Genomic DNA, 72,089 nt, shown 5'->3' on the forward strand with positions numbered 1-72,089 from the left:
TAGACCTACAGCCCTTTACTCTAGACCTACAGCCCTTTACTCTAGGCCTACAGCCCTTTACTCTAGGCCTACAGCCCTTTACTCTTACTCTAGACCTACAGCCCTTTACTCTAGGCCTACAGCCCTTTACTCTAGACCTACAGCCCTTTACTCTAGACCTACAGCCCTTTACTCTTACTCTAGACCTACAGCCCTTTACTCTAGGCCTACAGCCCTTTACTCTAGACCTACAGCCATTTACTCTAGACCTATAGCCCTTTACTCTAGACCTACAGCCCTTTACTCTAGACCTATAGCCCTTTACTCTAGACCTACAGCCCTTTACTGTAGACCTACAGCCCTTTACTCTAGACCTACAGCCCTTTACTCTAGACCTATAGCCCTTTACTCTAGGCCTACAGCCCTTTACTCTAGACCTATAGCCCTTTACTCTAGACCTACAGCCCTTTACTCTAGACCTACAGCACTTTACTCTAGACCTACAGCCCTTTACTCTAGACCTACAGCCCTTTACTCTAGACCTACAGCCCTTTACTCTAGACCTACAGCCCTTTACTCTAGGCCTACAGCCCTTTACTCTAGACCTACAGCCCTTTACCCTAGACCTACAGCCCTTTACTCTAGACCTACAGCCCTTTACTCTAGACCTACAGCCCTTTACTCTAGACCTACAGCCCTTTACTCTAGACCTACAGCCCTTTACTCTTACTCTAGACCTACAGCCCTTTACTCTAGGCCTACAGCCCTTTACTCTAGACCTACAGCCATTTACTCTAGACCTATAGCCCTTTACTCTAGACCTACAGCCCTTTACTCTAGACCTATAGCCCTTTACTCTAGACCTACAGCCCTTTACTCTAGACCTACAGCCCTTTACTCTAGACCTATAGCCCTTTACTCTAGACCTACAGCCCTTTACTCTAGACCTATAGCCCTTTACTCTAGACCTACAGCCCTTTACTCTAGACCTATAGCCCTTTACTCTAGTACAGCCCTTTACTCTAGACCTACAGCCCTTTACTCTAGACCTACAGCCCTTTACTCTAGACCTACAGCCCTTTACTCTAGACCTACAGCCCTTTACTCTAGACCTACAGCCCTTTACTCTAGGCCTACAGCCCTTTACTCTAGACCTACAGCCCTTTACTCTAGTACAGCCCTTTACTCTAGGCCTACAGCCCTTTACTCTAGACCTACAGCCCTTTACTCTAGACCTACAGCCCTTTACTCTAGACCTACAGCCCTTTACTCTAGACCTACAGCCCTTTACTCTAGACCTACAGCCCTTTACTCTAGGCCTACAGCCCTTTACTCTAGACCTACAGCCCTTTACTCTAGACCTACAGCCCTTTACTCTAGACCTACAGCCCTTTACTCTAGACCTACAGCCCTTTACTCTTACTCTAGACCTACAGCCCTTTACTCTAGACCTACAGCCCTTTACTCTAGACCTACAGCCCTTTACTCTAGGCCTACAGCCCTTTACTCTAGACCTACAGCCCTTTACTCTAGACCTACAGCCCTTTACTCTAGACCTACATTCCTTTACTCTAGGCCTATAGCCCTTTACTCTAGACCTACAGCCCTTTACTCTAGACCTACAGCCCTTTACTCTAGACCTACAGCCCTTTACTCTAGACCTACAGCCCTTTACTCTAGACCTACAGCCCTTTACTCTAGACCTACAGCCCTTTACTCTAGGCCTACAGCCCTTTACTCTAGACCTACAGCCCTTTACTCTAGGCCTAGCCGACTAAACTCATAATTTAGGATGGAGCTGAGCTGCAACTAGTCTGTGTGGACTGGAGCTCCAACGTTTTTATCAAAAGTGACTGATTTTCAGCAGCCAAAGAATAGCCCGCAATTACACAGAACAATGTCGTGTATCAATCCCCACTCTCCTCTCAATCCTCAGTCTGACTCACTCTACAGTCTATGTCTATATATTACTCAACCTTTGAACCCAAAGCGAGAAAATGACTGCCAACACAAGAGAAAGAAAGAAAGAGAGAGAGAGAGAGAACATTATTTTCCTTCCTAATTGCTGTGTGCATGGGGGAATATATCATTAACCACAGAACAGATCATTAACCATAGAACAGATCATTAACCATGGAACAGATCATTAACCACAGAACAGATCATTAACCACAGAACAGATCATTAACCACAGAACAGATCAATAACCACAGAGAACCACATAACAGGTCATTAACCACATAACAGATCATTAACCACATAACAGATCATTAACCACAGAACAGATCATTAACCATAGAACAGATCATTAACCATAGAACAGATTATTAACCACAGAACAGATCATTAACCATAGAACAGATCATTAACCATAGAACAGATCATTAACCACAGAACAGATCATTAACCACAGAACAGATCATTAACCACATAACAGATCATTAACCAAAGAACAGATCATTAACCACAGAACAGATCATTAACCACAGAGAACCACAGAACAGATCATTAACCACAGAACAGATCATTAAACACAGAACAGATCATTAACCACAGAACAGATCATTAACCACAGAACAGATCATTAACCATAGAACAGATCATTAACCACAGAACAGATCATTAACCACAGAACAGATCATTAACCACAGAACAGATCATTAACCATAGAACAGATCATTAACCACAGAACAGATCATTAACCATAGAACAGATCATTAACCACAGAACAGATTATTAACCACAGAACAGATCAATAACCATAGAACAGATCATTAATCACAGAACAGATCATTAACCACAGAACAGATCAATAACCACAGAACAGATCATTAACCACAGAACAGATCATTAACCACAGAACAGATCATTAACCACAGAACAGATCATTAACCATAGAACAGATCATTAACCACAGAACAGATCATTAACCACAGAACAGATCATTAACCACAGAACAGATCATTAACTACAGAACAGATCATTAACCATAGAACAGATCATTAACCATAGAACAGATCATTAACCACAGAACAGATCATTAACCACAGAACAGATCATTAACCACAGAACAGATCATTAACCACAGAACAGATCATTAACCACAGAACAGATCATTAACCACAGAACAGATCATTAACCACAGAACAGATCAATAACCACAGAACAGATCATTAACCACAGAACAGATCATTAACCACAGAACAGATCATTAACCATAGAACAGATCATTAACCACAGAACAGATCATTAACCACAGAACAGATCATTAACCATAGAACAGATCATTAACCACAGAACAGATCATTAACCACAGAACAGATCATTAACCACAGAACAGATCATTAACCATAGAACAGATCATTAACCACAGAACAGATCATTAACCACAGAACAGATCATTAACCACAGAACAGATCATTAACCATAGAACAGATCATGAACCACAGAACAGATCATGAACCACAGAACAGATCATCAACCCCAGAACAGATCATTAACCATAGAACAGATCATTAACCATAGAACAGATCATTAACCATAGAACAGATCATTAACCACAGAACAGATCATTAACCACAGAGAACCACAGAACAGATCATTAACCACAGAACAGATCATTAACCACAGAACAGATCATTAACCACAGAACAGATCATTAACTACAGAACAGATCATTAACCATAGAACAGATCATTAACCACAGAACAGATCATTAACCACAGAACAGATCATTAACCACAGAACAGATCATTAACCACAGAACAGATCATTAACCACAGAACAGATCATTAACCACAGAACAGATCATTAACCACAGAACAGATCAATAACCACAGAACAGATCATTAACCACAGAACAGATCATTAACCACAGAACAGATCATTAACCATAGAACAGATCATTAACCACAGAACAGATCATTAACCACAGAACAGATCATTAACCATAGAACAGATCATTAACCACAGAACAGATCATTAACCACAGAACAGATCATTAACCACAGAACAGATCATTAACCATAGAACAGATCATTAACCACAGAACAGATCATTAACCACAGAACAGATCATTAACCACAGAACAGATCATTAACCATAGAACAGATCATGAACCACAGAACAGATCATGAACCACAGAACAGATCATCAACCCCAGAACAGATCATTAACCATAGAACAGATCATTAACCATAGAACAGATCATTAACCATAGAACAGATCATTAACCACAGAACAGATCATTAACCACAGAGAACCACAGAACAGATCATTAACCACAGAACAGATCATTAACCACAGAACAGATCATTAACCACAGAACAGATCATTAACCATAGAACAGATCATTAACCACAGAACAGATCATTAACCACAGAACAGATCATTAACCACAGAACAGATCATTAACTACAGAACAGATCATTAACCATAGAACAGATCATTAACCATAGAACAGATCATTAACCACAGAACAGATCATTAACCACAGAACAGATCATTAACCACAGAACAGATCATTAACCACAGAACAGATCATTAACCACAGAACAGATCATTAACCACAGAACAGATCATTAACCACAGAACAGATCAATAACCACAGAACAGATCATTAACCACAGAACAGATCATTAACCACAGAACAGATCATTAACCATAGAACAGATCATTAACCACAGAACAGATCATTAACCACAGAACAGATCATTAACCATAGAACAGATCATTAACCACAGAACAGATCATTAACCACAGAACAGATCATTAACCACAGAACAGATCATTAACCATAGAACAGATCATTAACCACAGAACAGATCATTAACCACAGAACAGATCATTAACCACAGAACAGATCATTAACCATAGAACAGATCATGAACCACAGAACAGATCATGAACCACAGAACAGATCATCAACCCCAGAACAGATCATTAACCATAGAACAGATCATTAACCATAGAACAGATCATTAACCATAGAACAGATCATTAACCACAGAACAGATCATTAACCACAGAGAACCACAGAACAGATCATTAACCACAGAACAGATCATTAACCACAGAACAGATCATTAACCACAGAACAGATCATTAACTACAGAACAGATCATTAACCATAGAACAGATCATTAACCATAGAACAGATCATTAACCACAGAACAGATCATTAACCACAGAACAGATCATTAACCACAGAACAGATCATTAACCACAGAACAGATCATTAACCACAGAACAGATCATTAACCACAGAACAGATCATTAACCACAGAACAGATCAATAACCACAGAACAGATCATTAACCACAGAACAGATCATTAACCACAGAACAGATCATTAACCATAGAACAGATCATTAACCACAGAACAGATCATTAACCACAGAACAGATCATTAACCATAGAACAGATCATTAACCACAGAACAGATCATTAACCACAGAACAGATCATTAACCACAGAACAGATCATTAACCATAGAACAGATCATTAACCACAGAACAGATCATTAACCACAGAACAGATCATTAACCACAGAACAGATCATTAACCATAGAACAGATCATGAACCACAGAACAGATCATGAACCACAGAACAGATCATCAACCCCAGAACAGATCATTAACCATAGAACAGATCATTAACCATAGAACAGATCATTAACCATAGAACAGATCATTAACCACAGAACAGATCATTAACCACAGAGAACCACAGAACAGATCATTAACCACAGAACAGATCATTAACCACAGAACAGATCATTAACCACAGAGAACCACAGAACAGATCATTAACCACAGAACAGATCATTAACCACAGAACAGATCATTAACTACAGAACAGATCATTAAGCATGGGGAACCACAGAACATAAATATTAACCATAGAACATATCATTAACCATAGAACAGATCATTAACCACAGAACAGATCATTAACCACAGAACAGATCATTGACTACAGAAATGATCACTAACCACAGAAATGATCATTAACCACAGAACAGATCATTAACCACAGAACAGATCATTAACCACAGAACAGATCATTAACCATAGAACAGATCATTAACCATAGAACAGATCATTAACCATAGAACAGATCATTAACCATAGAACAGATCATTAACTACAGAACAGATCATTAACCACAGAACAAATCATTAACCATAGAACAGATCATTAACCATAGAACAGATCATTAACCATAGAACAGATCATTAACCACAGAACAGATCATTAACCACAGAACAGATCATTAACCACAGAACAGATCATTAACCATAGAACAGATCATTAACCACAGAACAGATCATTAACCACAGAACAGATCATTAACCACAGAACAGATCATTAACCACAGAACAGATCAATAACCATAGGGAACCACAGAACAGATCATTAACCACAGAACAGATCATTAACCACAGAACAGATCATTAACCACAGAACAGATCATTAACCACAGAACAGATCATTAACCATAGAACAGATCATTAACTACAGAACAGATCATTAACCACAGAACAGATCATTAACCATAGAACAGATCATTAACCATAGAACAGATCATTAACCATAGAACAGATCATTAACCACAGAACAGATCATTAACCACAGAACAGATCATTAACCACAGAACAGATCATTAACCATAGAACAGATCATTAACCACAGAACAGATCATTAACCACAGAACAGATCATTAACCACAGAACAGATCATTAACCACAGAACAGATCAATAACCATAGGGAACCACAGAACAGATCATTAACCACAGAACAGATCATTAACCACAGAACAGATCATTAACCACAGAACAGATCATTAACCATAGAACAGATCATTAACCATAGAACAGATCATTAACCACAGAACAGATCATTAACCATAGAACAGATCATTAACCACAGAACAGATCATTAACCATAGAACAGATCATTAACCACAGAACAGATCATTAACCACAGAGAACCACAGAACAGATCATTAACCACAGAACAGATCATTAACCACAGAACAGATCATTAACCACAGAGAACCACAGAACAGATCATTAACCACAGAACAGATCATTAACCACAGAACAGATCATTAACTACAGAACAGATCATTAAGCATGGGGAACCACAGAACATAAATATTAACCATAGAACATATCATTAACCATAGAACAGATCATTAACCACAGAACAGATCATTAACCACAGAACAGATCATTAACCACAGAACAGATCATTAACCACAGAACAGATCATTAACCATAGAACAGATCATTAACCACAGAACAGATCAATAACCATAGGGAACCACAGAACAGATCATTAACCACAGAACAGATCATTAACCACAGAACAGATCATTAACCACAGAACAGATCAATAACCATAGGGAACCACAGAACAGATCATTAACCACAGAACAGATCATTAACCACAGAACAGATCAGTGCAACTCAAGGTAGTATGAATGAACCCATTCGGTCAAGTAGCAATACAATGGTTACACAAACCAACAAATAAGTGCATGATTTGCACATCTGACTATACGTTAAAATTGCAGATTGCTCCTTTAAACCGCGTTCAAACCGCCTACAATAAAAAAAGCTTTGTTTTCTGTAGATTCATAATTCAGATGATTGGTCTTCCCCCCTGTCTGTCTGGTTTTAGAGGATGGTGATTGGGTGGAGAGTGGTGGGGAGGAGGAGCTGGCCCACGTGCCCTACCCCGCTTCTCGGTACCCCGTAGAGGTCATGGTTCAGAGGTCACAGGACTTCTACAGCCTGATGAACCAGAGGAGGTCTGTCCGCTTCCTCAGCCCCGAGCCCGTTCCACGACAGGTCATCGACAACGTAATCCGCACTGCAGGTAACACATGCATAAAGCACACAGACACACAGACAGACAGACACACACAGACAGACAGACAGACACACAGACAGACAGACACACACAGACAGACACACAGACAGACACAGACAGACAGACAGACACACAGACAGACAGACACAGACAGACAGACACACAGACAGACAGACACACAGACAGACAGACACAGACAGACACACACACACAGACACACACAGACAGACACAGACAGACAGACAGACACACAGACACACAGACAGACAGACACACAGACAGACAGACACACAGACAGACAGACACACAGACACACACAGACAGACACACACACACACAGACAGACAGACACACAGACAGAAAGACACACAGACACACACACACAGACACACACACAGACAGACAGACACACAGACAGACAGACACACAGACACACACACAGACAGACAGACACACAGACAGACAGACACACAGACACACACACAGACAGACAGAAACACAGACAGACAGACACACAGACACACACACACACAGACAGACAGACAGACAGACACACAGACAGACAGACACACAGACACACACAGACAGACACACACACAGACAGACAGACACACAGACAGAAAGACACACAGACACACACACACAGACACACACACAGACAGACAGACACACAGACAGACAGACACACAGACACACACACAGACAGACAGACACACAGACAGACAGACACACAGACACACACACACACAGACAGACAGACAGACACACAGACAGACAGACACACAGACAGACAGACACACAGACACACACACACAGACACACACACAGACAGACAGACAGACAGACACACAGACACACACACAGACACACAGACACACACACAGACAGACACACAGACAGACAGACACACACACAGACACACAGACACACACACAGACAGACACACAGACAGACAGACACACACACAGACAGACACACAGACAGACAGACACACAGACACACACACAGACAGACAGAAACACAGACAGACAGACACACAGACACACACACACACAGACAGACAGACAGACACACAGACAGACAGACACACAGACACACACAGACAGACACACACACAGACAGACAGACACACAGACAGAAAGACACACAGACACACACACACAGACACACACACACAGACACACACACAGACAGACAGACAGACAGACACACAGACACACACACAGACACACAGACACACACACAGACAGACACACAGACAGACAGACACACACACAGACACACAGACACACACACAGACAGACACACAGACAGACAGACACACACACAGACAGACACACAGACAGACAGACACACACACAGACAGACAGACACACACACAGACACACAGACACACACAGACAGACACACACAGACACACACACAGACAGACAGACACAACACATGAATGTGTTGTCTGTGTTGTCCAGGCACAGCCCCCAGTGGAGCCCACACAGAACCCTGGACGTTTGTGGTGGTGTCAGACCCAGAGGTGAAGCACCAGATCAGGCTAGTGGTGGAGGAGGAGGAGGAAGTCAACTACCGTCAGAGGATGGGGGACAAGTGGGTCAGTGACCTGCAGAGACTCAGGTCAGAAAAAACGCACAGTGCACACACCGTGTAAATATACACCATGTAGATATACACCATGTAGACATACACCATGTAGATATACACCATGTAGATATACACCATGTAGATATACACCATGTAGATATACACCATGTAAATATACACCATGTAGATATATACCATGTAAATATACACCATGTAGATATACACCATGTAAATATACACCATGTAGATATACACCATGTAGATATACACCGTGTAAATACACACCGTGTAAATACACACCATGTAGATATACACCATGTAGATATACACCATGTACATATACACCGTGTAAATACACACCATGTAAATATACACCATGGTGGTATACACCGTGTAGATATACACCATGTAAATATACACCATGGTGATATACACCATGTAAATATACACCATGGTGATATACACCATGTAAATATACACCATGGTGATATACACCATGTAGATATACACGATGTAGATATACACTATGTAGATATACACCATGTAGATATACACCATGGTGATATACACCATGTAAATATACACCATGTAGATATATACCATGTAAATACACACCATGTAGATATATACCATGTAAATACACACCATGTAAATATACACCATGTAGATATATACCATGTAAATATACACCATGTAGATATACACCATGTAGACATACACCATGTAGACATACACCATATAGATATATACCATGTAAATACACACCATGTAAATATACACCTTGTAAATATACACCATGTAGACATACACCATGTAAATATACACCTTGTAAATATACACCATGTAGATATACACCTTGTAAATATACACCATGTAGACATACACACACACAGACATACAACATGCACGCTAGTCAGATAATTTTTCTCCATCCTTCTCCCTCCCCCTCTCTCCCACTCACGCCCTCACCCTCTCTCTCGTCTCTCTTTCCCTCTCCTCTCTCTCTCTCTCCTCCCTCCCTCACCCTCTCTCTCTGTCTTTCTTTCCTCCCTCTCTCACCCTCTCACCCTCTCTCCTCACTCTCTCACCCTCTCACTCTCTCTCTCCCCCTCTCTCACCCTCTCTCTCCATCTCCCCCTCTTTCTTTCCTCATCTCTCCCCCCTCTCTCTCCCTCTGCTCCCTCTCTCCCCCTCTCTCCCTTGCTCTCTCCTCCCTGTCTCTCCCCCCTCTCTCTCCTCCCTCCCTCCCTGTCTCCTCCCTCTCTCCTCCCCTCTCCCCCTCTCTCTCTCCTCTCTCACCCTCTCTCCTCTCTCTTTCCCCCTTCTCTCCCCCTTCTCTCCCCCCCCTCTCCCCCATCTCTCCTCCCTCTATCCCAGGACTAACTGGGTGAAGCAGTATCTTGATGTGGCTCCCTACCTCGTGTTGATATTTAAACAGACGTACGGCATCGTAGCTGGAGGACAGAAGAGGACTCATTACTACAATGAGATCAGTGTGTCCATCTCCTGTGGCCTGCTATTGGCCGCGCTGCAGGTCAGATCATTCACACACGGTCATTTACATTTGAGTCATTTAGCAGACGCTCTTATCCAGAGGAACTTATAGCTAGTGCATTCATTTTATAATCGCTAGGTGAGACAACCACACGCACACTCATTCAGATCATTCACCAAGTCACAACCCCCGTGGACCTCTGGGGCGTATTCAGGGACGTGGACCTCTGGTGCGTAATCAGGGACGTGGACCTCTGGAGCGTACTCAGGGACGTGGACCTCTGGGGCGTACTCAGGGACGTGGACCTCTGGGGCGTACTCAGGGACGTGGACCTCTAGGGCGTACTCAGGGACGTGGACCTCTAGGGCGTATTCAGGGACGTGGACCTCTGGGGCGTATTCAGGGACGTGGACCTCTGGAGCGTACTCAGGGACGTGGACCTCTGGGGCGTACTGATATGATTCTCTATTCTATCTGAAGATGGCGCCGACAGACACTGGAGCTCTGCCTCTACCTCCTAAGCAACTTTGCAATATTTTTTTTGTTTTGTGTTATTTCTTATATTATTAGTCTGGAATGTTTTTTGTGTTATAAAATACAGCCGGAAAGAACTTTGGGATATCAGAGAGTGGTAACTCATCAGCATTCTGACCAGAAATACAACTTTCCCGAATGAGATCCTTTGTTCGTACCCCCAAGGCAACTGAACTTATTCCAGAGGCTGCTCCAAGACGCCGCCGGCGGAGAAGAGGTATTCAGAGTGGACTTCTAGTCCGACTCAGGAGGCGTGCACACCATCCATCGCTTCCGACTATATTACTCGCTAATGTTCAGTCCCTGGACAATAAAGTAGATGAGCTCAGGGCAAGGATCTCATTCCAAAGAGACATCAGGGACTGTAACATACTCTGTTTCACGGAATCATGTCTCTCTCCGGAAATACTGTCCCGATCCATACAGCCAGCTGGGTTCTCAGTACATCGCGCAGACAGGAATAAAGAACTCTCCGGGAAGAAGAAAGGTAGAGGTGTATGTTTCATGATTAACTACTCATGGTGTGATTGTGATAACATACAGGAACTCAAGTTCTTTTGTTCACCTGACCTAGAATACCTCACAAACATATTACCTCCAAAGAGAATTCTCTTCGGTTATAGTCACAACCGTGTATATTCCCCCTCAAGCCGATACCACGACGGCCTTCAAGGAACTACACTGGACTTTGTGCTAACAGGAAACCACATATCCTGAGGCCGTATTTATTGTAGCTGGGGATTTTAAACAAAAACATTTCGGGAGGAAAACACTACCGAAGTTCTATCAACACATTGCCTGTTGTACTCGTGCTTCAAAAACTCTCGACCATTGTCACTATCCCTTTCGGGATGGCTACAAGGACCTCCCCCGCCCTCCCTTCGGCAAATCAGATCACACCTCCCTTCTGCTCTTCCCTTCCTAAAGGCAGAAACTCAAACAGGAAGTACCCATGCTAAGGTCTATTCATTACTGGTCTGACAAATCGGAATCCATGCTTCAAGATTGTTTAGATCACGCGGACTGTGATATGTTCCCGGGTTGCCTCTGAGAATAACATTGACGTATACACTGACACGGTGAATGAGTTCATCAAGAAGTGTATAGGGGATGTTGTTCCCACTATGACTATTAAAACCTACCCAAACCAAAAACCGTGAAAGCGCGAACCACGGCAAGGTCACTGGGAATATGGTTGAACACAAACAGTCCAGTTATGTCCTCCGTAAGTCAATCAAACAGGTAAAACATCAGTACAGAGACAAAGTGGAGTTGCAATTCAACTGCTCAGACATGAGACATATGTGGCAGGGACTCCAGACAATCACAAATTACAAAGGGAAAACCAGCCACGTCGCGGACACTGACGACTTGCTCCCAGACAAGCTAAACACCTTCTTCACCTGCTTTGAGGATAACACAGTGCTACCGACGTGGCCCTCTACCAAGGACTGTGGGCTCTCCTTCTCCGTGTTCGACGTGAGTAAAACATTTTAACGTGTTAATCCTCGCAAGGCTGCCGGCTCAGACGGCATCCCTAGCCGCGTCCTCAGAGCATGCGCAGACCAGCTGGCTGGAGTGTTTACGGACATATTCAATCTCTCCCTGTCCCAGTCTGCTGTCCCCACTTGCTTCAAGATGTCCACCGTTGTTCCTGTACCCAAGAAAGCAAAGGTAAATGACTATAGCCCTGTAGCGCTCACTTCTGTCATCATGAAGTGCTTTGAGAGACTAGTCAAGGATCATATCACCTTCACCTTACCTGCCACCCTAGACCCACTTCAATTTGCATACCGCCCCAATAGATTCACAGACGATGCAATCACCATCACACTGCACACTGCCTTATCCCATCTGGAGGAATACCTATGTAAGAATGCTGTTCATTGCCTTTAACACCGTAGTACCCTCCAAGCTCATCATTAAGCTTGGGGCCCTGGGTCTGAACTCTGCCCTGTGCATCTGGGTCCTGGACTTCCTGATGGGCCGCCCCCAGGTGGTGAAGGTAGGAAACAACACCTCCACTAGGCTGATCCTCAACACAGGGGGCCCCACAAGGGTGCATGCTCAGCCCTCTCCTGTTCACCCATGACTGCGTGGCCATGAACGCCTCCAACTCAATCATCAAGTTTGCAGATGACACAACAGTAGTGGGCCTGATTACCAACAACGACGAGACGGCCTACAGGGAGGAGGTGAGGGCCATGGCGGAGTGGGGCCAGGAAAATAACCCTTTCCCTCAACGTCAACAAAACGAAGGAGCTGATCGTGGAGACAGCAGAGGGAGTATGCCCCCATCCACATCAACTGGGCCGCAGTGGAGAAGGTGAAAAGACTCAAGTTCCTCGGCGTACACATCACAGACAATCTGAAATGACCCACCCACACAGACAGTGTGGTGAAGAAGGCGCAACAGAGCCTCTTCAACACCAGGAGGCTGAAGAAATACAGCTAATACCCTCAGAAACTTCTACAGATGCACCATTGAGAGCATCCTGTCGGGCTGTATCACCGCCTGGTACAGCAACTGCACCACCTGCAACCACAGGGCTCTCCAGAGGGTGGTGCGGTCTGCACAACGCATCACCGGGGGCAAACTACCTGCCCTCCAGGACACCTACACCACCCGATGTCACAGGAAGGACAAAAAGATCATCAAGGACAACAACTACCTGAGCCACTGCCTGTTCACCCCGCTATCATCCAGAAGGCGAGGTCAGTACAGGTGCATCAAAACTGGGACAGAGAGACTGAAAAACAGATTCTATCTCAAGGCCATCAGACTGTTAAATAGCCATCCCTAGCGTGTCTCCCCCCAGTACCTTGCCCTGAACTCAGTCACTGTCAATAGCCGGCTACCACCCGGTTACTCAACCTTGCACCTTAGAGGCTGCTGCCCTATATACATACTGTCGACATGGAATCACTGGTCACTTTAATAATAGACCACTGGTCACTTTAATAATGTATACACACTGTTTTACTCATTTCATATGTACTGTATATAATGTATTCTAGTCAAGTCCAGTCTATTCAACTATTGCTGTACATCTACTATTCTATTCTATGTATTCTGTAGATATATTCCATCCACATCCCGTCTATAATGTCAATACATCCCATCACATATACAGAGCCTTCGGAAAGTATTCAGGCACCTTGACTGTTTTTTCTTCTACATTTTGTTACGTTACAAATAAAAATATAAATAAATAAAAATGGATTCAATTGTTTCCCCCCCCCCTCATCAATCTATACACAATACCCCATAATGACTAAGCAAAAACAGGTTTTTAAAAATGTTTTGCTAATTTATACAAAATATTTTTGAAATATCAAATTTACATAAGTATAGACCCTTTACTCAGTACTTTGTTGAAGCACCTTTGGCATCTATTACAGCCTCGAGTTGGCTATGAAGCTACAAGCTTGGCAGACCTGTATTTGGGGAGTTTCTCCCATTCTTCTATGCAGATCCTCTCAAGCTCTGTCAGGTTGGATGGGGAGTGTTGCTGCACAGCTATTTTCAGGTTTCTCCAGGGATGTTAGACCGGGTTCAAGTCCGGGCTCTGGCTAGGCCACTCAAGGACATTCAGAGACTTGTCCCGAAGCCACTCCTGCGTTGTCTTGGCTATGTGCTTCGGGTTGTTGTCCTGTTGGAAGTTGAACCTTCATCCCAGTCTGAGGTTCTGAGCGCTCTGGAGCAGGTTTTTATCAAGGATCTCTCTGTACTTTGCTCTGTTAATCTTTGCCTCGATCCTGACTAGTCTCCCAGTTCCTGCCACTGAAAAACATCCCCACAACATGATGCTGCCACCACCATGCTTCACCGTAGGGATGGTGCCAGGTTTCCTCCAGATGTGACACTTGGCATTCAGGCCAAAGAGTTTGATCTTGGTTTCATCAGACCAGAGAATCTTGTTTCTCATGGTTAGAGTCCGTTAGGTGCCTTTTGGCAAACTCCAAGCGGGCTGTCATGTGCCTTTTACTGAAGAGGGGCTTCTGTCTGGCCACTCTACCATAAAGGCCTGATTGGTGGAGTGCTGCATAGATGGTTGTCTTTCTGGAAGGTTCTCCCATCTCCACAGAGGAACTTAGAGCTTTGTCAGTGGGACCATCGATTGCTCAGTTTGGCTGGACGGCAAACTCTAGGAAGAGTCATGGTGGTTCCAAACTTCTTCCATTTAAGAATGATGGAGGCCACTGTGTTCTTAGGGACCTTCAATGCTCGACACAATCCTGTCTCGGAGCTCTACGGACAATTCCTTCAACCTCATGGCTTGGTTTTTGCTCTGACATGCACTGTCAACTGTGGGACCTTATATAGACAGGTGTGTGTCTTTCCAAAACATGTCCAATCAATTGAATTTAACACAGGTGGACTCCAATCAAGTTGTAGAAACATCTCAAGGATGATCAATGGAAACAGAATGTACCTGAGCTCAATTTCAAGTCTCATAGTAAAGGGTCTGAATACTTATGTAAATAAGGTATTTCTGTTTTGTATTTTTAATACATTTTCAAACATTTCTAAAAACCTGCTTTCGCTTTGTCATTATGGGGTATTGTGTGTAGATTGCTGAGGATTTTTATTTATTTAATACATTTTAGAATAAGGCTGTAACGTAACAAAATGTGGAAAAAGTTAAGGGGTCTGAATACTTTCCAAAGGCAATATATATATATATATATATATATATATATATATATATATATTTTTTTTTATATACTATGGACTACGACAGTCAATGCCACTCAGATATTACTCGTCCTAATATTTATATATTTCTTAATTCCATTATTTTAGATTTGTGTGTAATGTTGTGAATTGTTAGATATCACTGCACTGTTGGAGCTAGGAACACAAGCATTTAGCTACACCCACAATAACATCTAAATATTTGATTTGAAATAAAATGTCAAACAAAGACAGAAGGATGTTACATTACAGAACGTTGACGTAGAAATATATTGCGTAGAACAGAAATGATTGTCTGTCAGATAGAACGGGGAATGGTGTCAGCTCTAGCCAACCATAAGAGCATTTCAAAACCCTTAATAAACCTCTGGATATTCTGTTTGATATTCTGACCAAACCCTTGTCTCTCTGTGTTTGACTGACATGCAGTCTGTCCAATCCCCTGTCAGAATGCAGGTCTGGTGACGGTGACGACGACGCCCCTCAACTGCGGCCCCCAGCTCAGGCTGCTCCTCGGTCGGCCAGCCAATGAGAAGCTGCTGATGCTTCTTCCTGTCGGTTACCCCGCCCCCGACGCCACCGTGCCCGACCTCACCCGCAAGCCACTTGACGACATCGTGGTGCACCTGTGACATCATCACTAAGGGCCCGGTCGAGTGACATCCTAGATGTAAGGGTACCTTCTGTCCTCGTCTCCTCCCAGTCATCTGCAATGATTTGTAAAGTAGCAACAGTCATCAAAATGTTTACTATTCTAATAAAATGCAACAATTGGACAATAAATGAAGATACTCCAAACTTTTTGAATTTTTATAATCCATCAGATATCAACTGAATTATAGCACACATAAAACGTTTTACTGGCACGGACAAATAATATTCAGGGATTTTGTTGGAAATTCAGGTATTCAATTTATTGTTAAATTTCACTTTTTTCTTCTTCTTAGAATGCATGTTCTAATGGTATCAGGTATTTGTTTGAAACTTTTTTGTGTTAAAATAAAGAAAATGGTATTACCTCATTTGCATAAACACATGGGGTGTGTTTGCATATATTAATAAATTAACATAAAGGGGTGGAACAAGGCTGCAGCCACCCAACCAGTGCTCTGTCTAGGCCTACTTGCACTCACCTGTGCTGTGTAGACTGCCTCAGTAATTACTGTTGTCACGTTCTAATTCAACATGCATGTCAATAGCAGAGGTGCATTCAGTTCGCATTAAAATTTGCTACGTTGCGGAACGATACATTTCTCCAAAACGTTCTTGTATGTTCTTTGAACGGACTTTGAGGTACATTTGGTGGGTGTGGCGAGGTGTGGCTTGAAGCAATGAGTGACGTATTTAAAGAACAGTGGCCATGCTGACAGCGTTCCAACAAAAAATCCCTTCCCCGTTTTTCAACTGGTTTTTCAGTACAGCACCTTTTCGGTTCAATTGAACGTTCTAGAACATACAAATGTACTGAACGCAGCCCTGGATACCGTCAGATTAAAAATGAACGGGTTTAGATTACACCTCTACAGTGGCCTCCACTAATATTGGCACCCTTGGTAAATATGAGCAAAACGGGCTGTGAATTTTTTTTTATTTGCTGTTTATCCTCTTTGGTCTTTCATTCAAAAATGTTCACAAAAAATTTGCCCATTGGGGGAACTCCACAATATTTTTGAGCTCATATTCTATAAGAGGTTCAGGAACTCAGTAGAATATTTGACGTGAAGGTACTCTGTTCTGGTGAGCTCCTCCCAAATCAAGCACTGTTCACGACTATACATTTGTTTTGATCACGTTACACATATATTTTGGGATTCCTCAAAGCCATTTGCCTGTGTGGAGTGGAGAAGAAACATCTCATTTCTCGCAATAGCATTTCCGTCTACTTTCCTTCTCCTCGCCGCCTCTCCTCAATTACCATTTCATCCAGTCGAGGAGAGGACGGAGGAGAGGAGGCGAGGAAAGGAGGGAGGAGAGGGGGCGAGGAGAGGATGGAGGAGAGGATGTGAGGAGAGAACAGAGGAGAGGAGGGAGGAGAGGACAGAGGAGAGGATGGAGGAGAGGACGGAGGAGAGGAGGGAGGAGAGGGGGCGAGGAGAGGATGGAGGAGAGGATGCGAGGAGAGAACAGAGGAGAGGAGGGAGGAGAGGAGTCGAGGAGAGAACGGAGGAGAGAACGGATGAGAGGACGGAGGAGAGGACAGAATAGAGGAGGGAGGAGAGGAGAGGAGAAGGAGGAAGAGAGGACAGAGGAGATGAGGGAGGAGAGGACGAGGAGGAGAGGACGGAGGAAAGGAGAGGACGGAGGAGAGGACAGAGGAGGGAGGGAGGAGAGGAGAGGATGGAGGAGAGGAAGGAGGAGAGGAGCAGGAGAGGATGGAGGAGAGGAGGTTCTCCCATTATACGTAGAGGGAAATAACATTGGTTACATCCCAATCATTGGCCACGCTTCCTCCCATAGTGAGCACTTGTTCACTTCCCTTCACTGATTTGAAACTAAATGACTGGTATAAGAAATATGGTGGAAACTTCCTCTTGAATGTAACCCAGTGGTTCTAAACCTTTTTTGGTTACTGTACCACCAACTACATTGGGCTCTGCCCGAAGTACCCCTGAAGTACTTTCTCATGTACACTTAAGGCCGTTCCATTCTGCCAGACACATTCTGTTAAAGGTCCCCAAAGCACACACATCCCTGGGTCGCTCCTCTTTTCAGTTCGCTGCAGCTAGCGACTGGAACGAGCTGCAACAAACACTCAAACTGGACAGTTTTTATCTCAATCATGGACACTCTTACTGACAGTTGTGGCTGCTTCACGTGATGTATTGTTGTCTCTACCTTCTTGCCCTTTGTGCTGTTGTTTGTGCCCAATAATGTTTGTACCATGTTTTGTGCTGCTACCATGTTGTGTTGCTACCATGTTGTTGTCATGTTGTGTTGCTACCATGCTGTTTTGTCATGTGTTGCTGCCTTGCTATGTCGTCTTTGGTCTCTCTTTATGTAGTGTTGTGTTGTCTCTCTTGTCGTGATGTGTGTTTTGTCCTATATTTATATTTTATTTACTTTTAATAACCAGCCCCCGCCAAGGGCCTTCTGGTAGGCCATCATTGTAAATAATAATTTGTTCTTAACGGACTTGCCTAGTTAAATAAAGGTTAAATGAAAATAAAAAAGGCCAGTAAGCCTATGGCCTTAAATATCTTAAGATGTCCGCATGCTTCCCATCCGAAACAGTTCATGCATATATTATAACTACATTTTGTACCCCCTGTGGATAGGCCAAGTTACCCCCTAATACCCCACTAGTACCCTGGGTTGAGAACCACAGGTCTACCCTATGGCTCCACCAATCCAATGCTTTTAGAAGTAGTAAACTCAACTTAAACTCGACTCAATTTGAAAGATCATCAAAGTAAAATTGTAAAGAGCATCTAATTTCATATTGTAATACAATGACGTTTCTAATTCTTGAATGCCTGAATATTAAATTGGTCACTTTGATGAACATGATCATTTGAATTAGAAGACAACGTAAGAGAACCATTTAAAACGTCTGAAAATAAACATATATATATATATATTGTTCCTGACTTTACATTTGATCTAAGTCATTAGATTTGATGGGTTTATTATAGACAGTATTGCCTATTATAAAGCGCGTTTCAGTACAGCGCGAACCTAACGTAGCAGACATAAGAGAAACACGTTTTTTTTTCTAGAAGGTATACAGCTTTTGTCAAAAGGGACTTTTCGTAGCAGGTTTAGAAGTTACGCAACAGGTTAGGATAATTAACGTAGCAGTTTAGGATAATTAGGTTAGGAAAGGGGTTAGGGTTAGGGAAAATTTACAAAATAAAATCTACTTTTGATTTAAACTTTTGACAAAAGCTGTATCCCATCTAGCTTAGTAGCCAAGTACAGTTTCAAAGCTGTAAGTAATATCCAATACTAACCACTAGGTGGAAACATAACAATAGGGACAAGTTTCCGGTTACACAGACGAAGAAGAAGAAGAAGAACGGAAGCAGAAACTAACCCACTGCGCAGGCGTAAACCACGTACCCGATCTCTCGCAGCATCGCGCTGTTTTGGCCCTATGTTAGCTGGTGCCTGATCAGTGGTGTGTGTCAAGTCATACATACTGGGCTTGATTGGGAAGGCATAGCGGTGGAGAAGAAGGGGGACCCTAGACGCCCCGCGACGAAATGGCCGGGCAACAGTTTCAGTACGATGACAGCGGCAACACATTTTTCTACTTCCTAACGTCATTCGTTGGACTCATCGTCATCCCAGCCACATATTACCTCTGGCCCCGAGATCAGAATGCGGGTAAGGCCCCGATGTATACGACAAGATAGCATCGCCTAGCTAGCATGCTAAAGTTGGTTAGTTGGCTAAGTATGCTGTGTGTGTGATGGGTGAAGTTAGCTAGCCTGCTAACTAACAAATTCGATTAGCCAGTTCTGAGACGGACCACCACTAGCTACAGAGTTTTTCTTGCCAGCCAACTCTGTTGCTAGCTAGCTACATTCGCATGTTGTAGTTACCTAACGGTAACTAGCTGGCTGGCTGAAATACACAGAACAACAAGTAGTTAACTGACGTTACCAACTCTGCATTGCTAGGGGTGCTATGAAGCGTCATGCCCAATCTCGCTGCGTTCGTGTTTACATAACTAAGAAGCTAGCTACGAGCTAGCTAACTTTTTATTTTTTATTTGATACTGTATCAGTCTGATAACATCAGTGCCAATAACACATAACTAGCTAGTATTTCTCGTTCAGCTTAAAGTTTGGCTGGTGACTTAGCCAGCTAGCTGCGTCAGTTAGCTATATAACAAATGGTCCCGTCTAGCTAGCTAACTTTAGCTAGCTAGTTAACGGGTTACTCTGAATTTTACGTGGTCTTGCAAAATACTCTTTGCGACGTTCGTTACGTATGCTGCTGTTGACGTTAGCCAACGTTCGTGGGGGGTGCTAGCTAGCTAACTTGTATTTATTTAGTCACTTGGTTGATAACTAAGTAAAGCATTGGAAGGTTTTTGATATGGCCGTGAGGTTGAATTCATACAGGGGGGGGGGGGGGTAAATAAACACGTTTACCTTAGTATTGTAGCTATATCGTCACAGCTGTCTGTTATGCTAACGTTACCCGTGAAGTAACGTTAGCGGACTCAACTTCACTTCACGGTGAATGAAGTTTCTGATGTATTTCATCAACGGTGTGGATCCGAGACCGGGCTTTGTGGATCTTGCTCCTACTACATCGATTCGACCAAGGTCAATACTTAAAATAAAATATGAAACGTCCACCTTGTACCTATGTTTGTCCTCTGTAGTTGCTTGCCATTCTTTGTCTGCTGAAATTAATACTTTTTTCAATAACCGGTAATCAAATAGTACCCCCAAATGTTTTCTTGTTGAGATTCAATTGGCATATGCACATTAGCGCCGAGTTGCCATCTTAGAGCAACAGCAATGAGCAAACAGTCGGTGGTGGTATTTGAATAACGTTTATTTAAAAAAGTATGGGTTTTAGAAAACAAAGAATTGCATTCAACTACAGGGGACAAACATGGGTACAAGGTGTGCGTTTCATAATTTAAAGAAAATGAAGTATTGACCTTGGGCGATGTAGTTGGAGCTAGATACCACAAAGCCTGGTCTCAGCTCCACGCGATTGGTGACGTTCATTATGAACTTCCTTCTCCGTGGAATTTAGTCTGCCACCCAGGAAACAGTGTAGCCCCCCTGTATCCATTTGACAACGTGGAAATCGTATCAGACTATATGAATCGATGGCTACACCTAATGTCAGAATTGAAAATACCAGTGCAACATACAGACTGAGACTCCATGTACATCTAGCTAGATGACCTGTATGTTTGTGCAAAGAAGACATCCACATGTTGTTGAGAAGTCTACTACTAGCAGACTAGCCTGGCAGTAGCCTAGCCTAGCCCTGGCAGCAGGGGCATAGGCCTGGGTGGACACAGGCCCACCAACTGGGGAGCCAGGTCCACCCAATCAGATTGAGCAAAACAAATCATTTATTATTATTAATACTATCATTACAAATGTTGGCCCATCCAAATCTCTGCAGGCCCTCCCACTAACGAATTTCTGGCTATGTCCCTGCTAGGTGGCCAATATAGTACAGTAGGTAAGCTTCCAAAATAAACCATATTGCTGGATTTTATATAGAAGCGTGTAGGGCTGACCCCATTTAGTTGACTGGTCGATAGGTTGTTGGTCGATCGGGATTTCTTTAGTAAAAAAAAAAAAGATGGTGTATAAGATACAAAGCCTGGTCTCCTGAGTGGACTGATCCATTGTGGAGGCCGTGGGGACGGAACAGTCCGTCACTAAGACATGTGCTACTGATATTGTATATGATTAAGGACAATGGTGCAACACTAATAAATAAATATATATATATATATATATATTTTTATAACAAATGCTTTTTCTCCTGTGTTTGATAGCGGTCGCTGTCTGCAGTTCTGAAACATCAGTCCCACTGTTGAATTGGTACCTTTTCCTAGACCGTGTTGCTATGTGCATAATAGCAGAGTTAACCAGTATATTGGTGTTGAGAACAATGTGGCGGAAGCAGCAGCAGAGTTAGGAGACGAGAAAACAGCTGTTGCCTTAATTGTCAGGCGAGAAGAAACTCCCAACTTTAATTAGGTCTATAATCAATAGCTTAACTGTTAAATGTGCCTGGTTCTATAAATCATCCATAGATATCTACAGAAATAAGACACATCCTGTTGCCTGTTTGAGTGTTTGTTTAATAGCCTACTAATTCCATGAGCTCCAAGCCTTACGCAACAACAAAATGTCGGATAAACAATTTAACAAATTTTGCTATTTTTAATAGTGATATGACATTTTTGGCCGATATCGTGGTATTGTAAACACATCGTTCGTGGCCGGTGTTTGCTTGTTTGCAGACTTCTTTTGTACCGTTTTGACAGTGTTACTGTATCTTTCTTGACATGCAAAGACCCAAACGGCGTTCCATAGTATGTGGTGAAGCTAATAGCAGTGACGCTATTACCGCGTAACTCCGGTAGGGCAACATCTGAAAAATAGCGCACTTGGTAACGTATGGTGTAGCCGTTGCGCTACCAGTCGGCGAAAGCCAACATCACCACACACAGAACGGTTGATTGTCAAGGGTAATGAATTCCATTATCTTTGTGTTAATGAATTTCACCTTTGAGTTGTCTCTCTGAAATGTTCTTACTCTTTTAAATGACTGCTCGACTTGTTGACCGCTCGATCCACGCAGAAGACATTTTGTGGGCTAGTTTGGGAATGCTGTGTTGCACGTGTAGCGTGACATTTTACACGGCGTCATTACGTCATGTACCAACGTTATGTAGGTATGCACGGTAGTTTTGACATCGGTTTTTAACATCGCCGTTAAACTAGACATCGCCGTTAAACTAGACATCGCCGTTAAACTAGACATCGCCGTTAAACTAGACATCGGGTCATTAAACTAAATGTTGGCATTTTTAGCTAAATCGTCCGATTCCAATATGTTCACCGATATATCGTGCATCCCAAATTTAAAAAAAATATTTACTATACTGTTATAAAAGTTTTATTAGAACAGCCTTTCTGGTTTTACTTGTAATTTATGTAGTGTTTAAATTGTTCCAAAATATTATATTAATAATAACCCTCCTTTTTCTTAATCTCCATATTGTTATTATTATGATAATTTAAAGTATTGTCATTATCTTTAGTAGGTTTAGTATAGCAGCCTTGTATAAGCACCACTGAGTTGTAGGCCTTAGAGTGCATTCTGGTTAGTCTTTATAGCGTAACTTACTTAGGCCTATATTGCAATACTTAGTGTAATTATAAACTACTGTATCAATCACTTATTTGTTCATGTAATCACACGGCATATGAGTCATTCATGATTTGAAATGCAGTCAAGCATTTTAGTTATAAAATAACAAAGCGACCCGTTGAATAATTACCTTATACAATAACCTCACTGTTCCGTTTCTCCAATTCATAAACAAATCCATGCGACTTTTTTATTTATTAGTCTTGGCTGTTATAAAGTCTTTACAACAAAATAAAAAAATGTACCTGTTACAACACTCTCTGGTACGCTTTCCATTTATTTAGTGTTTACGCTGTGCCAAACAGTCCGATAGGGATAGCGTAATCTAAAAGCATCTGTTTACATACAATATGCACACGTCACTTCCTCCTTCATCTCCAGTATATTAGATAGGACGTCATTGTCAATAACAATTTGTTCTTAACTGACTTAAAGGTTAAATCATTTTTAATATATATATATATATATTTTTTTTTTTTTATAAATATATGTCACCTAGTCCAATTTTATTCCACACATCTGCTTTACCCTTTACCTCGCGTGAGAAACCAAACATTCCCGGTTCGAGTTTATTTTTCACATCTACGTCCATTTAGCTCTCACGTGTTTTTCGAAGTTTGTTTATAACCAATTTATTGACGTGAATATGATATAGGTCGGACCCTATTGGTCACGTGCATGCGACGCATACGTGTGTCACGTAAAGAGAGCAAGCGTTAGAATGAATGGGAATGAATGAAGTGGGAATGGGAATGGGAATGGGAATGTTTTTTCCTAACAAATGAGGGTTTTGTTAAATGAACTTTTCAGTCAGAAATGGGGAGGGGCGGCTGTCGGCTTTCTCTGGGGAGGGGAGGGCGGCTGTCGGCTTTCTCTGGGAGGGGAGGGGCTGTGCGCTTTCTCTGGGAGGGGGGGGGCTGTCGCTTTCTCTGGGGGAGGGAGGGGGGCTGTCGGCTTTCTCTGGGGGAGGGGAGGGGGCTGTCGGCTTTCTCTGGGGAGGGGGAGGGCTGTCGGCTTCTCTGGGAGGGAGGGGGGCTGTCGGCTTTCTCTGGGGGGAGGGAGGGGGCTGTCGGCTTTCTCTGGGGGGGGAGGGGGGCTGTCGGCTTTCTCTGGGGGAGGGGAGGGGGGGGGCTGTCGGCTTTCGCTGGGGGGGGGGCTGTCGGCTTTCGCTGGGGCTGTGGCTTCTCTGGGAGGGGGGGGGCTGTCGGCTTTCTCTGGGGGAGGGGGAGGGGGGCTGTCGGCTTTCTCTGGGGGGGAGGGGGGCTGTCGGCTTTCTCTGAGGGAGGGGGGGGGTTATTTTACTCTAAACACTTCTATGAACACACATCCACATGTGTGTGACTCCCTGTCTAACGTGTGTGTGACCCCAGAACAGCTGCGTCTGAAGAGCCTGCGGAAGGTCCATGGACGGTGTCTGTGGTACCGTCTCCGCTTGATGAAGTCACAGCAGAGCATCATACCCACACTAAAGTGAGTCACTTCTCTAATGAACCAGAAACTAGTTGTCTCTCTTTCTTTCTGTGTGTCTCTCTCTCTTTCTGTGTGTCTCTCTCTCTCTTTCTGTGTGTCTCTCTCTCTCTTTCTGTGTGTCTCTCTCTCTTTCTGTGTGTCTCTCTCTCTTTCTGTGTGTCTCTCTCTCTTTCTGTGTGTCTCTCTCTCTTTCTGTGTGTCTCTCTCTTTCTTTCTGTGTGTCTCTCTTTCTTTCTGTGTGTCTCTCTCTCTTTCTGTGTGTCTCTCTCTTTCTGTGTGTCTCTCGCTTTCTCGCTCTCTGTGTGTCTCTCTCTCTGTCTCTCGCGCTCTCTCTCTTTCTGTGTGTGTCGCTCTCTCTCTCTTTCTGTGTGTGTCTCGCTCTCTCTCTGTGTCTCTCACGCTCTCTCTTTCTGTATGTCTCTCGCTCTGTCTGTCGCTCTCTCTTTCTCTCTCTCAGTGTGTCTCTCTCTGTCTTTCTCTCTCTGTCTTTCTCTCTCTGTGTGTCTCTCTCTCTCTCTCTGTGTGTCTCTCTCTCTCTCTCTGTCTCTCTCTCTCTCTCTCTCTCTCTTTCTGTGTCTCTCTCTCTCTGACTTTCTGTGTGTGTGTGTGTGTGTGATAACCTGTTGTTTGTGTGTATAGGAAAGCAGGCCTATTGTTTGGCTGGGCTGTATTTCTGCTGCTGGCCTACAAAGTGTCCAAGCTGGACCGAGAGTACCAGGAGTACAACCCTTATGAAGTCCTCGGCCTGGACCAGGTAATACACACACTACTTGACCAAATAATGTTGACACATGCTCCTTGAATATGGAGTTGGTCCCCCCTTTGCTGCTATAACAGCCTCCGCTCTTCTGGGAAGGCTTTCCCCTAGATGTTGGAACATTGCTGCTATAACAGCATAGGGAAGGAGGGGGACATGCGCTAAAGCTCACCATCTTGGGAAGGCTCCTGTCTCTAGACTGAAAACATTTGGAAGCACTAGGGACATTGCTGCTATAACAGCCTCCATCTTCTGGGAAGGCCTTCCACTAGATGTTGGAACATTGCTGCTATCACCCCACTCTTCTGGGAAGCCTCACTAGATGTTGGAACATTGTGCTATAACACCTCCACTCTTCTGGGAAGGCTTTCCGATGTTGGAACATTGCTGCTATAACAGCTCCACTCTTCTGGGAAGGCTTTCCACTAGATGTTGGAAATTGCTGTATAAACACCTCCACTTTTGGAAGCCTTCCACTAGATGTTGGAACATTGCTCTATAACAGCCTCCACTCTTCTGGGAAGGCTCCTAGATGTTGGAACATTGCTGCTATACAGCCTCCCTCTTCTGGGAAGGCTTTCCACTAGATGTTGGACATTGCTGCTGTAACAGCCTCCACTCTTCTGGGAAGGCTTCCACTAGATGTTGGAACATTGCTGCTATAACAGCCTCCACTCTTCTGGAAGGCTTTCCACTAGATATTGGAACATTGCTGTTATAACAGCCTCCACTCTTCTGGGAAGGCTTTCCACTAGATGTGAACATTGCTGATAACAGCCTCCACTCTTCTGGGAAGGCTTTCCACTAGATGTTGGAACATTGCTGCTATAACAGCCTCCACTCTTCTGGGAAGGCTTTCCATAGATGTTGGAACATTGCTGCTGTAACAGCCTCCACTCTTCTGGAAGGCCTTCCACTAGGATGTTGGAACATTGCTGCTATAACAGCCTCCACTCTTCTGGAAGGCTTTCACTAGATGTTGGAACATTGCGCTATAACAGCCTCCACTCTTCTGGGTCATTCCACTAGATGTGGAACATTGCTGCTATAACAGCCTCACTCTTCTGGAAGTCATTCCACTAGATGTTGGAACATTGCTGCTATACAGCTCCACTCTTCTGGGAAGGCTTTCACTAGATGTTGGAACATTGCTGCTATAACAGCCTCCGCTCTTCTGGGAAGGCTTTCCACTAGATGTTGGAACATTGCTGCTATAACGCCTCGCTCTTCTGGAAGGCTTTCCACTAGATGTTGGAACATTGCTGCTATAACAGCCTCCACTCTTCTGGGAAGGCTTTCCCTAGATGTTGGAACATTGCTGCTATAACAGCCTCCACTCTTCTGGGAAGGCTTTCCACTAGATGTTGGAACATTGCTGCTATAACAGCCTCCGCTCTTCTGGGAAGGTTTTCCACTAGATGTTGGAACATTGCTGCTATAACAGCCTCCGCTCTTCTGGGAAGGCTTTCCACTAGATGTTGGAACATTTGCTGCTATAACAGCCTCCACTCTTCTGGGAAGGCTTTCCACTAGATGTTGGAACATTGCTGCTATAACAGCCTCCACTCTCTGGGAAGGCTTTCCACTAGATGTTGGAACATTGCTGCTATAACAGACTCCACTCTTCTGGGAAGCTTTCCACTAGATGTTGGAACATTGCTACTATAACAGCCTCCACTCTTCAGGAAGGCTTTCCACTAGATGTTGGAACATTGCTGCTGTAACAGCCTCCACTCTTCTGGGAAGGCTTTCCACTAGATGTTGAACATTGCTGCTGTACAGCCTCCACTCTTCTGGGAAGGCTTTCCACTAGATGTTGGAACATTGCTGCTATAACAGCCTCCACTCTTCTGGAAGTTTCCACTAGATGTTGGAACATTGCTGCTATAACAGCCTCCACTCTTCAGGGAAGGCTTTCCACTAGATGTTGGAACATTGCTGCTATAACAGCCTCCACTCTCTGGAAGGCTTTCCACTAGATGTTGAACATTGCTGCTATAACAGCCTCCTCTCTCTGGAAGGCTTTCCACTAGATGTTGGAACATTGCTGCTATAACAGCCTCCACTCTTCTGGGAAGGCTTTCCACTAGATGTTGAACATTGCTGCTATAACAGCCTCCACTCTTCTGGAAGGCTTTCCACTAGATGTTGGAACATTGCTGCTATAACAGCCTCCACTCTTCTGGGAAGCTTTCACTAGATGTTGAACATTCTGCAGGGACTTCTTCCATTAAGCCACAAGAGCATTAGTGAGGTCGGCCACTGATGTTGGGCGATTAGACCTGGCTCGCAGTCGGCGTTCCAATTCATCCCAAAGGTGTTCGATGGGGTTGAGGTCAGGGCTCTGTGCAGGCCAGTCAAGTTCTTCCACACCGATCTCAACAAACCATTTCTGTATGGACCTCGTTTTGTCCACGGGGGGGTATTGTCATGCTGAAACAGGAAAGGGCCTTCCCAAAACTGTTGCCACAAAGTTGGAAGCACAGAATCTTCTAGAATGTTGTTGCACTGACAGACGTGTACAGATACATAGCCATTAAGAGAAACAATATGGATTGAACAGTTGTAGACGTGTGTGTGTGTGTGTGTGTGTAGGGAGCGTCTGTATCAGAGATTAAGAAGCAGTACCGTCTGCTGTCGCTGAAGTTCCATCCTGATAAAGGAGGAGATGAAGACTTGTTCATGAGGATCGCCAAAGCACACTCCGCGTAAGTCTGTCTCTGTCTGTCTCTGTCTGTCTCTGTCTGTCTCTGTCTGTCTCTGTCTGTGTCTCTGTCTGTGTCTCTGTCTGTGTCTCTGTCTGTGTCTCTGTCTGTCTCTGTCTGTGTCTCTGTCTGTCTCTGTGTGAACTAGATTATATAACAATGTTAATATGAATCAATGGGTGTTTCTCAATATGCATACTACCATGCTACACTCTCATGGTCCGAGTGCATTCTCCGACCACGTTCTCTTGACTACGTTCTTGTGAGGACGAGAGTGTGGAGAACACATAAAACAATACATTTGAGAACCACTCCGAGCAGCACCTCCCCTACTGTATTACCTCACGCTGAGCAGCACTCCCCCTACTGTATTACCTCAGCACTCCCCTACTGTATTATCTCACGCTGAGCACACTCCCTACTGATTACTCACCTGAGCACACTCCCTACTGTATACCTCACGCTGAGCAGCACTCCCCTACTGTATTACCTCACGCTGAGCAGCAGCAGCACTCCCCCTACTGTATTACCTCACGTGAGCAGCACTCCCTCTACTGTTACCTCACGCTGAGCAGCACTCCCCTACTGTATTACCTCACGCTGAGCAGCACTCCCTCTACTGTATTACCTCACGCTGAGCACACTCCCCTACTGTATTACCTCACGCTGAGCACACTCCCCTACTGTATTACCTCACCTGAGCAGCACTCCCTCTACGTGATTACCTCAGCACTCCTCACTGTATTACCTAGCACTCCCCCTACTGTATTATCTCACGCTGAGCAGCACTCCCCCTACTGTATTACCTCACGCTGAGCGCACTCCCTCTACTGTATTACCTCACGCTGAGCAGCACTCCCCTACTGTTTACCTCACGCTGAGCAGCACACTCCCCCTACTGTATTAACTCACGCTGACAGCACTCCCCCTACTGTTATTACCTCACGCTGAGCACACTCCCCTACTGTATTACCTCACGCTGACAGCACTCCCCCTACTGTATTACCTCACGCTGAGCAGCACTCCCCTACTGTATACTCACGCTGACAGCACTCCCTATGTATTACTCACGCTGAGCAGCACTCCTCTACTGTATTACCTCAGCACCTCCCCTACTGTATTACCTCACTCTGAGCAGCACTCCCCCTACTGTATACCTCCGCTAGAGCACACTCCCCCTACTGTATTACCTCAGCAACTCCCCTACTGTTACCTCACGCGGAGCACCCCTCCCCCTACTGTATTACCTCACGCGGAGCAGCACTCCCCTACTGTATTACTCCACTAGCAGCACTCCCCCTACTGTATTACCTCACGCCGAGCAGCACTCCCCCTACTGTATTACCTCACGCTGAGCAGCACTCCCCCTACTGTATTACCTCGACTCGAGCAGCACCCCCCTACTGTATTACCTCACGCTGAGCAGCCCTCCCCCCTACTGTATTACCTCACCTCGAGCAGCCTCCCCCTACTGTATTACCTCACGCTGAGCACCCCCCCTACTGTATTACCCACGCTGAGCACACTCCCCCTACTGTATTACCTCACGCTGAGCAGCACTCCCCCTACTGTATTACCTCACACTGAGCAGCACTCCCCCTACTGTATTACCTCACGCCGAGCAGCACTCCCCTACTGTATTACCTCACGCTGGCGGGCACTCCCCTACTGTATTACCTCACGCTGAGCAGCACTCCCCCTACTGTATTACCTCACGCTGAGCAGCACTCCCCCTACGTATTACCTCACGCTGAGCAGCACTCCCCTACTGTATTACCTCAGCACTCCCCCTACTGTATTACTCACTCTGAGCAGCACCTCCACTATTATTACCTCAGCACTCCCCCTACTGTATCCTCACGCTGAGCAGCACTCCCCCTTACTGTATTACCTCACGCTGAGCAGCACCCTCTACTGTATTACCTCAGCACTCCCCCTACTGTATTACCTCACGCTGAGCAGCACTCCCCCTCCTGTATTAACTCACGCTGAGCAGCATCCCCCTACTGTATTACCTCACGCTGAGCAGCACTCCCCTACTGTATTACCTCACGCTGAGCAGCACTCCCTACTGTATTACCTCACGCTGAGCAGCACTCCCTCACTGTATTACCTCACGCTGAGCAGCACTCCCTCTACTGTATTCCCACGCTGAGCACATCCCCCTACTGTAACCTCACGCTGAGCAGCACTCCCCTACTGTATTACCTCAGCACTCCCTACTGTATTACCTCCGCGAGCAGCACTCCCCTACTGTATTACCTCACGCTGAGCAGCACTCCCCTACTGTATTACCTCACGCTGAGCAGCACTCCCCTACTGTATTACCTCACGCTGAGCAGCACTCCCTACTGTATTACCTACGCTGAGCAGCACTCCCTCTACTGTATTACCTCACGCTGAGCAGCACTCCCCTACTGTATTACCTCACGCTGAGCAGCACCTCCCCTACTGGTATTACCTCACGCTGAGCAGCACTCCTACGTATTACCTCACCTACCTGAGCAGCACTCCCCTACTGTATTACCTCACGCTAAGCAGCACTCCCCTACTGTATTACCTCACGCTGAGCAGCACCCCCCTACTGTATTACCTCACGCTGACAGCACCCCTACGTATACCTCAGCACTCCCCCTACTGTATTACCTACGCTGAGCAGCACTCCCTCTACTGTATTACCTCAGCACTCCCCTACTGTATTACCTCACGCTGACCAGCACTCCCTCTACTGTATTACCTCAGCACTCCCCCTACTGTATTACCTCACGCTGAGCAGCACTCCCCTACTGTATTACTCACGCTGAGCAGCACCCCCTACTGTATTACCTCAGCACCCCCTACTGTATTACCTCACGCTGAGCAGCCCTCCCCCTACTGTATTACCTCACGCTGAGCAGCACTCCCCCTCTTGTATTACCTCACGCTGAGCAGCACTCCCCTACTGTATTACCTCACGCTGAGCAGCACTGCATCCCCTACTGTATTACCTCACGCTGAGCAGCACTCCCTCTACTGTATTACCTCACCTGAGCAGCACTCCCCTACTGTATTCCTCACGCTGAGCAGCACCTCCCTACTGTATTACCTCACGCTGAGCAGCACTCCCCCTACTGTATTACCTCACGCTGAGCAGCACTCCCCCTACTGTATTACTCACGCTAAGCACACTCCCCTACTGTATTACTCACGCTGGGCAGCACCCCCCTACTGTATACCTCACGCTGAGCAAGCACTCCCCTACTGTATTACCTCAGCACTCCCCCTACTTATTACCTCACGCTGAGCAGCACTCCCTCTACTGTATCCTCAGCACTCCCCTACTGTATTACCTCACGCTGGAGCACACTCCCTCTACTGTATTACCTCACACTCCCCTACTGTTTACCTCACGCTGAGCAGCACTCCCCTACTGTATTACCTCACCTGAGCAGCACTCCTCTACTGTATTACCTCACGCTGAGCAGCACTCCCTCTACTGTATTACCTCACCGCTGAGCAGCACCCCCCTACTGTCTTACCTCACGCGAGCCACTCCCCTACTGTATTACCTCAGCACTCCCCCTAATGTATTACCTAGCCACTCCCCTACTGTATTACCTCACGCTGAGCAGCACTCCCCCTACTAGTTACTCACGCTGAGCACACTCCCTCTACTGTATTCCTCACGCTGAGCAGCCCTCCCCTACTGTATTACCTCACGCTGAGCAGCACTCCCTACTGTATTACCTCACGCTGAGCCCTCCCTACTGTATACCTCACGCTGAGCAGCACTCCCCTACTGTATTACCTCACGCTGAGCAGCACTCTCCTACTGTATTACCTCACGCTGAGCAGCACTCCCCTACTTTATACCTCACTGAGCAGCACTCCCCTACTGTATTACCTCACGCTGAGCAGCACTCCCCCTACTGTATTACCTCACGCTAAGCAGCACTCCCCCTACTGTATTATCTCACGCTGAGCAGCACTCCCCCTACTGTATTACCTCACGCTAAGCAGCACTCCCCCTACTGTATTACCTCACGCTGAGCAGCACTCCCCCTACTGTATTACCTCAGCACTCCCCCTACTGTATTATCTCACTCTGAGCAGCACTCCCCCTACTGTATTACTCAGCACTCCCCTACTGTATTATCTCACGCTGAGCAGCACTCCCCCTACTGTATTACCTCCACGCTAAGCAGCACTCCCCCTACTGTATTACCTCACTCTGAGCAGCACCCCCTACGTATTACTCACTCTGAGCAGCACTCCCCTACTGTATTACCTCATAGCACTCCCCCTACTGTATATCTCACGCTGAGCAGCACTCCCCCTACTGTATTACCTCACGCTAAGCACACCCCCCCTACTGTATTACCTCACGCTGAGCAGCCCTCCCCCTACTGTATTACCTCACGCTGAGCACCACTCCCCCTACTGTATTACCTCACGCTGAGCAGCACCCCCCCTACTGTATTACCTCACCATTCACTGAATCTTCTTCCAGACAGAACAATGACAACAATAGAGACAAAACAAGATATACACACAGTTTTTACTTCATAACTATCAGCTCGATATGTGAGAATTGTAATAATCTAGTTAGCCTGCTAGTTAAACAGGCAAAAATGACCTACACTAATGTTATTCAAGGGAGATGTACATTTGTTGTGAGTAGCTAACAATTCTTCGTGGCTATCTGGCTAGCTGTCAGTACTAGTAGCTAGCCAGTTAGCCCTATTGACTTATTATGGGATCGCTCTCTACTCTAAGTAGGCAGGTAAACATGCCCATATTGATCACAGCATGTATTTATTAACGTATCAAGATATCAAATATTGTAGTCTGGTAACATATGAGACGTGAATAGGCAACGTTTCATTCCCGAGTGTATTTGCTCTCGTTTCAGCTCAAATAATGGCTGCCATTTTGATTTCAAGGACATTTGCGTCATATATTTTTGTCTGTTGAAGCTTTCATCGACGCATGTCCGAACGAAGTATGCATTTCAGAAGGGCCCTCTGTGCGCCGTGTGGCATACTTTGATTTGGACTCGTACTCCCACCTTCCATCGTTCTCCGGTTTGCGTGCTCGGAGCACGGTAGTATGCATTTTGAGAAACACCCAATGTGTTTCCTTCATCTAGTAACTTTCTTCCTTTCCGACCCTTTTTTTCCCCCAGGCTGACCAATGACGAGTCAAGACAGAACTGGGAGACCTACGGCAACCCAGATGGTCCAAGAGGTACATCTAGTCAACAACCTGGTTCAACTTCTCAATGTTATCATATTTTAATAATAATTTCATTGATGCTACGTCCCAAGTGTGTCTCCTTCCTCCAAAAGTGTGCACTTGCTCCACCAATCCAATGCTTTTAGACTAGTGGACACTTCGGAGGAAAGGAGATCGTGGAGCGTCACGTACCTCTGGACTCTAATTCAGGCCCGCGGGTGGTTTGGCTAATACAAATAAAATAAATATGTTTTTTTCCCAAAACTGTGAAGAAATTTGAATGGACCTACGTATTTAGTCTCTTCACTGTGTCCAGCTTGATAAGACTTTGATAAGTCTCGTCACTGTGTCCAGCTTGATAAGTCTCTTCACTGTGTCCAGATTGATAAGACTTTGATAAGTCTCGTCACTGTGTCCAGCTTGATGAGACATTGATAGTCTCGTCACTGTGTCCACTTGTAATCCGTCACTGTGTCAGCTTGAAGTCATTGATAAGCTCTCACTGTGTCCGCTTGATAAGTCTCGTCACTGTGCCACTTGATGGACATTGATAAGCTCGTCACTGTGTCCACGTGATAAGACATTGATAAGTTCTTCACGTGTCCTTGATAGACTTGATAGTCCTTCACTGTGTCCGCTTGATAAGACATTTGAATAGTCTCTTCACTGTGTCCAGCTTGATAAGTCTCGTCACTGTGTCCAGCTTGATGAGACATTGATAAGTCTCTTCACTGTGTCCAGCTTGATAAGACATTGATAGTCTCGTCACTGTGTCCAGCTTGATAAGTCTCGTCACTGTGTCCAGCTTGATGAGACATAAGTCTCTTCACTGTGTCCAGCTTGATAAGTCATTGATAAGTCTCGTCACTGTGTCCAGCTTGATAAGTCATTGATAAGTCTCGTCACTGTGTCCAGCTTGATAAGACATTGCTAGTCTCGTCACTGTGTCCAGCTTGATAAGTCATTGATAAGTCTCTTCACTGTGTCCAGCTTGATAAGTCTCTTCACTGTGTCCAGCTTGATAAGACATTGATAAGTCTCGTCACTGTGTCCAGCTTGATAAGTCATTGATAGTCTCGTCACTGTGTCCAGCTTGATAAGTCATTGATAAGTCTCGTCACTGTGTCCAGCTTGATAAGTCATTGATAAGTCTCGTCACTGTGTCCAGCTTGACAACAGTCATCTAAATCAAAGCTAGACAGTCAGGGAGCATCAAATATTCCAAAAGCGATGGATAGAGGGAAATGTTTTTGCTCATTTTGATGGCGTGGAAATATAATCATTTTTAAGTGTGACCGTCCGGACCTCGTTGAAGACCGAATGTGCCCCCCCACCCCCCCTTACCGGGACAAAATTAGTTTGAAACCCCTGGTCTAGTTCCATTTAAACAATCTACATTTCATGTCTCCTCCTTTCTCCTCCTCCTCTCCCTCCTACTCCAGCCACTAGTTTTGGCATCGCTCTGCCTGCGTGGATCGTAGACTCCAAGAACTCTATGCTGGTATGTATTTTTCCTGTTAGGTTTTATCCACCTGTTGTTTATACATTACTGAGTTAACAGATCTCTCCCTCACCCCCTCTCTCTCTCCCTCTCTCCCTCACCCCCTCTCTCTCTCCCTCTCTCCCTCACCCCCTCTCTCTCTGTCCTCTCTCTCTCCTCCCCTCACCCCCTCTCTCTCTCTCTCTCTCCCTCACCCCTCTCTCTCTCTCTCTCTCCTCACCCCTCTCTCTCTCTCTCTCTCTCCTCACCCCTCTCTCTCTCTCTCTCTCTCTCCCCCCCCCCTCTCTTTCTCTCTCTCTCTCTCTCCCTCACCCCCTCTCTCTCTCTCTCTCTCTCCCTCACCCCCTCTCTTTCTCTCTCTCTCTCCCTCACCCCTCTCTTTCTCTCGTCTCTCTCCCTCACCCCCCCTCTCTTTCTCTCTGTCTCTCTCCCTCACCCCTCTCTTTTCTCTCTGTCCTCTCCCTCACCCCTCTCTTTCTCTCTTCTCTCTCCTCACCCCCCTCTCTCTCTCTCTGTCTCTCTCCCTCACCCCCTCTCTTTCTCTCTGTCTCTCTCCCTCACCCCTCTCTCTGTCTCTCTCCCTCACCCCCTCTCTCTGTCTCTCTCCCTCACCCCCTCTCTCTGTCTCTCTCCCTCACCCCCTCTCTCTGTCTCTCTCCTCACCCTCTCCTCTGTCTCTCTCCCTTCACCCCCTCTCTCTGTCCCCCTGTCTCTCTCTGTCCCCCTGTCTCTCTGTCTCTGTCTCTCACCCCCTCTCTGTCTCTCTCTCTCTCCGTCTCTCTCTCTGTCTCTCCTCTCCCTCACCCCCCCTCTCTCTCCGTCTCTCGCTCTGTCTCTCTGTCTCTCTCTCTCTCCTCTGTCTCGCTCTCTCTCCCTCTCCGTCTCTCTCTCTGTCTCTGTCTCTCACCCCCTCTGTCTCCCTCTCTCACCCCCTCTCCCCCTCCCCCCCCTCCCTCTCTCACCCCCTCTCTCCTCTGTCTCCCTCTCTCTCCCCCCTCTCCCCCCCCTCTCTCCCCCCCCCCTCCCTCTCTCTCCCCCCCCCTCCATCTCTCTCCCCCCCCCCTCTCCGTCTCTCTCCCCCCCTCCCCCTCTCCCCCCCCCCTCTCTGTCTCTGTCTCTCTCCCTCTCTGTCTCCCCCTCTCCCCCCCCCCTCTCTGTCTCTCTCTCTCTGTCTGTCTCTGTCTCGCTCTCTGTCTCTCTCCGTCTCTCTCTCTGTCTCTCACCCCCTCTCTGTCTCTCTCCGTCTCTCACCCCCTCTGTCTCTCTCTCTCTCTCCCCCCCCCCTCTCTGTCTCTCTCTCTCTCCCCCCCCCCCACCCCCTCTCTGTCTCTCACCCCCTCTCTGTCTCTCACCCCCTCTCTGTCTCTCTCTCTCTCTCTCTCCTCTGTCTCTCTCTCCCTCTCCCCCCCCCCCCCCTCTGTCTCTCTCCCTCTCCGTCTCTCTCTCTGTCTCTGTCTCTCACCCCCTCTCTCTGTCTCTCCCCCCCCCCCCCCCTCTCTGTCTCTAGGTATTGCTGGTCTATGGTCTAGCCTTCATGGTCATCCTACCTGTTGTTGTGGTAAGAGACCTCTGTTACCATAGAAACTCAGATCTGTGTGTGTGTTGCTTGGGCAATACACTAGTATACGGTATAAACGGTGTATTTCAAAAATACTGATGGAATGATTTTCAATACCGTCTCGTGGGCGGTGCTTAGAACTATAATAAATATGTCTCAAATGATCTCCAGCTCAGGGCTCCAGCTTTGCAGCTGGTTTACTAACTTGCTAGCTAACTTGCTAGCTAAGTGGATAGATGTCAAGGTCAAGGCTGCAGTCCAAACACGTTATTTTTCCCCCCCCTCAGCCCTTGCGCTAGCCACTTTGCCTCGGGGGGGGGGGGATCTAGTCCAAACCGGATGCAGTTTGTTTGCCATCTTAAGTGGAAGTCCAGTTCACTGACGTTGGACCCCTCGGCCCCTGATTTAGCTCGAGGGAGCGAGTGAACATCTTTGGTCACTTGCGAGATTGATATGACCCACAATTCAATGCAAACTGTAGTCACATGTCAAACTCTGGTGGCCGTGAAGTGTCAAATGTAATCAAGGCTGCATTTTCGGCATGTCAGAAAAAAGTATGAAGCTACCTTGCTAAAATAAATAAATATATATATTCACACACACATTGATTTTAGCGTTGGTAAATTGGCTTAGTCTCATAGTGAGGAGCCTATAATACGTTGCTAGATTCATAAACATGTTTTTTTGCAATTCTGAAATATATTGGAATAAATGACCAAACTATAAAACTAGCTAGCCGGCAATGGGTAACTGTAGCTAGCTAGCTACCTGACAGAAGTGCTGGCTAGATACGTTAGCTTACTAGGTTTAGGGGCTGAGGGGTTTAGGGGCTGAGGGGTTTGGGGGCTGAGAGGGGTTTGGGGGCTGAGAGGGGTTTGGGGGCTGAGAGGGGTTTGGGGGCTGAGAGGGGTTTGGGGGCTGAGAGGGGTTTGGGGGCTGAGAGGGGTTTGGGGGCTGAGAGGGGTTTGGGGGCAGAGAGGGGTTTGGGGGCAGAGAGGGGTTTGGGGGCAGAGGGGTTTAGGGGCCGAGAGGTTTGGGGGCCGAGGGGGGTTTGGGGGCCGAGGGGGGTTTGGGGGCCGAGAGGGGTTTGGGGGCCGAGAGGGGTTTGGGGCTGAGTGCTATCTACTTTGAGTTTGAAACGCAGCCCAAGCTTCTTGATGACAGCAGAGACGTTCAACCCCTTCCTGGATCAAAATCCCTGCTGCCTACATTGTTTTGTTCGTCTCCCAAAAAAGATCGCTTATTATTATATAAACGGAAACGGTATGCAAATCTGAGTACCTCCCAACAACTAACCAATGGTACGGAAACGGTATGAACTTCTGGAAACCTCCCAACCCTCGTCTCTGCTCTTCTCTAGTTCCTTCAATCTTTCCTCAACTCTCTCTTCTCCACCTCAGGGTACGTGGTGGTATCGGTCTATACGTTACAGTGGAGACCAGATACTAATCAACACAACACAACTCTTCATGCACTTTATGTACAAGACGCCTAACATGAACATGAAACGTGAGTTAACCGCAGTTTAAAGGGATACTTCACCCAAATTAGAAAATTACACATTTTGTTTCCTTACCGTGTAATCAGTCTATGGACCAGGTGTGACAACAAACCATGCTTTGGCTTAGGTTACCTGGCCACTGTTTCCAAATGCTAACTTTCTAGCATTTGTGGCACAAATCGAATTAGTCAATGGTACTGATATTATCATTTTTCACGCTTCATGTGTAGGGTTATCCATGGTGTTGACGGCTGCGTTCGAGTTTGACCCCCGCAGCAACAAAGAGGCCACCATACGACCCACGGACAACATCCAAGTACCACAGGTAAAGTAGTGCCTGTCGTTCTGCTTGCCTGTCTGTCTGCCTGCCTGTCTGTCTGCCTGCCTGTCGTTCTGCCTGCCTGTCGTTCTGCCTGCCTGTCGTTCTGCCTGCCTGTCGTTCTGCCTGCCTGTCGTTCTGCCTGCCTGTCGTTCTGCCTGCCTGTCGTTCTGCCTGCCTGTCTGTCTGCCTGCCTGTCGTTCTGCCTGCCTGTCGTTCTGCCTGCCTGTCGGTCTGCCTGCCTGTCGGTCTGCCTGCCTGTCGGTCTGCCTGCCTGTCGGTCTGCCTGCCTGTCGTTCTGCCTGCCTGTCGTTCTGCCTGCCTGTCGGTCTGCCTTAGGGATGCAAACTAGTCACTTTTCGTTGAAATTCAGTTTTGAATCCAAAATAAGTGACCTTCGTGATTCGTGTAGATCCGGTGAGAAAAGTTCATGGGGTGGGGGGGGGCTTTGGATCAGGCTACTGGTTGTTCGTGGGGGGGGGGTGGGCTTTGGATCAGACTACTGGTTGTTCGTGGGGTGGGGGGGCTTTGGATCAGACTACTAGTTGTTCGTGGGGTGGGGGGGCTTTGGATCAGACTACTGGTTGTTCGTGGGGTGGGGGGGGGGGGGGGGGCTTTGGATCAGACTACTGGTTGTTCGTGGGGTGGGGGGGGGCTTTGGATCAGACTACTGGTTGTTCGTGGGGTGGGGGGGCTTTGGATCAGACTACTGGTTGTTCGTGGGGTGGGGGGGGCTTTGGATCAGACTACTGGTTGTTCGTGGGGTGGGGGGGCTTTGGATCAGACTACTGGTTGTTCGTGGGGTGGGGGGGGGCTTTGGATCAGACTACTGGTTGTTTGTGGGGTGGGGGGGGGCTTTGGATCAGACTACTGACTGTAAGAGAAAGGGTGATGCACGTTTTGAGCAATACTGGCTGTTATCCAAGGCTCAGCCAATCGCAACAGCAGAATGCAGCACGCCACTGAAGAGAGAAGAGACAACCAGTTTGCCTGTTACGGCGTCAGCGCTCTGGAAAGACCGCAGAGAGTAGAAAGGCAGGTTTCCAGTTACAGCAGCGCGTCCCCTGAACGATAACGATGAGGTAGGTGAGAAGCCTGACCACGGAGACGGGGGTGAGAAGGTGATGGAAGCCGACTTGATGAGCTGTAACCGAAAAACAACTGGCATTTGGGAAAGTTTTGAGGTGAGGGAGAAAGTGCGGTGGAACGAGTATTGTTAGCATTTTAAGTAACGTTATCTTGCTAGCTGGAGCGAATTCTCCGTTAGCGAAGTTAGCCAGAGGAACCTATAGAGGTGAAAGGAACAACACTCCCTCTCTCTCACTACTTCTATACACAGTGGATAAAAGGGATATGCCGGGTGTACTCTCTGCCTGAAAGAGATCGATTATGCCAACAATGGGTCTCATGCTCTGCTGCTGGTACATTGTAGAACAGATGTCCACAGGCAGGAAGTGTACAATGTAATAATGTGCAGTGAAGCACAAAGATATTGTTTCTGTTGTGTTGGACTTGACAGTAACCCCTTTTTACTCAGTGTACATTATTTCTGCACACATGTAACCTTGTGCCCTTGATCTACTGTAGAGACCACTATAATAGAGCAACAATAGAATGTCTGTCTGTTTCATTCTATTTCTAATTTAGAAGTTTTTCCCCCTAAGTGCAATATTTATAAAGGCTGTCATGGTAACAGGCGTTCTATTATAAAGGCTGTCGTGGTAACAGGCGTTCTATTATAAAGGCTGTCGTGGTAACGAGCGTTCTATTATAAAGGCTGTCGTGGTAACAAGCGTTCTATTGTTAAGGCTGTCGTGGTAACTAGCGTTCTATTGTAAAGGCTGTCGTGGTAACGAGCGTTCTATTATAAAGGCTGTCGTGGTAACGAGCGTTCTATTGTAAAGGCTGTCGTGGTAACGAGCGTTCTATTATAAAGGCTGTCGTGGTAACGAGCGTTCTATTGTAAAGGCTGTCGTGGTAACGAGCGTTCTATTGTAAAGGCTGTCGTGGTAACAGGCGTTCTATTGTTAAGGCTGTCGTGGTAACGAGCGTTCTATTATAAAGGCTGTCGTGGTAACGAGCGTTCTATTGTAAAGGCTGTCGTGGTAACGAGCGTTCTATTGTAAAGGCTGTCGTGGTAACGAGCGTTCTATTGTAAAGGCTGTCGTGGTAACAGGCGTTCTGTTATAAAGGCTGTCGTGGTAACAGGCGTTCTATTATAAAGGCTGTCGTGGTAACAAGCGTTCTATTATAAAGGCTGTCGTGGTAACAAGCGTTCTGTTATAAAGGCTGTCGTGGTAACAGGCGTTCTATTATAAAGGCTGTCGTGGTAACAGGCGTTCTATTATAAAGGCTGTCGTGGTAACAAGCGTTCTATTATAAAGGCTGTCGTGGTAACGAGCGTTCTATTGTAAAGGCTGTCGTGGTAACAGGCGTTCTGTTATAAAGGCTGTCGTGGTAACGAGCGTTCTGTTATAAAGGCTGTCGTGGTAACAAGCGTTCTATTATAAAGGCTGTCGTGGTAACAGGCGTTCTATTATACAGGCTGTCATGGTAACAGGCGTTCTATTATACAGGCTGTCGTGGTAACAGGCGTTCTATTATACAGGCTGTCGTGGTAACAAGCGTTCTATTATAAAGGCTGTCGTGGTAACAGGCGTTCTATTATAAAGGCTGTCGTGGTAACAGGCGTTCTTTTATAAAGGCTGTCGTGGTAACAAGCGTTCTATTATAAAGGCTGTCGTGGTAACGAGCGTTCTATTATACAGGCTGTCATGGTAACAGGTGTTCTATTATCATGTAGGTCATATTCTGTTGTTTAATTAGTTACAACCTGCATTTCCCCCTAGCTGGGATTTATTACATGTTTCAGTGCAACAACAAAAAGTGTCACCTTTTTGGTCCCTCACCAGTTTGCTTCCCTGCTGTAGGCCTGTCTGTCTACGTGTCGGTCTCTCTGCCGGCCTGTCTGTCTACGTGTCGGTCTCTCTGCCGGCCTGTCTGTCTACGTGTCGGTCTCTCTGCCGGCCTGTCTGTCTACGTGTCGGTCTCTCTGCCTGCCTGTCTGTCTACGTGTCGGTCTCTCTGCCTGCCTGTCTGTCTACGTGTGGGTCTCTCTGCCGGCCTGTCTGTCTACGTGTCGGTCTCTCTGCCGGCCTGTCTGTCTACGTGTCGGTCTCTCTGCCGGCCTGTCTGTCTACGTGTCGGTCTCTCTGCCGGCCTGTCTGTCTACGTGTCGGTCTCTCTGCCTGCCTGTCTGTCTACGTGTCGGTCTCTCTGCCTGCCTGTCTGTCTACGTGTCGGTCTCTCTGCCGGCCTGTCTGTCTACGTGTCGGTCTCTCTGCCGGCCTGTCTGTCTACGTGTCGGTCTCTCTGCCGGCCTGTCTGTCTACGTGTGGGTCTCTCTGCCGGCCTGTCTGTCTACGTGTCGGTCTCTCTGCCGGCCTGTCTGTCTACGTGTCGGTCTCTCTGCCGGCCTGTCTGTCTACGTGTGGGTCTCTCTGCCGGCCTGTCTGTCTACGTGTCGGTCTCTCTGCCTGCCTGTCTGTCTACGTGTCGGTCTCTCTGCCAGCCTGTCTGTCTACGTGTGGGTCTCTCTCTCTCGGCCTCTCTCGGCCTCTGTCTCTTCTCGGTCTGTTAAACCTCTCCCTGTCTCTCTCTAGCTGATCCGTGAGTTGGGGAACATCAACGTGAAGAAGAAGGAGCCTCCGTTCTGCTACCCGTACAGTCTTAAGGCCCGGGTCCTGGTGTTAGCTCACCTGGCACGCATGGAGGTCTCGGATGACATCGAAGAGGGTACGACACACAGGGCTGCTACGGTAACCGTATTACCGCCACACCGACGGTCACGAGTCATGAAGGCAGTCAAATTCCACGTGACCGTTTAGTCACGGTGATTAGGCTTCTGCAAGCTCAGATGTCGCTGATGGTCATTAGTAGTCTACCAAACTTCCTACCTGCCTGGTACTCAGCACTCTATTGTCCCTCTAATCACTCTGACATCAATACAAATGTGATTGAATAATCTAATCAAACACTTCATGAGAGCCCATGAGCTCATGTTGCGTAACATTTATATAGGCTGTGCAATTGTGTGATAAAACAGAGTGATGGCCTCTATTAAAAAGAGGAGGATCCCATCAGCTTTCTATAGGCCAGGCCTACAATATTTTTTTTCTCAACTTTCCTAATATTCAGCACATTGCTTGTCTTTACAACAGGAGTATAGCCTACCTGGCTGGCATGAACATGGACCACGGGAAAAGCATCCTCCATTCACTATTTTTATTAATTTAATGTATTTAATCTTTATTTAACTCGGCAAGTCCGTTAAGAACAAATTCTTATTTACAATGACGGCCTACCAAAAGGCAAAGGCCTCCTGCGGGGACGGGGATAAAAAAAAATATATATATATATATATACATATACAGACAGAGAACAAAAGATGCATCACGACAAGAGAGACTACACAAGGCTACATAAAGAGACCTAAGACAATATAGCATGGCAGCAACACAACATGACAACGGCATGGCAGCAGCACAAAACAGGGTACAAACATGATTGGGCACAGACAACAGCACAAAGGGCAAGAAGGTAGAGACAACAATACATCACACAAAGCAGCCACAACTGTCAGGAAGAGTGTCCATGATTGAGTCTCTGAATGAAGAGATTGAGATAAAACTGTCCAGTTTGAGTGTTTGTTGCAGCTCATTCCAGTCGCTAGCTGCAGCGAACTGAAAAGAGGAGCGACCCAGGGATGTGTGTGCTTTGGGGACCTTTAACAGAATGTGACTGGCAGAACGGGTGTTGTATGTGGAGGATGAGAGCTGCAGTAGATATCTCAGATAGGGGGGAGTGAGGTCTAAGAGGGTTTTATAAATAAGCATCAACCAGTAGGTCTTGAAACGGGTATACAGAGATGACCAGTTTACAGAGGAGTACAGAGTGCAGTGATGTGTCCTATAAGGAGCATTGGTGGCAAATCTGATGGCCGACTGGTAAAGAACATCAAGCTGCTCGAGAGCACCCTTACCTGCCGATCTATAAATTACATCTCCGTAATCTAGCATGGGTAGGATGGTCATCTGAATCAGGGTTAGTTTGGCAGCTGGGGTGAAAGAGGAGCGATTACGATAGAGGAAACCAAGTCTAGATTTAACTTTAGCCTGCAGCTTTGATATGTGCTGAGAGAAGGACAGTGTACCGTCTAGCCATACTCCCAAGTACTTGTATGAGGTGACTACCTCAAGCTCTAAACCCTCAGAGGTAGTAATCACACCTGTGGGGAGAGGTGCCTTCTTCTTACCAAACCACATGACCTTTGTTTTGGAGGTGTTCAGAACAAGGTTAAGGGCAGAGAAAGCTTGTTGGACACTAAGAAAGCTTTGTTGTAGAGCATTTAACACAAAATCCGGGGAGGGGCCAGCTGAGTATAAGACTGTATCATCTGCATATAAATGGATGAGAGAGCTTCCTACTGCCTGAGCTATGTTGTTGATGTAAATTGAGTAGAGGGTGGGGCCTATGATCGAGCCTTGGGGTACTCCCTTGGTGACAGGCAATGGCTGAGACAGCAGATTTTCTGACTTTATACACTGCACTCTTTGAGAGAGGTAGTTAGCAAACCAGGCCAAAGACCCCTCAGAGACACCAATACTCCTTAGCCGGCCCACAAGAATGGAATGTTCTACCGTATCAAAAGCTTTGTCCAAGTCAATAAAAATAGCAGCACATTGCTTAGAATCAATGGCAATGGTGACATCATTGAGGACCTTTAAGGTTGCAGTGACACATCCATAACCTGAGAGGAAACCAGATTCCATTCCAGAGAGAATACTATAGACATCAAGAAAGATAGTCAGTTGATTATTGACAAGTTTTTCCAACACTTTTGATAAACAGGGCAAAATAGAAATAGGCCTAAAACAATTAGGATCAGCTTGATCTCCCCCTTTAAATAAAGGATGAACTGTGGCTGCCTTCCAAGCAATGGGAACCTCCCCAGAGAGGAGAGACAGGTTAAAAAGGTCAGAGACAGGCTTGGTGATGATAGGGGCAGCAACCTTAAAGAAGAAAGGGTCTAAACCATCTGACCCAGATGTTTTTAGGGGGTCAAGTTTAAGGAGCTCCTTTAGCCCCTCGGACTCAGTGACTGCCTGCAGGGAGAGACTTTGTAGCGCGACAGAGGAAAAGGAGGAAGGAGCATTAGGGATAGTCACATTAGAAGGGTTGCTCTGTGGCCGGCTCGCCTGCTCACGCTGTGGCCCGCCCGCTCTGTGGCCCGCCCGCCCGCTCTGTGGCCCGCTCTGTGGCCCGCCCGCCCGCTCTGTGGCCCGCCCGCCCGCTCTGTGGCCCGCCCGCCCGCTCTGTGGCCCGCCCGCCCGCTCTGTGGCCCGCCCGCTCTGCGTCTCACTCTCTGTGTGTGTGTGTGTGTTACAGACCAGAGGTTTGTGGTGAGGAAGAGTCCAGCTCTGCTCCAGGAGATGGTCAACGTGGGCTGTCAACTCACCATGATGGCCAACAGCAGAGGAGGTACACACACACACACTGTCAACTCACCATGATGGCCAACAGCAGAGGTACACACACACACTGTCAACTCACCATGATGGCCAACAGCAGAGGAGGTACACACACACACACACACACACACACACACACACACACACACACACTGTCAACTCACCATGATGGCCAACAGCAGAGGAGGTACACACACACACACTCACGGTCAACTCACCATGATGGCCAACAGCAGAGGAGGTACACACACACACACTGTCAACTCACCATGATGGCCAACAGCAGAGGAGGTACACACACACACACACACACACTGTCAACTCACCATGATGGCCAACAGCAGAGGAGGTACACACACACACACACACACACACACACACTGTCAACTCACCATGATGGCCAACATCAGAGGAGGTACACACACACACACACACACACACACACACACACACACACACACTGTCAACTCACCATGATGGCCAACAGCAGAGGAGGTACACACACACACACACACACACACACACACACACTGTCAACTCACCATGATGGCCAACAGCAGAGGAGGTACACACACACACACACACACACACACACTTGACCTAAGTGACACAGATGCATGCTGACCTGTGTGTGCAGGGTTCCACGCCCCCAGGCTGGTGTCCATAGAGAACTGTATGAAGCTGACCCAGATGATCGTCCAGGGTCTTCAGGAGTCCAAGTCTCCTCTGCTGCAGCTTCCTCACTTTGAGGAGGAACACCTCCGGTACTGCGTCTCCAAGAAGGTACCGTCTCCCAGACGACCGTCTCCCAGACGACGTGTGGCTCTGTATACAAGGCCTCTTTCTCAATTCATCTTTCCTCGATTCCTTACGTCCTCTTTCTCACCTTCTCAAAACCCCATTGGAGGGAAAAAGTCTGAGGGGAGGGACCTTGGATCTTGTCGTCCAATAGAGTTGAGAAGGATGCAAGGAGATAGGATGTGAGGAATTGCAGTAAGACCAATTGAGATGGAGCCATAGCATACTAACTCTCTATCCCCTCCTCCCTATACCCTCCCTCCAGTATAAGGTGTGTTACTATGGTTACCAGTATTAGGTGGTAACCATTACAAGGTGTATTATGGTATGGTAACTACAGTAACCTCCCCAGTATAAGGTGTATTATGGTATGGTAACTATAGTAACCTCTCCCCAGTACAAGGTGTATTATGGTATGGTAACTACAGTAACCTCCCCAGTATAAGGTGTATTATGGTATGGTAACTATAGTAACCTTTCCACAGTCCAAGGTGTATTATGGTATGGTAACTACAGTAATCTCCCCAGTATAAGGTGTATTATGGTATGGTAACTATAGTAACCTCTCCCCAGTACAAGGTGCGTAGCCTGCAGGACCTGGTCAGCCTGAAGGACTCGGACCGTCGGAGCATGCTCCGTTTCCTTGGCGAGGAGAAGTATGACGAGGTTATGGCCGTGCTCGCCAGCTTCCCGTCCATCACCATGGATACCAAGCTGCAGGGTGAGATCACGCCCCTTCTCTGGAGTTTGTGTTTGTATTCACTCAATTTTAGTTCCTGCAGGCTGTCCCAACAGATACTGGCATGAAACCATATCTAACAGGCTGTCCCAACAGATACTGGCATGAAACCATATCTAACAGGCTGTCCCAACAGATACTGGCATGAAACCATATCTAACAGGCTGTCCCAACAGATACTGGCATGAAACCATATCTAACAGGCTGTCCCAACAGATACTGGCATGAAACCATATCTAACAGGCTGTCCCAACAGATACTGCCATGAAACCATATCTAACAGGCTGTCCCAACAGATACTGGCATGAAACCATATCTAACAGGCTGTCCCAACAGATACTGGCATGAAACCATATCTAACAGGCTGTCCCAACAGATACTGGCATGAAACCGTATCTAACAGGCTGTCCCAACAGATACTGGCATGAAACCATATCTAACAGGCTGTCCCAACAGATACTGGCATGAAACCATATCTAACAGGCTGTCCCAACAGATACGGGCATGAAACCATATCTAACAGGCTGTCCCAACAGATACTGGCATGAAACCATATCTAACAGGCTGTCCCAACAGATACTGGCATGAAACCATATCTATCAGGCTGTCCCAACAGATACTGGCATGAAACCATATCTAACAGGCTGTCCCAACAGATACTGGCATGAAACCATATCTAACAGGCTGTCCCAACAGATACTGGCATGAAACCATATCTAACAGGCTGTCCCAACAGATACTGGCATGAAACCATATCGAACAGGCTGTCCCAACAGATACTGGCATGAAACCATATCTAACAGGCTGTCCCAACAGATACTGGCATGAAACCATATCTAACAGGCTGTCCCAACAGATACTGGCATGAAACCATATCTAACAGGCTGTCCCAACAGATACTGGCATGAAACCATATCTAACAGGCTGTCCCAACAGATACTGGCATGAAACCATATCTAACAGGCTGTCCCGACAGATACTGGCATGAAACCATATCTAACAGGCTGTCCCAACAGATACTGGCATGAAACCATATCTATCAGGCTGTCCCGACAGATACTGGCATGAAACCATATCTAACAGGCTGTCCCAACAGATACTGGCATGAAACCATATCGAACAGGCTGTCCCAACAGATACTGGCATGAAACCATATCGAACAGGCTGTCCCAACAGATACTGGCATGAAACCATATCTATCAGGCTGTCCCAACAGATACTGGCATGAAACCATATCTAACAGGCTGTCCCAACAGATACTGGCATGAAACCATATCTAACAGGCTGTCCCAACAGATACTGGCATGAAACCATATCTAACAGGCTGTCCCAACAGATACTGGCATGAAACCGTATCTAACAGGCTGTCCCGACAGATACTGGCATGAAACCATATCTAACAGGCTGTCCCGACAGATACTGGCATGAAACCATATCTAACAGGCTGTCCCAACAGATACTGGCATGAAACCATATCTAACAGGCTGTCCCAACAGATACTGGCATGAAACCATATCTAACAGGCTGTCCCAATAAATAATAAGATATTCTTTTTTCTCAGGGGACAACCTGTTGTCTTCTGTTCTCTGTGTTGTTACTACAGTCTCGTCTCTAACCTGTTGTCTTCTGTTCTCTCTCCAGTCCTTGATGATGAAGACAGCAATAACATTACAGCTGGATCCATCGTCACGGTTACAGTCACCCTGACCAGGAAGAGGATGGCGGTAAGGGAGGGATGGAGGGAGGGAGGGAGAGAATCTGTTATTCAGTGTGTTTGTATGGTCTAATGTTAATAAAGCCACATTTTTAAATGTTTAACAAATATTAGTCTTTTTTTTATACTTCAAGGGGTTTTAAAATTCAAATAGTTAAATGATCCTTTGTGTGACCTTCTAAAAACAATTCTAAATAGCTTTGTAAACCCCCTCGGCTTAGTGTAGAGGACTAAACATAGCAAATGATTCGCACCTATGTATTCAATATGTCACTTTAGCTACTGTGTGTGTCTCTGTCTCTCTCTCTGTGTGTGTCTCTGTCTCTCTCTCTGTGTGTGTCTCTGTCTCTCTCTCTGTGTGTGTCTCTGTCTCTCTCTCTGTGTGTGTCTCTGTCTCTCTCTCTGTGTCTCTCTCTGTCTCTGTCTCTCTCTCTGTGTGTGTCTCTGTCTCTCTCTCTGTGTGTGTCTCTGTCTCTCTCTCTGTGTGTGTCTCTGTCTCTCTGTGTGTGTCTCTGTCTCTCTCTCTGTGTGTGTCTCTGTCTCTGTCTCTCTCTCTGTGTGTGTCTCTGTCTCTCTCTCTGTGTGTGTCTCTGTCTCTCTCTCTGTGTGTGTCTCTGTCTCTCTCTCTGTGTGTGTCTCTGTCTCTCTCTCTGTGTGTGTCTCTGTCTCTCTCTCTGTCTCTGTCTCTGTCTCTCTCTCTGTCTCTGTCTCTGTCTCTCTCTCTGTGTGTGTCTCTGTCTCTCTCTCTGTGTGTGTCTCTGTCTCTCTCTCTGTGTGTGTCTCTGTCTCTCTCTCTGTGTGTGTCTCTGTCTCTCTCTCTGTGTGTGTGTCTCTGTCTCTCTCTCTGTGTGTGTGTCTCTGTCTCTCTCTCTGTGTGTGTGTCTCTGTCTCTCTCTCTGTGTGTGTGTCTCTGTCTCTCTCTCTGTGTGTGTGTGTCTCTGTCTCTCTCTCTGTGTGTGTAGGAGGTGTTTGAGAAGGAGCAGAATGTGACACCGTGTCTCGGAGTCGGAGAGGAAGCCAGTACAGAGGATGCTGCCACGGTACGCACCGTCTGAACACACACACACACACACACACACACACATATACACACACACACACATATACACACACACACATTTGACAATGCAACGACTGATAACACATAACTTGTACGTCACCTGTTTGTGTGCAGCAGGGAGACGCCAGTAAAACCAAAGCCAAGGTGTGGCAGAACAAGACGAAAGCAGCCAAGAAAACCAAGCAGTCCAAGAAGAAGAAACTCACCAAGAAGAAGCCCCTCCCGCTGCCAGCAGCCAAGGCCAAACAGGCCAATGGGAGCGCGCCAGGAAGTGTAAGCAGTCAATCAGAGTCGATCCAATCGGATTGTTGTGTTTTAATTAATAACTGTAGTCACAAGGACGTTTCGGCCTCAAGTCGTCTTAACTTCTTTTACTGCCAGTACCAGACCTGGATTCAAATACTATTTAGAGTATTTCATGTTTTAACAGATATATTACCAGTACCAGACCTGGATTCAAATACTATTTAGAGTATTTCATGTTTTAACAGATATATTACCAGTACCAGACCTGGATTCAAATACTATTTAGAGTATTTCATGTTTTAACAGATATAATGCCAGTACCAGACCGGGATTCAAATACTATTTAGAGTATTTCAGATACTTTGAAATACCATTTCCTAGTAGTTTTGAATATTGGAAAGTATTTGAAATTATAAACTAAGTGGTTCGAGCCCTGAATGCTGATTGGCTTACAGCCGTGGTATATCGCACCTTATTCCACGTATGACAAAGCATTTATTCCCAGTCTTTGAATTCCGTTGGTTACCTAGTATAGCAGAAGGTTCTCGAGGGTGTGTGGTATATGACCAATATACACCACGGCTAAAGGCTGTGTCCAGGCACTCTGCGTAACGCATAAGAACAACCCGTGGTATTTTGTCCGTATACCACACCCCCTCGGGGTTTCTTTTCATAAATATTAAAATACACAGTTAAGTGTTTTTTTTTTTTTTTTTTTCAAACACAGGTATTTAAATACTCATTATGCATTTGACCCGAGGTCTGTTTGGTCGTTGGGGGTATTTTAAATATGTAAAAAAATACCTTCAATCACTTCAAATATGTTGTTGATTCATTATTAGAAAATACCCAAATACTCAGAAAAATATATTTTCAAAATACTTAAAAATGCATGTATTTAAACCCAGGTCTGGTGTATAAACTAACCAATCGGTGTCGAGTCTGCTTTATTGATGCCTGTTTGTGTTTCAGGAGGTGGTTGCCGTGGCGAAGGAGGAAGAGGAGGACGGGTCAGACAAAGGCAGCGAATCAGAGGAGGGCGAGGGTAACAAAGATTCTCCGAGCGAGAGAGATGAGGAGAGTGACAAACAGAGCGACACGGAGCAGGATGAGATCGCCGGGGACGACGAGGAGGTCAGACACCTGTGTGTGTGTGTGTGTGTGTGTGTGTGTGTAAAACTCCCTCGAGCACTGATGGGTAACCAGTCCTGGGCCCCAGTCCCAGCTAACACACCTGACTCCAGTAATCAACTAATCCTGATCCAGAATGTAATTAGTTTAATCAGGTGTGTTTGCTATCGATGGGGGAAACGTGTGAACCACTCTGGCCCTCATAGGACTGCAGTTACCCATCTCTGAAGTAGGACATGACTTTACCGAAGTAGAGGATGTGTTAAAACCTCCAGGAGGGTCTCTCTCCAGGAACAGGGTTGGAGTTAAAACCTACAGGAGGGTCTCTCCAGGAACAGGGTTGGAGTTAAAACCTACAGGAGGGTTTCTCTCCAGGAACAGGGTTGGAGTTAAAACCTACAGGAGGGTATCTCTCCAGGAACAGGGTTGGAGTGTAAACCTCCAGGAGGGTCTCTCTCCAGGAACAGGGTTGGAGTTAAAACCTACAGGAGGGTCTCTCTACAGGAACAGGGTTGGAGTTAAAACCTACAGGAGGGTCTCTCTCCAGGAACAGGGTTGGAGTTAAAACCTACAGGAGGGTATCTCTCCAGGAACAGGGTTGGAGTTAAAACCTACAGGAGGGTTTCTCTCCAGGAACAGGGTTGGAGTTAACCTACAGGAGGGTATCTCTCCAGGAACAGGGTTGGAGTTAAAACCAACAGGAGGGTCTCTCTCCAGGAACAGGGTTGGACCAACAGGAGGGTCTCTCTCCAGGAACAGGGTTGGACCAACAGGAGGGTCTCTCTCCAGGAACAGGGTTGGACCAACAGGAGGGTAGCTCTCCAGGAACAGGGTTGGACCAACAGGAGGGTCTCTCTCCAGGAACAGGGTTGGACCAACAGGAGGGTCTCTCTCCAGGAACAGGGTTGGACCAAAAACCAACAGGAGGGTCTCTCTCCAGGAACAGGGGTGGAGTTAAAACCTACAGGACCGTATCTCTCCAGGAACAGGGTTGGAGTTAAAACCTACAGGAGGGTATTTCTCCAGGAACAGGGTTGGAGTTAAAACCTACAGGAGGGTTTCTCTCCAGGAACAGGGTTGGAGTTAAAACCAACAGGAGGGTCTCTCTCCAGGAACAGGGTTGGACCAACAGGAGGGTCTCTCTCCAGGAACAGGGTTGGACCAACAGGAGGGTCTCTCTCCAGGAACAGGGTTGGACCAACAGGAGGGTCTCTCTCCAGGAACAGGGTTGGACCAACAGGAGGGTCTCTCTCCAGGAACAGGGTTGGACCGCTGTCGTATAGACCAGGTATAACCCCCCCCCCCTCCCCCCCCCCCCCCCCCTTCTCTCTCCCCCCCAGGAGTGGGAGGCGCTGCAGCAGAGTATCCAGCGGAGGGAGAGGGCGTTGTTGGAGACAAAGTCTAAGGTCACCCACCCGGTCTACAGCCTGTACTACCCAGAGGAGAAACACGAGTGGTGGTGGCTCTACATTGCTGACCGCAAGGACCAGACTCTAGTCTCCATGCCATACCACGTCTGTACACTCAAAGACACAGAAGAGGTGAGAGAGAGAGAGAGAGAGAGTGTGTGTGTGTGTGTGTGTGTGTGTGTGTGTGTGTGTGTGTGTGTGTGTGTGTGTGTGTGTGTGTGTGTGTGTGTGTGTGTGTGTGTGTGTGTGTGTGTGTGTGTGTGTGTGTGTGAGACGCTCAACAGTTCCCCATGTGTATCAAGAATGGTCCATTTACATTTAAGTCATTTAGCAGACGCTCTTATCCAGAGCGACTTACAAATTGGTGCATTCACCTTATGATATCCAGTGGAACAACCACTTTACAATAGTGCATCTAAATCTTTTAAGGGGGGGGGGGGGGGTTAGAAGGATTACTTTATCCTATCCTAGGTATTCCTTAAAGAGGTGGGGTTTCAGGTGTCTCCGGAAGGTGGTGATTGACTCCGCTGACCTGGCGTCGTGAGGGAGTTTGTTCCACCATTGGGGTGCCAGAGCAGCGAACAGTTTTGACTGGGCTGAGCGGGAACTGTACTTCCTCAGAGGTAGGGAGGCGAGCAGGCCAGAGGTGGATGAACGCAGTGCCCTTGTTTGGGTGTAGGGCCTGATCAGAGCCTGAAGGTACGGAGGTGCCGTTCCCCTCACAGCTCCGTAGGCAAGCACCATGGTCTTGTAGCGGATGCGAGCTTCAACTGGAAGCCAGTGGAGAGAGCGGAGGAGCGGGGTGACGTGAGAGAACTTGGGAAGGTTGAACACCAGACGGGCTGCGGCGTTCTGGATGAGTTGTAGGGGTTTAATGGCACAGGCAGGGAGCCCAGCCAACAGCGAGTTGCAGTAATCCAGACGGGAGATGACAAGTGCCTGGATTAGGACCTGCGCCGCTTCCTGTGTGAGGCAGGGTCGTACTCTGCGAATGTTGTAGAGCATGAACCTACAGGAACGGGCCACCGCCTTGATGTTAGTTGAGAACGACAGGGTGTTGTCCAGGATCACGCCAAGGTTCTTAGCGCTCTGGGAGGAGGACACAATGGAGTTGTCAACCGTGATGGCGAGATCATGGAACGGGCAGTCCTTCCCCGGGAGGAAGAGCAGCTCCGTCTTGCCGAGGTTCAGCTTGAGGTGGTGATCCGTCATCCACACTGATATGTCTGCCAGACATGCAGAGATGCGATTCGCCACCTGGTTATCAGAAGGGGGAAAGGAGAAGATTAATTGTGTGTCGTCTGCATAGCAATGATAGGAGAGACCATGTGAGGATATGACAGAGCCAAGTGACTTGGTGTATAGCGAGAATAGGAGAGGGCCTAGAACAGAGCCCTGGGGGACACCAGTGGTGAGAGCACGTGGTGCGGAGACAGATTCTCGCCACGCCACCTGGTAGGAGCGACCTGTCAGGTAGGACGCAATCCAAGCGTGGGCCGCGCCGGAGATGCCCAACTCGGAGAGGGTGGAGAGGAGGATCTGATGGTTCACAGTATCAAAGGCAGCCGATAGGTCTAGAAGGATGAGAGCAGAGGAGAGAGAGTTAGCTTTAGCAGTGCGGAGCGCCTCCGTGACACAGAGAAGAGCAGTCTCAGTTGAATGACTAGTCTTGAAACCTGACTGATTTGGATCAAGTAGGTCATTCTGAGAGAGATAGCAGGAGAGCTGGCCAAGGACGGCACGTTCAAGAGTTTTGGAGAGAAAAGAAAGAAGGGATACTGGTCTGTAGTTGTTGACATCGGAGGGATCGAGTGTAGGTTTTTTCAGAAGGGGTGCAACTCTCGCTCTCTTGAAGACGGAAGGGACGTAGCCAGCGGTCAAGGATGAGTTGATGAGCGGGGTGAGGTAAGGGAGAAGGTCTCCGGAAATGGTCTGGAGAAGAGAGGAGGGGATAGGGTCAAGCGGGCAGGTTGTTGGGCGGCCGGCCGTCACAAGACGCGAGATTTCATCTGGAGAGAGAGGGGAGAAAGAGGTCAAAGCACAGGGTAGGGCAGTGTGAGCAGAACCAGCGGTGTCGTTTGACTTAGCAAACGAGGATCGGATGTCGTCGACCTTCTTTTCAAAATGGTTGACGAAGTCATCCGCAGAGAGGGAGGAGGGGGGGGGGAGGGGGGAGGAGGATTCAGGAGGGAGGAGAAGGTGGCAAAGAGCTTCCTAGGGTTAGAGGCAGATGCTTGGAATTTAGAGTGGTAGAAAGTGGCTTTAGCAGCAGAGACAGAAGAGGAAAATGTAGAGAGGAGGGAGTGAAAGGATGCCAGGTCCGCAGGGAGGCGAGTTCTCCTCCATTTCCGCTCGGCTGCCCGGAGCCCTGTTCTGTGAGCTCGCAATGAATCGTCGAGCCACGGAGCAGGAGGTGAGGACCGAGCCGGCCTGGAGGATAGGGGACATAGAGAGTCAAAGGATGCAGAAAGGGAGGAGAGGAGGGTTGAGGAGGCAGAATCAGGAGATAGGTTGGAGAAGGTTTGAGCAGAGGGAAGAGATGATAGGATGGAAGAGGAGAGAGTAGCGGGGGAGAGAGAGCGAAGGTTGGGACGGCGCGATACCATCCGAGTAGGGGCAGAGTGGGAAGTGTTGGATGAGAGCGAGAGGGAAAAGGATACAAGGTAGTGGTCGGAGACTTGGAGGGGAGTTGCAATGAGATTAGTGGAAGAACAGCATCTAGTAAAGATGAGGTCAAGCGTATTGCCTGCCTTGTGAGTAGGGGGGGAAGGTGAGAGGGTGAGGTCAAAAGAGGAGAGGAGTGGAAAGGAGGAGGCAGAGAGGAATGAGTCAAAGGTAGACGTGGGGAGGTTAAAGTCACCCAGAACTGTGAGAGGTGAGCCATCCTCAGGAAAGGAACTTATCAAGGCGTCGAGCTCATTGATGAACTCTCCGAGGGAACCTGGAGGGCGATAAATGATAAGGATGTTAAGCTTGAAAGTGCTGGTAACTGTGACAGCATGGAATTCAAAGGAGGCGATAGACAGATGGGTCAGGGGAGAAAGAGAGAATGTCCACTTGGGAGAGATGAGGATCCCAGTGCCACCACCCCGCTGACCAGAAGCTCTCGGGGTGTGCGAGAACACGTGGGCAGACGAGGAGAGAGCAGTAGGAGTAGCAGTGTTATCTGTGGTAATCCATGTTTCCGTCAGTGCCAAGAAGTCGAGGGACTGGAGGGAAGCATAGGCTGGGATGAACTCTGCCTTGTTGGCCGCAGACGTGGGTCGTGCGCGCTGGGACCACCAGGTTAGAGTGGCAGCGGCCACGCGGTGTGAAGTGTTTGTATGGTCTGTGCAGAGAGGAGAGAACAGGGATAGACAGACACATAGTTGACAGGCTACAGAAGAGGCTACGCTAATGCAAAGGAGATTGGAATGACAAGTGGACTACACGTCTCGAATGTTCAGAACGTTAAGCTTACGTTGCAAAAATCTTATTGACTAAAATGATTAAAATGATACAGTACTGCTGGCTGGTGAAGTAGGCTAGCTAGCAGTGGCTGCGTTGTTGACTTTGTTTGAAAGTGTTGCTGGCTAGGTAGCCTCGATGACTGGCTAGATAATTACTCTAAACTACACAATTATCTTAGATACAAAGACAGCAAAGACAACTATGTAGCTAGCTAACACTACACTAATCAAATCGTTCCGTTGTAATGTTTCGGTAGAAGTTGGCTAGCTGGCTAGCTAGCAGTGTTGACAACGTTAGGACGACGAAAATAGCTGGCTAGCTGACTTTGAAAGTGGAGCTGGCTAGGTAGCCTCGATAACTGGCTAGATAATTACTCTAAACTACACAATTATCTTAGATACAAAGACAGCAAAGACAACTATGTAGCTAGCTAACACTACACTAATCAAATCATTCCGTTGTAATGTTTCGGTAGAAGTTGGCTAGCTGGCTAGCTAGCAGTGTTGACAACGTTAGGACGACGAAAATAGCTGGCTAGCTGACTTTGTTTGAAAGTGGAGCTGGCTAGGTAACCTCGATAACTGGCTAGATAATTACTCTAAACTACACAATTATCTTAGATACAAAGACAGCAAAGACAACTGGTCCACCACCCAAAGGACATCTAGCCAACTTGACACAACTGTAGGAAGCATTGAAGTCAACATGGAGTCATCAACACCAGCATCCCTGTGGAACGCTTTCAACACCTTGTAGAGTCCCTTGTCCCTGATGAATTGAGGCTGTTCTGAGGGCAAGGGGAGGGAGGGGGGACACTTCAAGATTAGGAAGGTGTTGTTTAATGATTTGTAAATGTGTGTTCTCACTGACAGGTGGAGCTGAAGTTCCCAGCGCCCTCTAAAACAGGAAACTACCAGTACTCTGTTGTCCTCCGCTCTGACTCTTACCTGGGTCTGGATCAGATCAGGCCACTCAAGGTGAGACCTTACAACTCACCTGTGTGTCTGTCTGTGTGTGTGCGTGTGATATATTAGAAACTAAAGTGTTAAAAGTGAGAATAGACATTGGTCTGAAGCTGAAAGGGAACTCACACCACAATGCCTGTTCCACCCATATGCTCTTACCAAGGTTTTACAGCCCACAGCTTTGACCTGCTACAGTAGTTATGTTACACGTCCATCTGTGTGGAGATATAGTTTGAAGTACAATAGGATTCAAACCAGCAGCTCATTTCTGTCTGCAGTCTTTGACTGTGTGTGTGTTGTGACTGTTGTGACTGTGTGTGTTTTGACTGTGTGGTGTGACTGTGTGTTTTGACTGTATATTGTAACTGTGTGTTTTGACTGTGTGTTTTAACTGTATAATTTGACTATGTTTTAACTGTGTTGTGTGTTTTGACTGTGTGTTGACTGTATAATTTAACTGTGTGTTTTCGACTGTGCCAGCTGGAGGTGTGTGTTGACTGTATATTGTAACTGTGTGTTTTGACTGTGCCAGCTGGAGGTGTGTTTTGACTGTATATTGTAACTGTGTGTTTTGACTGTGCCAGCTGGAGGTGTGTTTTGACTGTATATTGTAACTGTGTGTTTTGACTGTGCCAGCTGGAGGTGCACGAGGCCAAGGCGGTGTTGGACAACCACCCCCAGTGGGACATCCCAGAAACAGAGGAGGAGGACGAGGAACAGGAGGACAGTGACGGGATCGAGGAGAGCGAAGAGGAGGATGAAGACAACGACTAAACACACACACACACACACACATATAACCACACCCCAGGGCAGTTAGTACACACACAACCACCCTAGGGTAGTTTGTACACACACACCCACCCCAGGGTAGTTTGTACACACACACCCACCCCAGGGTAGTTAGTACACACACACCCACCCCAGGGTAGTTTGTACACACACCCATACTGATATGGACTGTGGACCTCCCTATCCGCCCCTCACATCCTTTTCTACGGAGACCTAGATTGGGTCATGTCCTGACTTTAATGTTTACTTTCAGAGGAAAACTATCAATATATATATCCAGCCCTGTGTGTCTGTCTGAATGTGTGTCTGTCTGAATGTGTGTGTGTGTGTGTGTGTGTGTGTGTGTGTGTGTGTGTGTGTGTGTGTGTGTGTGTGTGTGTGTGTGTGTGTGTGTGTGTGTGTGTGTGTGTGTGTGTGTGTGTGTGTGTGTGTGTGTGTGTGTGTGTGAATAAGCGAGAGAGAGTGTGTCTGTCTGAATGAGTGTGTGTGTGTGTCTGTCTGAATGAGTGTGTGTGTCTGTCTGAATGAGTGTGTGTGTGTGAATAAGCGAGAGTGTGTGTACGCTCCTCTTCCACACTGTGGTCCAGAGGACTGGTTACTGAGGCTCTGTGTTTCCCCCAGGGGTGTGTAAACAACTTCCCTTATCAAAATAAATATCAGAAATGGACTCAATTGAAATTCATGACATTTTGTTTTTGTCCGTAGTTTGAGTTTTCAACATCACTCATTCCAAACCCCCCGTCCCCCAGAGTATGTACAGTAGTATAAAAGGTTTCACATAGAAATGTCAGTTTATAGATCTGTAATACTTCGTTGAAAGCAAGTCTGATATGTGGTAGAAACGTACAGAATGCTGTTTCTATGCTTCCCGTACTTAAGTTTCATTTTTGTTTTGTCTAATTACTTTTGGTTTTGGTTTTAAACACCAAAATATTTAATATTTTCAGTTATTGAGTAGATATTTCGCAGCGGTTTTAGACGGTACAATTACTCTCTACACTATAGATTGCTTGTTTTGTCACAAACTGAAATTAGGGGGACGTGAATGGACCGGGGGGACGCGGTGGACCGGGCGCCGGGGGGGACGAGGTGGACCGGGCGCCGGGGGGGACGAGGTGGACCGGGCGCCGGGGGGGGCGAGGTGGACCGGGGGGACGCGGTGGACCGGGGGGCGAGGTGGACCGGGCGCCGGGGGGGCGAGGTGGACCGGGCGCCGGGGGGGGGGACGAGGTGGACCGGGCGCCGTGGGGAGGCGGTGGACCGGGCGCTGTGGGGACGCGGTGGACCGGACCGGGCGCGATAGTACTAGGGAATTTAAAAATACTATTTCTATATCTCCGGTGACTGACAGGCTGCTCTTATAATACACCACATGGTGGCGCTGTTGACTGAGTGGGTTTGGATCGGTCTCTTTAAACTGTCTGTCTCTGGTTTGGTTTGAGGCTGAATCCCCGGTTAAACTGTAGAGGTTAAACTAACTCCTGGCTCTGCCTAGTCAAATCAAATCAAATTTTATTTGTCACATACACATGGTTAGCAGATGTTAATGCGAGTGTAGCGAAATGCTTGTGCTTCTAGTTCCGACAATGCAGTAATAACCAACGAGTAATCTAACCTAACAATTCCACAACTACTACCTTATACACACAAGTGTAAAGGGATAAAGAATATGTACATAAAGATATATGAATGAGTGATGGTACAGAACGGCATAGGCAAGATGCAGTAGATGGTATAGAGTACAGTATATACATATGAGATGAGTAATGTAGGGTATGTAAACATAAAGTGGCATAGTTTAAAGTGGCTAGTGATACATGTATTACATAGAGATGGCAAGATGCAGTAGATGATATAGAGTCCGGTATATACATATACATATGAGATGAGTAATGTAGGGTATGTAAACATTATATTAAGTGGCATTGTTTAAAGTGGATAGTGGTACATTTTTACATAATTTCCATCAATTCCCATTATTAAAGTGGCTGGAGTTGAGTCAGTATGTTGGCAGCAGCCACTAAATGTTAGTGGTGGCTGTTTAACAGTCTGATGGCCTTGAGATAGAAGCTGTTTTTCAGTCTCTCGGTCCCTGCTTTGATGCACCTGTACTGACCTCGCCTTCTGGATGATAGCGGGGTGAACAGGCAGTGGCTCGGGTGGTTGTTGTCCTTGATGATCTTTATGGCCTTCCTGTGACATCGGGTGGTGTAGGTGTCCTGGAGGGCAGGTAGTTTGCCCCCGGTGATGCGTTGTGCAGACTTCACTACCCTCTGGAGAGCCTTACGGTTGTGGGCGGAGCAGTTGCCGTACCAGGCGGTGATACAGCCCGACAGGATGCTCTCGATTGTGCATCTGTAGAAGTTTGAGTGCTTTTGGTGACAAGCCGAATTTCTTCAGCCTCCTGAGGTTGAAGAGGCGCTGCTGCGCCTTCTTCACAACGCTGTCTGTGTGGGTGGACCAATTCAGTTTGTCCGTGATGTGTACACCGAGGAACTTAAAACTTTCCACCTTCTCCACTACTGACCCGTCGATGTGGATAGGGGGGTGCTCCCTCTGCTGTTTCCCGAAGTCCACAATCATCTCCTTTGTTTTGTTGACGTTGAGTGTGAGGTTATTTTCCTGACACCACACTCCGAGGGCCCTCACCTCCTCCCTGTAGGCCGTCTCGTCGTTGTTGGTAATCAGGCCTACCACTGTAGTGTCATCCGCAAACTTGATGATTGAGTTGGAGGCGTGCATGGCCACGCAGTCGTGGGTGAACAGGGAGTACAGGAGAGGGCTCAGAACTCACCCTTGTGGGGCCCCAGTGTTGAGGATCAGCGGGGTGGAGATGTTGTTACCTACCCTCACCACCTGGGGGCGGCCCGTCAGGAAGTCCAGGACCCAGTTGCACAGTGTGGGGTTGAGACCCAGGGTCTCGAGCTTGATGAGGAGTTTGGAGGGTACTATGGTGTTAAATGCTGAGCTGTAGTCGATGAACAGCATTCTCACATAGGTATTCCTCTTGTCCAGATGGGTTAGGGCAGTGTGGTTGCGATTGCGTCGTCAGTGGACCTATTGGGGAGGTAAGCAAATTGGAGTGGGTCTAGGGTGTCCGGTAGGGTGGAGGTGATATGGTCCTTGACTAGTCTCTCAAAGCACTTCATGATGACGGAAGTGAGTGCTACGGGGCGGTAGTCGTTTAGCTCAGTTACCTTAGCTTTCTTGGGAACAGGAACAATGGTTGCCCTCTTGAAGCATGTGGGAACAGCAGACTGGGATAAGGATTGATTGAATATGTCCGTAAACACACCAGCCAGCTGGTCTGCGCATGCTCTGAGGACGCGGCTGGGAATGCCAGTCTGGGCCTGCAGCCCTGCGAGGGTTAACACGTTTAAATGTTTTACTCACCTCGGCTGCAGTGAAGGAGAGCCCGCAGGTTTTGGTAGCGGGCCCTGTCAGTGGCACTGTATTGTCCTCAAAGCGAGCAAAAAAGTTATTAAGCCTGTCTGGGAGCAAGACATCCTGGTCCGCGACGGGGCTGGTTTTCTTTTTGTAATCCGTGATTGACTGTAGACCCTGCCACATACCTCTTGTGTCTGAGCTGTTGAATTGCGACTATTTTGTCTCTGTACTGGGACTTAGTTTGTTTGATTGCCTTGCGGAGAGAATAGCTACACTGTTTGTATTCGGTCATGTTTCCGGTCACCTTGCCCTGGTTAAAAGCAGTGGTTCGCGCTTTCAGTTTCACGCGAATGCTGCCGTCAATCCACGGTTTCTGGTTTGGGAATGTTTTAATCGTTGCTGTGGGTACGACATCGTCAATGCACTTTCTAATGAACTCGCTCACCGAATCAGCATATTCGTCAATGTTGTTGGACGCAATGCGGAACATATTCCAATCCGCGTGATCGAAGCAGTCTTGAAGCGTGGAATCAGATTGGTCGGACCAGCGTTGAACAGACCTGAGCGAGGGAGCTTGTTGTTTTAGTTTCTGTTTGTAGGCTGGAAGCAACAAAATGGAGTCGTGGTCAGCTTTTCCGAAAGGAGGGCGGGGGAGGGCCTTATATGCGTCGCGGAAGTTAGTGTAGCAGTGATCCAAGGTTTTACCAGCCCTGGTAGCACAATCGAAATGCTGATAGAATTTAGGGAGTTTTGTTTTCAGATTGGCCTTGTTAAAATCCCCAGCTACGATGAATGCAGCCTCAGGGTGTGTGGTTTCCAGTTTACAAAGAGTCAGATAAAGTTCGTTCAGGGCCATCGTTGTGTCTGCTTGGGGGGGAATATATACGGCTGTGATTATAATCGAAGAGAATTCCCTTGGTAGATAATGCGGTCGACATTTGATTGTGAGGAGTTCTAGATCAGGTGAACAGAATGACTTGAGTTCCTGTATGTTGTTATGATCACACCACGTCTCGTTAATCATAAGGCATACACCCCCGCCCCTCTTCTTACCAGAAAGATGTATGTTTCTGTCGGCGCGATGCGTGAAGAAACCAGCTGGCTGCACCGACTCCGTTAGCGTCTCTTGAGTTAGCCATGTTTCCGTGAAGCAGAGAACGTTACAATCTCTGATGTCTCTCTGGAATGTTACCCGTGCTCGGATTTCATCAACCTTATTGTCAAGAGACTGGACATTGGCGAGTAGTATGCTAGGGAGTGGAGCGCGATGTGCCCGTCTCCGAAGCCTGACCAGGAGACCGCTACGTTTGCCCCTTTTACGGCGTCGCATAGGGTCGCCGGCTGGGATCAGATCCATTGTATTGGGTGGAAGGCAAAACACTGGATCCGTTTCGGGAAAGTCATATTCCTGGTTGGAACGATGGTGAGTTGACGTTGCTCTTATATTCAGTAGTTCCTCCCGACTGTATGTAATGAAACCTAAGATTACCTGGGGTACCAATGTAAGAAATAACACATAAAAAAACAAAAAACTAAATACTGCATATTTTCCAAGGAACGCGAAGCGAGGCGGCCATCTTGGTCGGCGCCGGAAGTAGTCAGTTTTCTTTGTGGGTAAAGGGTAGGAAGCAAGAGTTGTTACTCACCATGGAAACAACAGTATGGGCAAAGACGTAGTAACAATCTGGTTACCTGTAACTACAAACAGTTTTTAGGGGTTATTACATATTTATCTAATATCCGGATATCTTGTATTCTACCCACAATGCACTATTTCTCAACGTCATATGGAGGATCTACTCTGCTGCTGAGTTTGTATGCTAGCTCAAACTGGCTAACGTTAGCCTCTAGCCGTGCTATCATGTTAATACATTCCAGACCGAGTGTTGGCGGTTGTGAGCTACAATCCACCAATCACAGCAGGCAGATGGTGCACGTGCTCTTCACGGAGTTTGTGGCTGCGTTTGATCTAGCGGGAACCCGTTAGCACAGCAGGCTGTGGTGCCTTCTTGCCGTGGGCTCAAAACCTAAAGAGAAAATCACACCTGCTCTAATTTGTGTTGTACCTCGTCCGTTCTCCTTTTTTGTTTTGTCGACTTTTCTCCGTGTTCTCTGCGAAGTAGACCCGCTGGAGTTTTGTATCTTTTACCACCTTGACGTAATGCTAGCGCGTTAGCTGACGGACATCTGGAATCTTATCTATTTGGGATTTCCCTGATTTTAATATACCTCCTCTAGGATAACTACCGAAGATCAGCCATTTTCAAGGAGGAGAGGGAGGGAAAGCGAGGGATGAAGCTTGAGGGGGAATGAGAGCGAAGGACACATTCAGCCAATCAGCGGTCAGAATGAATCATCATACATTTATGTTTTTTGAACAATCTAACTAGCCGTTCAACATCTGTCTTTCTAGGTTACTTCTATTATTTTGTAAATGAAAACGGGGCTCAACTGCTTAGCTCTGTGGTCCGAAAATATCATGTATTTTGTAGTTCTGTTGGGAGAAAAATAACTCTTTGGTGGCGAATATCAAGACTTATCGATAATTATTATTATTTACATTCGAGTGTAGTGCTACCTGTAACTGGGAGAGAAGGTTCAAATCAGACCGCTTTCATTACGACACAGACCCTCATTACCACACAGACCCTCATTACCACACAGACCCTCATTACGGGAGAGAAGGTTCAAATCAGACCGCTTTCATTACGACACAGTCCCTCATTACGACACGGTCCCTCATTACGACACGGTCCCTCATTACCACACAGTCCCTCATTACCACACAGTCCCTCATTACCACACGGTCCCTCATTACCACACGGTCCCTCATTACCACACGGTCCCTCATTACCACACGGTCCCTCATTACCACACAGTCCCTCATTACCACACAGTCCCTCATTACGACACAGTCCCTCATTACCACACAGTCCCTCATTACGACGCAGTCCCTCATTACCACGCAGTCCCTCATTACGACACGGTCCCTCATTACCACACGGTCCCTCATTACGACGCGGTCCCTCATTACCACGCGGTCCCTCATTACCACGCGGTCCCTCATTACCACGCGGTCCCTCATTACCACGCGGTCCCTCATTACCACGCGGTCCCTCATTACGACGCGGTCCCTCATTACGACGCGGTCCCTCATTACGACGCGGTCCCTCATTACCACACGGTCCCTCATTACCACACGGTCCCTCATTACGACACGGTCCCTCATTACCACGCAGTCCCTCATTACCACGCAGTCCCTCATTACCACGCAGTCCCTCATTACCACGCAGTCCCTCATTACCACGCAGTCCCTCATTACCACGCAGTCCCTCATTACCACGCAGTCCCTCATTACCACGCAGTCCCTCATTACCACGCAGTCCCTCATTACCACGCAGTCCCTCATTACCACGCAGTCCCTCATTACCACGCAGTCCCTCATTACCACGCAGTCCCTCATTACCACGCAGTCCCTCATTACCACGCAGTCCCTCATTACCACGCAGTCCCTCATTACCACGCACGCAGTCCCTCATTACCACGCACGCAGTCCCTCATTACCACACACGCAGTCCCTTGGGTTATAGCAGCTGGCCTACATCAGACACACGAGGTGATAGTTGTACTGTGAGTATTTTTCTCTCTGCAATAGAATGTTCAGTCTAACCGACCGCTGTGCTGTGTGGATACTGACTGCTGGATCTTCAGTGTACTGCACTACTTTAGAACAGGGCCCTATGGCACCCTATTCCCTATGTAGTACACTACTTTAGACCAGAGCTCTATGGCACCCTATTCCCTATGTAGTACACTACTTTAGACCAGAGCTCTATAGAACCTTATTCCCTATATAGTGCACTACTTTAGACCTGAGCCCTATAGAACCCTATTCCCTATATAGTGCACTACTTTAGACCAGAGCCCTATTCCCTACATAGTGCACTACTTTAGACCAGAGTTCTATGGGGATATAGTGCACTACTTTTGACCAGAGCTCTATAGAACCCTATTCCCTATATAGTGCACTACTTTAGACCAGAGCTCTATAGAACCCTATTCCCTATATAGTGCACTACTTTAGACCTGAGCCCTATAGAACCCTATTCCCTATATAGTGCACTACTATAGGCACCCTAGATGATGTAGGGGGGAGGGGATGCTGACCCTCCCCAATAATATTTAAGGTTAGGATTGGGGGAAGGGGCTCCTAGATGCTGATTAAGGTCAGGATTGGGGGAAGAGGCTCCTAGATGCAGATTAAGGTCAGGATTGGGGGAAGGGGCTCCTAGATGCAGATTAAGGTTAGGATTGGGGGAAGGGGCTCCTAGATGCTGATTAAGGTCAGGATTGGGGGAAGGGGCTCCTAAATGCAGATTAAGGTCAGGATTGGGGGAAGGGGCTCCTAGATGCAGATTAAGGTCAGGATTGGGGGAAGGGGCTCCTAAATGCAGATTAAGGTCAGGATTGGGGGAAGGGGCTCCTAGATGCAGATTAAGGTTAGGATTGGGGGAAGGGGCTCCTAGATGCAGATTAAGGTTAGGATTGGGGGAAGGGGCTCCTAGATGCTGATTAAGGTCAGGATTGGGGGAAGAGGCTCCTAGATGCAGATTAAGGTCAGGATTGGGGGAAGGGGCTCCTAGATGCAGATTAAGGTCAGGATTGGGGGAAGGGGCTCCTAAATGCAGATTAAGGTCAGGATTGGGGGAAGGGGCTCCTAGATGCAGATTAAGGTCAGGATTGGGGAAGGGGCTCCTAGATGCAGATTAAGGTCAGGGTTGGGGGAAGGGGCTCCTAGATGCTGATTAAGGTCAGGATTGGGGGAAGGGGCTCCTAGATGCAGATTAAGGTTAGGATTGGGGGAAGGGGCTCCTAGATGCAGATTAAGGTTAGGATTGGGGAAGGGGCTCCTAGATGCAGATTAAGGTTAGGATTGGGGGAAGGGGCGCCTAGATGCAGATTAAGGTCAGGATTGGGGGAAGGGGCTCCTAGATGCAGATTAAGGTCAGGATTGGGGGAAGGGGCTCCTAGATGCAGATTAAGGTCAGGATTGGGGGAAGGGGCTCCTAGATGCAGATTAAGGTTCAGGATTGGGGGAAGGGGCTCCTAGATGCAGATTAAGGTTAGAATTGGGGGAAGGGGCTCCTAGATGCTGATTAAGGTCAGGATTGGGGGAAGGGGCTCCTAAATGCAGATTAAGGTTAGGATTGGGGAAAGGGCTCCTAGATGCAGATTAAGGTCAGGATTGGGGGAAGGGGCTCCTAGATGCAGATTAAGGTCAGGATTGGGGGAAGGGGCTCCTAGATGCAGATTAAGGTCAGGATTGGGGGAAGGGGCTCCTAGATGCAGATTAAGGTCAGGATTGGGGGAAGGGGCTCCTAAATGCTGATTAAGGTCAGGATTGGGGGAAGGGGCTCCTAGATGCAGATTAAGGTCAGGATTGGGGGAAGGGGCTCCTAGATGCAGATTAAGGTCAGGATTGGGGCAAGGGGCTCCTAGATGCAGATTAAGGTTCAGGATTGGGGGAAGGGGCTCCTAGATGCAGATTAAGGTTAGAATTGGGGGAAGGGGCTCCTAGATGCTGATTAAGGTCAGGATTGGGGGAAGGGGCTCCTAAATGCAGATTAAGGTCAGGATTGGGGGAAGGGGCTCCTAGATGCAGATTAAGGTCAGGATTGGGGAAGGGGCTCCTAGATGCAGATTAAGGTCAGGGTTGGGGGAAGGGGCTCCTAGATGCTGATTAAGGTCAGGATTGGGGGAAGGGGCTCCTAAATGCAGATTAAGGTTAGGATTGGGGAAAGGGCTCCTAGATGCAGATTAAGGTTAGGATTGGGGAAGGGGCTCCTAGATGCAGATTAAGGTTAGGATTGGGGAAGGGGCTCCTAGATGCAGATTAAGGTCAGGATTGGGGGAAGGGGCTCCTAGATGCAGATTAAGGTCAGGATTGGGGGAAGGGGCTCCTAGATGCAGATTAAGGTCAGGATTGGGGAAGGGGCTCCTAGATGCAGATTAAGGTCAGGGTTGGGGGAAGGGGCTCCTAGATGCTGATTAAGGTCAGGATTGGGGGAAGGGGCTCCTAAATGCAGATTAAGGTTAGGATTGGGGAAAGGGCTCCTAGATGCAGATTAAGGTTAGGATTGGGGAAGGGGCTCCTAGATGCAGATTAAGGTTAGGATTGGGGAAGGGGCTCCTAGATGCAGATTAAGGTCAGGATTGGGGGAAGGGGCTCCTAGATGCAGATTAAGGTCAGGATTGGGGGAAGGGGCTCCTAGATGCAGATTAAGGTCAGGATTGGGGGAAGGGGCTCCTAGATGCAGATTAAGGTCAGGATTGGGGGAAGGGGCTCCTAGATGCAGATTAAGGTCAGGATTGGGGGAAGGGGCTCCTAGATGCAGATTAAGGTCAGGATTGGGGGAAGGGGCTCCTAGATGCAGATTAAGGTCAGGATTGGGGGAAGGGGCTCCTAGATGCAGATTAAGGTCAGGATTGGGGGAAGGGGCTCCTAGATGCAGATTAAGGTCAGGATTGGGGGAAGGGGCTCCTAAATGCTGATTAAGGTCAGGATTGGGGGAAGGGGCTCCTAGATGCAGATTAAGGTCAGGATTGGGGGAAGGGGCTCCTAGATGCAGATTAAGGTCAGGATTGGGGGAAGGGGCTCCTAGATGCAGATTAAGGTTCAGGATTGGGGGAATGGGCTCCTAGATGCAGATTAAGGTTAGAATTGGGGGAAGGGGCTCCTAGATGCTGATTAAGGTCAGGATTGGGGGAAGGGGCTCCTAAATGCAGATTAAGGTTAGGATTGGGGAAAGGGCTCCTAGATGCAGATTAAGGTTAGGATTGGGGAAGGGGCTCCTAGATGCAGATTAAGGTCAGGATTGGGGGAAGGGGCTCCTAGATGCAGATTAAGGTCAGGATTGGGGGAAGGGGCTCCTAGATGCAGATTAAGGTCAGGATTGGGGGAAGGGGCTCCTAGATGCAGATTAAGGTCAGGATTGGGGGAAGGGGCTCCTAGATGCAGATTAAGGTCAGGATTGGGGGAAGGGGCTCCTAGATGCAGATTAAGGTCAGGATTGGGGGAAGGGGCTCCTAGATGCAGATTAAGGTCAGGATTGGGGGAAGGGGCTCCTAGATGCAGATTAAGGTCAGGATTGGGGGAAGGGGCTCCTAGATGCAGATTAAGGTTCAGGATTGGGGGAATGGGCTCCTAGATGCAGATTAAGGTTAGAATTGGGGGAAGGGGCTCCTAGATGCTGATTAAGGTCAGGATTGGGGGAAGGGGCTCCTAAATGCAGATTAAGGTTAGGATTGGGGAAAGGGCTCCTAGATGCAGATTAAGGTTAGGATTGGGGAAGGGGCTCCTAGATGCAGATTAAGGTCAGGATTGGGGGAAGGGGCTCCTAGATGCAGATTAAGGTCAGGATTGGGGGAAGGGGCTCCTAGATGCAGATTAAGGTCAGGATTGGGGGAAGGGGCTCCTAGATGCAGATTAAGGTCAGGATTGGGGGAAGGGGCTCCTAGATGCAGATTAAGGTCAGGATTGGGGGAAGGGGCTCCTAGATGCAGATTAAGGTCAGGATTGGGGGAAGGGGCTCCTAGATGCAGATTAAGGTCAGGATTGGGGGAAGGGGCTCCTAGATGCAGATTAAGGTCAGGATTGGGGGAAGGGGCTCCTAGATGCAGATTAAGGTCAGGATTGGGGGAAGGGGCTCCTAGATGCAGATTAAGGTCAGGATTGGGGGAAGGGGCTCCTAGATGCAGATTAAGGTCAGGATTGGGGGAAGGGGCTCCTAAATGCTGATTAAGGTCAGGATTGGGGGAAGGGGAGACTGACACTAGATCTGTACATAGGGGAACCGCTGACCAACAGGAATTATAATATCTACCTAACACAATAACTATCTGCCACTTTGGTTTACAAAACAGGCATTGTAAATGGGGAAAAACTATATATATATAATTTGTATTTTAAATCATTTCAAAATAAAATAACTTTTAAATTAGATGTTTCCATCTGTTATCAAGGGGGTTAATTTTCTCTCTCACACAGGAATGCATACACGTACACACACACACACACACACACACACACACACACACACATACACAGGAATGCATACACTTGTGCACACACACACACAGTTGTAGGAATGTAGGAAACTCTTGAAAAGGAGGAGGGGTTTAAACATGCGCCCGTTGACTTGATGCTCCGGGGCATTTCTTACAGAAAACACTTCCTGTTTTCAAAGTGACCTCATAGAACACGTTCCTTTTGTGTCTTTAGTGCAACACCAGATATGATGTATTCATGAGCATTATCAGCAGCAGGGACTGGGAGACTAGTCAGGATCGAGGGAAAGATGAACCGAGCAAAGTACAGAGAGATCCTTGATGAAAACCTGCTCCTGGAACCTCAGACTGGGGCGAAGGTTCACCTTCCAACAGGACAACGACCCTAAACACACAGACAAGACAACGTAGGAGTGGCTTCGGGACAAGTCTCTGAATGTCCTTGAGTGGCCCAGCCAGAGCCCGGACTTGAACCCGATCAAACATCTCTGGAGAGACATGAAAATAGCTGTGGAGCGACGCTCCCCATCCAACCTGACAGAGATTGAGAGAATCTGCAGAGGAGAATGGGAGAAACTCCCCAAATACAGGTTTGCCAAGCTTGTAGCGTCATACCCAAGAAGACTCAAGGATTTAATCGCTGCCAAAGGTGCTTCAACAAAGTACTGAGTAAAGGGTCTGAATACTTATGCAAATGTTATATTTCCATTGTTTATTTTTAATAAATTAGCGAACAATTCTAAAAAACAGTTTTTGCTTGGTCGTTATGGGGTATTGTGTCTAGATTGATGAGGGGGGGGGGGGGGGGGGAACTATTTTATACATTTTAGAATAAGGCTGTAACGTAAAAAAATGCGTAAATAGTCACTGAACACTTTAAAGTTGAGTTGTTTATTGTCTAAAAAAACTGCAAAAAAAGTACTGTTTCTAACACTTGTAAGATTCTACCTCGTATGACTTCAGATTGTGTTGTTTCTGTCTGTCGCCAGATTGTTTCAACATTTAAATAATAAAGCATTTGATTCTTCCGTTCTCTTGACGTTGGAGTATTATCTTACTTCCTGTATTTTAAGTAAATAGCTTCTTCAATATAAGAGACAGAGATAATATTGTCCACCCCATTGGGTATCTCACCGCACCCTGATATGTCTTGAAATATGCAGATAAACAGATAAGTAAACTTATATTGTAAAACTTCTCACAGCTTTCTAGCTTTCCCACAAGGCTTTCCCTCTCTCTCCTCTTTCCCTCTCCTTTCTTTCCCTCTCTTTCCCTCTCTCTTCTTTCCCTCTCTCTCCTCTTTCCCTCTCCTTCTTTCCCTCTCTTTCCTCTCCCTCCTCTCTTTCCTCTCCCTCCTCTCTTTCCTCTCCCTCCTCTCTTCTCCTCTCTCTCTTCTCTTTCCCTCTCCCTCCTCTCTTTCCCTCTCCTCTCTTTCATGCTCTTTCCTCTCCCTCCTCTCTTTCCCTCTCCCTCCTATCTTTCCTCTCCCTCCTGTCTTTCCCACTCCTCTTCCTTCCCTGTCTCCTCTCTCCTCCTCCTTCCAAGCCAGCATGACAACTCCATAATGAGTTGGCAAGAGAGCAGTAACAGACTGACACCCAGGCTAACAGACTGACACCCAGGCTAACAGACTGGCACCCAGGCTAACAGACTGGCATCCAGGCTAGTAACTCCTCTTTCAGAAATGTAACAGGTGAGCGATTCTGCTCTCTGCTGGAGAGAAGATTGAACTGCAGTGTAATCATCATAGTGACCACTAGAGGGTGATGGTACTCCATCACCACAATTCAATATCTAAACTCAGGCAAAAAAAAGAAACGTCACTTTTTCAGGACCCTGTCTTTCAAAGTTAATTTGTAAAAATCCAAATAACTTCACAGATCTTCATTGTAAAGGGTTTAAAGACTGTTTCCCATGCTTGTTCAATGAACCATAAACAATTAATGAACATGCACCTGTGGAACGGTCGTTAAGACACTAACAGCTTACAGACGGTAGGCAATTAAGGTCACAGTTATGAAAATTAAGTTAATGGAGTTTTTTTCAGTCTGATAGTCTTTAATAAATAAATGTTTTGACCAAGTTAATCTGCTCAAGTTGTGTGTGTTCAATTATTTGGGATATTTGTTACAATGTGAACAATAACTCCTATTCATACTGAATAGTCAGATGCGTGTTGCTTTATTTTCCCATATTTCTTTTTTACTCATTTATTTTATCTCCATTATCAGGAAGTGACAGTTTGCGCTGTTCTGTGAAGGGAGTAGTACACAGCGTTGTACCAGATCTTCCATTTCTTGGCAATTTCTCGCATGGAATAGTCTTCATTTCTCAGAACAAGAATAGACTGACGAGTTTCAGAAGAAAGTTCTTTGTTTCTGGCCATTTTGAGCCTGTAATCGAACCCACAAATGCTGATGCTCCAGATACTCAACTAGTCTAAAGAAGGCCAGTTTTATTGCTTCTTTAATCAGAACAACAGTTTTCAGCTGTGCTAACATAATTGCAAAAGGGTTTTCTAATGATCAATTAGCCTTTTAAAATGATAAACTTGGATTAGCTAACACAACGTGCCATTGGAACACAGGAGTGATGGTTGCTGATAATGGGCCTCTGTACGCCTATGTAGATATTCCATAAAACATCTGCCGTTTCCAGCTACAATAGTCATTTACAACATTAACAATGTCTACACTGTATTTCTGATCAATTTGATGTTACTTGAATG

General features: G+C 46.8%; 2 protein-coding genes across 3 annotated transcripts; both read left to right on the forward strand.

Annotated features, from left to right (window-relative positions):
* Window positions 1–7,669: 7,669 nt before the first annotated feature.
* Window positions 7,670–17,216, forward strand: iyd (iodotyrosine deiodinase). Its single transcript, XM_038982370.1, is given in 5 exon segments — window positions 7,670–7,690; window positions 7,693–7,864; window positions 9,328–9,487; window positions 10,832–10,988; window positions 16,632–17,216. Coding segments are annotated over 5 exon segments (693 nt in total). The 3' UTR covers window positions 16,815–17,216.
* Window positions 17,217–20,224: 3,008 nt separating this feature from the next.
* Window positions 20,225–58,288, forward strand: sec63 (SEC63 homolog, protein translocation regulator). 2 transcript variants are annotated; one of them, XM_038982369.1, is made up of 20 exons: window positions 20,225–20,508; window positions 25,419–25,518; window positions 26,158–26,272; window positions 28,871–28,983; window positions 34,145–34,206; window positions 35,637–35,695; window positions 37,203–37,253; window positions 38,654–38,762; window positions 38,985–39,079; window positions 42,736–42,868; window positions 45,521–45,613; window positions 46,241–46,386; window positions 46,975–47,122; window positions 48,782–48,864; window positions 49,817–49,894; window positions 50,032–50,187; window positions 51,133–51,294; window positions 52,632–52,832; window positions 57,023–57,127; window positions 57,752–58,288. In XM_038982369.1, exons 1-20 carry the CDS (start codon window positions 20,385–20,387, stop codon window positions 57,887–57,889), a joined length of 2,271 nt encoding a protein of 756 aa, XP_038838297.1. In that variant the 5' UTR covers window positions 20,225–20,384; the 3' UTR covers window positions 57,890–58,288. The 2 variants fall into 2 exon arrangements, with proteins under 2 accessions (XP_038838297.1, XP_038838295.1); XM_038982367.1 differs by having other exon boundaries at window positions 20,226–20,508; window positions 50,029–50,187.
* Window positions 58,289–72,089: the final 13,801 nt, after the last annotated feature.

This window comes from Salvelinus namaycush, unplaced genomic scaffold (genome assembly GCF_016432855.1).
Source record: "Salvelinus namaycush isolate Seneca unplaced genomic scaffold, SaNama_1.0 Scaffold1144, whole genome shotgun sequence".
NCBI lineage: Eukaryota > Metazoa > Chordata > Actinopteri > Salmoniformes > Salmonidae > Salvelinus > Salvelinus namaycush.

What these genes read in the sequence shown, in the direction of transcription:
- sec63 (XM_038982367.1), top strand. Translation starts at nt 20,385, where the DNA reads ATGGCCGGGCAACAGTTTCAGTACGATGACAGCGGCAACACATTTTTC. An exon ending in AGCATCATACCCACACTAAA is followed by an intron (nt 25,519 to 26,157) that starts GTGAGTCACTTC and finishes TTGTGTGTATAG; the next exon opens with GAAAGCAGGCCTATTGTTTG. An exon ending in GTACAGAGGATGCTGCCACG is followed by an intron (nt 49,895 to 50,028) that starts GTACGCACCGTC and finishes GTTTGTGTGCAG; the next exon opens with CAGGGAGACGCCAGTAAAAC.